General features: G+C 44.3%; 2 protein-coding genes across 3 annotated transcripts; one reads left to right on the forward strand and one right to left on the reverse strand.

Moving 5' to 3' along the window:
* Positions 1-9,123: 9,123 nt before the first annotated feature.
* Positions 9,124-32,933, reverse strand: RNFT2 (ring finger protein, transmembrane 2). Of its 2 annotated transcripts, none has more exons than XM_057377441.1 (11): positions 32,901-32,933; positions 31,806-31,992; positions 31,007-31,485; positions 28,013-28,491; positions 27,473-27,549; positions 25,850-25,950; positions 24,083-24,236; positions 15,060-15,209; positions 11,850-11,915; positions 10,622-10,723; positions 9,124-9,716 (listed from the first exon to the last, which is right to left on the reverse strand). In XM_057377441.1, exons 3-11 carry the CDS (start codon positions 31,087-31,089, stop codon positions 9,582-9,584), a joined length of 1,347 nt encoding a protein of 448 aa, XP_057233424.1. In that variant the 5' UTR covers positions 31,090-31,485; positions 31,806-31,992; positions 32,901-32,933; the 3' UTR covers positions 9,124-9,581. The 2 variants fall into 2 exon arrangements, with proteins under 2 accessions (XP_057233424.1, XP_057233423.1); XM_057377440.1 differs by lacking the exon at positions 32,901-32,933 and adding an exon at positions 32,755-32,814.
* Positions 32,934-32,990: 57 nt separating this feature from the next.
* On the forward strand, positions 32,991-39,081 carry SPRING1 (SREBF pathway regulator in golgi 1). The gene is made up of 5 exons (XM_057377447.1): positions 32,991-33,240; positions 33,872-34,028; positions 35,258-35,409; positions 35,919-36,032; positions 36,768-39,081. The coding sequence occupies exons 1-5, from the start codon at positions 33,130-33,132 to the stop codon at positions 36,849-36,851; spliced, it is 618 nt and encodes a 205-aa protein (XP_057233430.1). The 5' UTR covers positions 32,991-33,129; the 3' UTR covers positions 36,852-39,081.
* Positions 39,082-71,680: the final 32,599 nt, after the last annotated feature.

A 71,680-nucleotide genomic window follows, 5' to 3' on the forward strand; every position in this document is an offset into this window, starting at 1 on the left:
GAGACCCCCTACCTGGGTCGTTTTGTGCCCATCCCACTCAGCATCCATGAGAAAGGCAGCTTGGATTTTTTTAGTAAACACCAGCTTAGCAAGCTGTGGGAAAAGGCTGGAGAATTCTGGAGAGCTGGGAAGTGGAGCTGCCTCTGTGTGTTAAAGTGCAGGGATGTGGCGAGGTTGGTTGAGGTGGTTTTGTAGCCAAAGTGATTTGTTGTCTCGTAACCTTGTTGCTTCGTTTGTGCAATGGTTGAGGRCAACTTGCTGAGCAAAATCTGCCTCTCCCTAAATGCCCAGGCAGAGAGGGATACATCACCAGAGGGAATGAAAAATTTCCCAAGGAAGTGAAGTTTTTCTTATCATTTCCATCCATGTTTTCGTATAGGAACTCAGCCATRATTCCTTTTATTTTATAAGTAAATGAAAAATGTTGCTAATCACAGACAGTCCCCCTCCAAAGTTTCAACGTTTTAAGAGTGACACATACAATAATGAATTTTTCAGCAGCTCTACAGAAGGGATATGCTGGCTCTCTTTCCAACTTACTATCCACCCCAGTACAAATGGGATGTAGTTTGGCTTTCCTCAGCCTTTTTCAGACCCAAAGTACCAAATTTTGCTCTGTCTGCTGAGTGCCTATTGTGGGAAATTTGGAGTAACTCCACTGGAGTCAATTGGGTTGCCCTGGATTTACGGTGCTGTAAATGAGATCAGAATTGGCTCAAAGTATATTCCATTAATGAGTCAGATACTGGCAATGCAGCCAATATGCACCCAGAAATGGCTTTAACACAGCCTAGGATATTCAGAATTGGTTTATTGAGAGATGGGCTCAGGGCCAGGATTCTGGGGTTCTCTTTTATTCTTTCCATGAAATTCACCTTCCTCGCAGACGGCCAGCACGAGGCTGATGCAAAACTTAAGAGCCATTTAAGCCCTTAGAATGGGGCTTGTGAGATGCATAAACATTGTGCTGAGCTCTTTGCCTGCCCTGGAGCAGATTTATCGCTTGGAGTTCAAGATGTTCTAGGATTTATCAACTTTTACAGGTTTTTATAGATTTTCTATACATTAAGTGACACAGAGAGACAGTTTGTAAAATACAGTGACACCGCGGATGATCTGTTGCCAGCCACGGGTGGCACAGCAGGACAAGGGTTCAGAGTTTGGCAGTTGGAAGTGCTGCTGCAGGAGAAATAATAAATAAGGATTAAATGGTTTTGCTGTGGAGGAAATCCTTTAATCAACTCCTGAACTCTTTATTCCAGTGTAACTCGAGTAAATATCTCACTTCTTGGAGTGGAGGCAGCCACATCCTGCTTTGTGCAGTGCCACACACACAGCCCTGGCTGTGCCCTGCTCTGGGCAATTCTGGCACCTTGTGTGGGGTGTGCAGGTGCCCCAATCCTCTCCTCGTGATGTTTCTGGGGTCTGGAGTAACCCGTGGTGCTGTGTGCCTGTCCTGAGCCGGCAGAGGGATGCAGGGAGGGCTGTGTGACATTCCAAGTCCTGGGCTATCCCTGACAACTCTGCACTGGGATCTCTGTGCCCAGCTGCTGGTTTTGTGGGGCTGTTTGTCCTTCCCCACACAGCAAACACCTCTCCTATTTGCCTCCTGCCAGAAGAGCCAAGCAGCTCCACAAAACCCTGGGATACTCCAGAACTCCAGAGGGCAGGGGGATGTGGGAGATGGAGCACGGAGGTGCAGCAGCCCTGGGCTGGGGCTGGCTGACACCCTTGGTCACAGCCAGATTGGAAATGTGCTTCACGTCTGGATGGTTGGTTCATCCCGGCCTTCCTCCTTTCAGCTATTCCCACCGCTGCTTCTGATTCCTTGAAACTCGAAAGCAAGGCTGGGGAGGAGGGAGGGAGAGGCTGGAATTGCCACATCCTGTGCAGCTGGCAGAAGCTGGGATAAAGCAGACAGGGTTCAGTCTTCTGCCGAGGAACCAGCGACATTCCAGGGGGCTGGGACAGGGGCTGGGACCGGCTCCCCAGGGAATGGCCACAGCCCCAAGGCTGCGTAAGGACAACGCTCTCAGGGTGGGATCGTTGGGGTGTTCTGGAGTCAGGAGTTGGACTGATGATCCTGGTGGATCCCTTCCCCCTCGGGGTGCTCTGGATTTTGCTCAGAGGCAGTGGCAGCACCAGAATTTGCCTCTTTCCCTGGAGGTTCAGCTCATCCCAAGGCTGTCTCCTGCCAAACTTGCCGCTGGCACGGCCAGGGCAGGACAGCAGGAAGGGAAGGGATTCCGGAGTAAGGCCGCTCAGGATGTGCCCCGGGGCTATTTGCCAGCCCCGATTACCCTGTGACTTCATGGCTGCTGCAGTTGCACCGTCAGCTGCTCCCCCTCCCCTCTCCCGGTGAAATCACCTCATCCCGGCGGAGATTGCTCCGTGCAGGTTTTTACGGGATCGCTCATTGTCACAGCCCGCGAACCAGCCATCGTGGGCAATGATGGCATCTGCCCCATCAACAAACTGGGGATAAATGCCGGGAAATGGGAATTTCACAGCAGATGCCCCTCGGGCACCTCTCCTGCTAATTTGCACTTAGATGGGTGCCTTTCTCTGAGCACTTTATTAATTAAGGCTCGCAGCCCACCTGTGAGGCAAAGAAGTTATTAGTGGCCTCATTTTCCAGCAGAACTGAAAGMAGTGGTTTGCCCAAGGCCACAAATCTAATCAGTGGCAGAGCCAGGAATGAGTGAGTTCTTCCAGTCTCCTGTGATACTCCATGAGCTGCCTACCTGCAACAAATTTAACAGCTTCCCTAAAAGTTTGCATTTTTGTTAAYACGATGTAAATGAAGATGGAGCACCCAAAAGATGGAGCCTTGCAGGAGGAGAGCTCCCCAGAAATGTGCAGAACACAGGGCCAAAGGCATCAGCTGCTGTCTGAGCCACAAACCATCCTCCCCATAAATTCCACACCYCTTCTTGTCTGTGAATCCAGTAGGAGGGGTCGAGCATAAATTTAAAAGAAGCTTTTATTGTACCCAATGCATCAACATAATTAACACCCATCCCCATTATTTTGCTTTCTTAGGCTGGAGCAAACCCTGTGCCCTTGGAGAAAATTGTTTCCCCTTTTCCTCCAGGGAATCCAGAGCCTGAGCAGCAGCTGTGAAGAGTGGAGAGAAAGGAAGAAGTGGGAGATGCTGGAAGTGCTTTGGGCGACGTGAGAAGAAGGATTTGCCCGGAAGGAGCTGTTCAAGGGCCCAGCAGTAAACCAGAGACACAAAACCTGCTTATATATAGAAGAATGTAACCCCTGTGTATGCAGACGTGGACGCGTGCATGCCTTGTCGAGAGCGTAAGCGACATTCCCTGTAGATCTGCTGCTGTCAGCAGCCCTGCTCCTGCAGGCCGAGCCTTGGCACCGCTGCTGGCCCTGCTGGGACACCAGCCACTTCCTGCTGCCCCGGCTCTGCAGCGGGATGAGGAGGAATCTCTACACCCAGATCAGTGATCCCGAGAATTCCAAACGTGCAGCGCCGCGGGCACGGCCCAGGCGCGGCGGGGAGCGGGTGCGGAGCGGCTCGGACAGCAGTTTGTGTGTGTAAATATTCATGCTCTGGCACCAGGGGAGAGCAGCTTTCCTATGACTTTAGTTTCTCTGGTGCTACATTTAATATTTGTCTGGGGCTAAACTGCCTCTCTGTGGTGCTACAGTTTCCCCAAGAGGATGTTCTGAGACGTGGGACAAGGAAAGATCTATTTTGGTTATCGATATTTATACACAAGATAGCAAAAAATAAGACTTGTTGAGAAGGTGCTATTTTTTTTCTTTCTTTCAATCTCTGCAGAAACTAAGACAAAACAAATAATCTACCCCAGAACTTTATAAAACTCCTTTTTCTTTGGAGCAGTTCTTTTTCTTTTTGACAGTGTGGAGCTTGGGAAGCAGCAGGCGCTGAGGTGGAAAGGACACAGAGCCCTTTCCACTGCAGTGTGCACATCAAAGGCTGCTAGAGCAGCACTTCCCACRGCTCCAGAGCTGGGAATCCTCCTGCACGGTGATTTATTCAGTCCCAAATCCTGTGAAGCAGCAAAGAGAACTCTTATCCAGACTGATCACTAGAGCAGGGGGTAACAGGAGGACTTGGCCTTAGAAGTCAAAGGGCTTTTTTCAGTCTAGTACTGAGCACTTTTTTCCTTGCAGCCAAAACTACCTGTCAGATTTTGGGTACCTTCCRCATACAGCAGTGACTGTGCACAGTTTTTTAGAAACATTTTTCCTACCTTCAGACATTTCCACCTGAGAATTGACCCTGCCATGGCAGGGAGGGCATTTTCAAAGGTATAAAGTAATGTTAGAACCCGATTTCTAAAGGAAATTTGGCTCYTTGTCTTTTAGAAACATTTCCCACCCCTCACCCAGCCACGGTGTCACGTCAGACCCTGCATTTGCCACTGCTGCAGGAGAAAGGTTTCTAAGCGATCTGAAAGCAAAATTCTCCCTTTGTCAAATATTCCCTGCAGCATTTTGAGCCCTTGCACACATTTTCCTGGGTGTTACTGATCCGAGTCCATTCCCAAACAGCAGCAGGGGCTGTGCTGGAGGAGCAGATTGCTCCCAGTGCAGAGCCCTGCCCTGCCCTAGGTGAGTGMAGTGTTGGGAGGGGAGTGTAGCTCCGTGTACTGTGTCTGTCCATAGCCCTGGATGGTCTCAGAGCCACAGGGACCTGTGAAACATTTCCCTGCTGTGTTTGACCTGATGCTCAGTAATCCTCAGCATCCTGAACCCCTTCCCGGCTCAGTCTCCTACAGAAACAATTCTTCTAACAAAAGGAGGAGCCTCAGCTGATTCCAGCAGTGCTGCCAGTGCTGGGCAGAGCCTTAAAAATACCCATTTCTGCAAATCCCTGGAATGTGGGAGTGAAATTGTGTGTGTGGAATCGCACAAGTCCCACTTGGATGGGAATCATGGATGTGACACTTTGGCTGTAGGGGACAGCTCTGTCCCACACATTCCCAGCCCTGGGACAGGCCAGGAGCAGGGGGACATCCCTCACAGGCTCTCCCACAGATCCCTCACCTTTAGCAGTTCTGAATGTAAGAAACTTCTCTCCTGGAAGAGGCATTATTCCCTTTTCCCTGTGCACACAGCTGGCACTGCCCTTGGTTCTCCTGCTGTGGGGGCTGCAGCCTCAGGCTGCTCCCAGGGTTTCAATTCCCTYGGAACAGCACAGCCAAGGAAAAGGAAAGGAACTTCTGTCCTTGCCACCTYGGGAGAGCCCCCAAATCTGTGATCGGCCCCAGTGCAGGGATTGGMTGATCACCCTCATTCTTCACCCTCTGTGGGCAGGCTTGTCTGTAAAAAATTCCCAAACCTCAGAGTTCCCAGGGGATTGATCTCCTCAGGGGCTCCAAACAGTCAGCAAAAAATGTTCAAGACTTGTCCTGCCCACCATGGAACAACCCCATCTATGGTGATTCCCAGGTGGAAACCAGGTCCGGTACCCCAAACCCTGCCTTGGTCCTGATTTGCTTCACTTTTGTAGTTCCAAACTGGATGTTTCGCATGAACCGCGGGGGAAGTTGTTTTGTAGCCRGAATTCCCTGTACAGAACTGGAATTCCTTATTGGAGGGTTGGGATKTGTCAAAGCCTTACATTTTGTGGTGTAATTGCTATCCTTGAACGCCTCCGTTTTTTCACAAGGGGTGTTTTTATCCTTTCTACAAAACCTGCTTTGCCCCTGGTTGGTGTTWGCATGGAAAGGGAAGGGTGCTGTGAACTCCCTGGAAATTCCCTGTTCCCCCTGTGGGCGGGAAACCGGCACAGCTCCCCTCTGGCCCTTTTGTTCCTCACAGCAGCCCAGCRAGCCCTGGGTTTGGTCAGCTGGGAAGAGCAGGGAGGGCTCTCCGGATGGGAAACAGAGCCCTCTCGGGTTTCAGCAGYGAGGAGAGCGCAGTTATGAGCTCATAGTCTGAGCAGAGCACTGGCAGGGAAGGCTTCATGAATTTTTAAAGCAGTTCTCYGCCGGAGACAGCTCCCAGCACAACCTGGAATTCCAAATTCCAAGGTGAAAGGGATCCTTTTCCTTTGGTGGGGGCTGCTGCTCAGCTCCTCTGCCCCCTGCCCAAACAGCTCCTTTGGCCAGGTGAACCCTGGGCAGCACTGCTGGGTTACACCAGGGCAGGGATTGGCCCATGAGCTCCACATTCCTTCCTCTTCTCCCTTAGGATTTTTTCCAGCAGGTAAAAAAGCYTGGAATGGGCCCAGGCCTTGTATCACACACCTTAGTGTGCACAGGAGGGGCAGCAGCCAATCCCAACATCCCAAATCACCCAAATGGGGGAATTGTCAGGGAGGAGGGGTGACAATGCCATCCCACTCCTACTTCAGAGCAGGAATGCAGGAATTCCTCATGGAGCCAAGCCCATTGCTGAACCAATTCCCTTAAATCCCAAACACTTCTTGGATCAATTCCATCTGATTTGTGAGTTTGTTTTGTTCCTACATCACAGTAAAGTTACAAAGGTCTTAAACCCTCAGCATGAGCAGAAGCAATACCTGCTCTGGGAATCCATCACAAACTGAACTGGTTAAACTGGTGCAGTCTCTGTGTTCACACACARCCTGGAATGAGGCACTTCCCAGCTGGAAAACTGCACTGCCCAGTGAGAAGTGGCCCTTGATGAGGACAGAGTAGCACATCTGCCTTAATATTCAATTTTCCTACACAACACCTGTCCCTGATCTCGCCTGAACAAACTACATGTGGCTCCAGAGGAAATCCTGGACACTCAGTGTTGTCCATRTCCAACCCTCCTGGGTGTATCCCAGCTCCCCAGCAGGTGCACGACTTTCCTTGGAGCCACTTTGCTCCCAGCAAATTGGATTTTTGATCCAGGCTTCCACCTCAGCCTCGTTCTTGTGAAACTTTGCTGTGTGTGAGCTGAACTYTCCATCTCACCACAGCAGTGAGGAGACTCTGGCCGTGCCAATTCCAGATCCAAGGGCTGAGGGAATTGTAAATACTGTGGGAATTGGGCTTCCTTARGACCAGCCAGAGGAGAGCAGGGATCCTCACTGCTGCTCCTGCCTTGGGTTTCTGCACCACAGAATACAAACAGCTGAATATTGCTCCCTGACAATATTTATTTGAATACAGGAGGGAATTTTGATGTGACTTCAGTGTCCACTGTGGGAATTAGTGGAGTGCTTGAATTTCCCAAGGCTTTTCATATTTTCAGGAAGTGATTTTGGAGCTTGATAAATACTSACTGCAAGCATCTGAGGATTAAATGGCCATTATTAGTTACACCTTTATTAATTACACCATTATTAGTTACACCCTTTGTTGGTCACTCCATCAGTGGTCACAGGTGGCACCAAGCAGAGCAAACCCAGCTGCAGTGGGGATTTCATTCCCTGGRTTTTTACAGCATCCCTTTTCCAGTCCAAAACCCTCCCCATCCTCGTCAGTCCCGAGGACTCTGTGAGTTCCCCTCTCTCCCAGGGCGTTGCTAAGGGAATGACAGGCAGGAATTCCCAATCCCTGGTGTTTTGTTGATCCAGAACCATTGGGATTTTGATCCAGCAGGGTCACTGTGCAGGTTTCCCCTTCACCAAAGCAAGGGCAGGGCCTGTGCTCGGAGYTCCTGGAGCTCCAGGAGGCTCCCGCTCCTGGCTGGATGGGGCTTCTCTCTTTTGTAAAAGGAATTTCATATGCTGAGACTCTTTGTACATATTTATAAGGAATTTATTAAAAAAAAAAGAAAAATAACTGTTCAATGGCGAAAAAAGGCTCCGGGTTTTATTTCCTCTCACAGGGGAATTTCCTTCCACCAGCCTTCCCTGTTTTCCCACAGAAAGCAACAGGTTGCCAGCAGCTGTCATTGGAACTGAAGTTTCTCCTGGATGTTTCCTGATCCAAGTATCATGTTTTAGGATAAAAAAAAATCCCCAAAACTTTCCCTTTGGTTTCCTGCCTTATCACCACATAAAAACTGGATTTTGAAGCAGCATATCCCCATGCTTTCTATGGAGCTGGGCTCCTACTGCCCTTTTCCCACTTCTCCAAACACRTTTTCCAGAGTATTTAGGAAACATTCAGAATGAGAAGAGGCTTTTCAAACAGTTTGAAAGCAGGAACACCAACCCTTGGGTTCAGTGGCACTGCAAACTGGGACACTCCCTGCCCACAGAATCGCTCCTTTCCCCTTTTCCTGCTGAATATTCCAGCCCATCACACATTTTTATGGCCAATGAAAAGCTYGATTCCTGCCTTTCTGAACTCTTCCCCTATCCCAAAGATTGGGGAAACTATTCCCATTGTAGAGAGAAATGAGATTCCTTAGCTTAGTTCTCCACTTCCACAGGATCCATTTGACAAGAATTTGACATCCCTTTGTTTTGAGAAGTGAAGCTTTTCCTCCTGTGCTTCCCTGGATCTCTCAAGCCACATTTGGCCTCTYCCCATTCCTCCTCAGCCACACTCAACTGTTATTTCCAAAATCAGCTCCCTTTTGCTTTAATTCTTCCCCTGTGGAGTTCCCATCAGCACAGACACRGCCCCGTTCCCCCAGGAGGCTCCTCTGCTGACGGCTCAGGTGGGGCTGTCACCTTGAGCCATTGCCATGGCAATGAGCTGGGGAGATGCTGCAGTTCCTGACGGTGGGACTGAGGTGCTTTGGGGACAGGGAAAGCTCCAGAAGAAAGAGCAGCTGCTGCTGGAGGAGCTCAGACCTGGCCACAGGGCTGGTGGTGATTCCTGTTAATTCCTCAGGGATCTCCTTCCTCCAGGAGCTCCTGCTGAARCTCAAGGCTCTGGTTTTCCCTGGGAAAATTTCCAGGGAATTTTTCTTTCCAAATTTCTTTCTGTATTTCCAAAATGGAAAAATGCTTTCTAAAACCAGGCTGGTCCTGGCTAWGGAGCACAGGGCAGAGACATTTGAGATTCTCTTGGTCAGGAGCTGGATTTCCACCCAGACAAACCCAACTGGACTTTAACCTCCCGCTGCTCTCTCCACAGACTGGGAAATCAGAAAGTGTAATCAGGAAAATTAAAGAGAAAAACARTCCCAAGGAAAGGAAGTGTCACTTCCAGCTTCACTGGTGTGGTCCTTTCCACGTTCCCTGTGATYTTATTAYGGTGCCAGCACGTGCCATWTGTGGGATCRATTGGARAAAAACCAGGGCAGCTGGGAAATGYCATTTTTACAATTACAACTTTGGACATGAGGTTCTGAAAGCACTGCTTGGGAAGAGTTCTCCAGGAGAGGTGCTGGGTAGTTCTAGTTATTATTTATTTATTTATTAAAGTTATGGATTCAGGGAATGCAGAGCCAGAGCCAGAGGGCAGCTTTGTTCAGCACATGCAGTCACAAGTCCCCTGCCCTGGACATGCAGTGCTTGTCCCACTAAAAGGACAGGAAAATGAGAACATCCCAGACACTGCACAACCATGCAAGCTCCAAAAAAATCCTGGAGTTTGCCACAACACAACCCACACCTTCCCTGCCCTTGAGGATAAAGTTTCTGGCCAGTCACAATCGTTCTGGAGGAAAGACTGGCAACCAAAGCACAGGGGCACGGGGTGCTGGGGTTTCCAGCCGCTCCTGCTCCGTGCCCGGTGTCAGTAGACCTGGAAGTGGGCGGAGGTGGTGCCGTCCTTCCAGCAGCGCAGCGTCTCCACGGTGACCGAGCGGCACAGCGGACACGTCTTCTCCCGGTCAAACCACAGGCACAGGCACTCCTCGCAGAACACGTGCTGGGGACAAAGGCACCGTCACCAGCGGCACGGGGAGGTGACACAGGGTGGGCAAATCAACCCCAGCYGGCCAAAGCTGATGGGTGATCACTCTAGTTTTAGTAACAACACTAGAAAGAGACATTCCAAAGCCTGCAACACCTGGGTTCAGAGAAGCTGACAGGGTTTTTTATGTTTCCACCCTCAGTTCCCTGAGTTATTGAAATCCTTACCCAGCTCCAACAACCCCTTTCTGCCCCTGCTCCTTGCATTTCCTTTATTCTGTTCCCACTGCCCAGCCCCAGTTTCCCCTTCACCATAAATCTCACTTTTCACCCTTTATCTCCTCTCATTWCTACACTGAGCCCTCCCCGATCCTGTCCAGCACACACCACCCAGTCCCAGGCTGGAAGAGCAGGAATAGAGCAAAGAGGGAGAATGAGGAGCTGGGAGAAGCTGAGAACTCCTCCACACTTGTGGAGTCAGCAGAAATGTCACTGCTCAGAGTCCCAGCCCTGCCAAGCAGATCCAAAAGCAGCTTCTCTGGGGCTTCCAGCACAGAAACATCTGCACAGATGTTCACAGCAAGGCTCAGAGGCACCTTTGATGCACAGGATGGCTTTAATTTGATAACTCTGTTATCAAAAGGGAGTGTTAAAGCCACTCAAGAGCAGGGAAAACACTGCTGCACCCAGATCCAGCATCTGCACTGCCCACGGCAGGCCCTGCCCCACAAGGCTGTGCCCATCCCACAGCCATGGTCACCCCAAAGCTGCCATGATCCACYGGTTATCCAGAACTAAAAATCCACCAGGAGCTGGATCCAAACCCACCAAAAGGCTTCAGGAGTTCCCAGGCTGGCTGTGCCTCTTTCCTCTGCAGGAGTTCACCAAAGGAACACCAGCAGGGCAGTTCTGGGGTCTTACCTGGCACATGAGGATCAAAGGTTCCCTGAACTCAGCCTGGCAAATGGCACAGATGTCTCCTGCCTCACTGCACTGCTGGCTGGTGGCACGGACTCCATAGTTCTGTTAGGGAGAGGAGGGGAAAAAAAACAATGGCAAAGGATTGGAAGGGTGAATATGCACAGACACAGCTTTTCACCCCCAGATCCCCCACAAGGACACCGGTGCTGGTCGGGATCTGGGCACTGAGGGAGGCTGGAGCTCTGTGCTCCCTGTTTGCCTTTCCCCTCCAGCTGACTCCATCTTCCAGGGCCTCCACTTGTGCAGAAAGGATAATGGAATTTAATGAGCTCAGCAGGGAGCTGAGGGGATTAATTCAGCACCATTTGCAGGGGTGTTCAGATAGATCGAGGTATTATTAATATTGTTATTGTTATCAGCAAGTAGACAATGGAAGAAAGAGTAACAGCAGCAGCACCCACAGGCTGCCCACATTAGATACAGGGAAGGTCAATGTTGCCTCTCCCATTGTAACAGATTTAGGGTTAGGGCTAGAGAAATCTGCTATTCCCTAATCAGAAAAATTAAAAAACAACCAACCAACCAAACAAAAAAACCCAACAAAAAACCCCCAAAAAAAACCCCAAAAAAACCCAAAAAAAACCCCAAAAAAACCCAAACCCAAAACAAACAAACAAAACAGAAAAAAAAACCAACCAAAAAAAAACCAAAACCAAAACCTGCTCAGAAACCTGCTGAGGAAAAATGACCACACCAGGCCCAGGGAATAAGCAAGATAAGCTCTAACAAATTTCGATGAGTTCTTTTCCTCTGCAGTCTTTGATTTCATCCTTTCAATATGTGACTGCAGCAGATCTGAATATCAGCGCTGTGCAGTGCAGTGCCTGGGATAATCCCCGAGCACTGCAGGGTCCCTTTTAATGTCACTGCATTTCAGGCACCACAAAGTCCCTCCCACACTCGGTGCTACAAAGTTCTGTCAGCTCCTTGCAGCTGGATTAACCCACATTACACAGAGCTCAGGAACTGTCTCTCCCCACAGCTGGGGCAGGGCAGATGTCAGGAAAGGCTCCTGACATCCCTGACAGGAGATCCCAGCTTGTCCAGCCATGGGATAACACATTTATTTATCCTGAGGTCCTGATGCAAGAAGCAATTTTCAATTTTATCACCCAGYAGGGGCAAGGTTCCACCTCTGAAACTGCTCCTCTACCTTTGCACTCCTTACCTGGGGAGTGCAAAGCACCTTCAGCGCCTTCCTCACACTTCCCACACGGCCACAGATGTCAAAAGACTGCAAAAAAAATCCTATTTTAGACAATTTTCACAAAACCTCTGCGTGTGTGTGTGTGTGTGTGTGAGTCCAGAAACTCAGCAAACTCTGTCCAAATGGATACTCAGAAGGGAAAAAAGTAACAATGGTGCCAAAAAAGATTTCATGGTGATCATGAAATATGTAACAAATGGGAATTGACAGTGGGGAAGGGTGGCCAGAAAAGCTCTGGGAGCAGCTGACTGCAAACTGGGGACTTTAGAGGACACAGAGCGGGGCTGGCACCAGCTTGTGGTGGGGACAATGGTCCAGCCCCACTAAGTAGGGAAGGGCTTGAATGGACCCATTCCTGAAAGGGATGGGAAAGAGGAAAGGGAAATAGGGGGAGAAAAAGGGAAAACTGCTTGAAAACCTAATCTTTATCTTCCCTATCTGCTGGAAGAGCCGAGGGAAAGACTCACTGAACTAAACAAGGTGTGAAAAGTGCCTGTGCAAGGAATTGCCCTGCATTAGCTGGGGCCCAGCAGGAGCTCTGGCTGTCCCTGCAGGGCACGGGAGGCTCTGGGCTCCAGCAGGAGCTCTGGCTGTCCCTGCAGGGCACGGGAGGCTCTGGGGTGCCCCGGAGGATGGGACTGGTTTTGTGGACTGGTTGTGTTTTTGGTGAGGGTGATGAAGCAGGCTCAGTGCAGGAAGCGCCAGTGAGATCTCCCTGCTGTGGATGTGAATCCAGTGAAGGTTCCAGTGATCCTTCAGGCAGCACAGAGGGGGCTCCCAGGGTCCTGTCAGCATTGCTCCCACTCAGCAGCCACCCCTCGAGGTGCCCACTGCCTCAGACCTTCCCCCTCCGAACCAGGATCAGGATCAGCTCTTTTCCATGGTGCAATTCCCCATTTTTCCTGGGTGCTTTACCCCCAGCATGACTCTACAGCCTTTGCTCTGATGTCTCCTCCCAGCCCATATTCCTCCCTTTTTCCTTCCCTGTGGAGCTCCCTGTACCCCCAAAAGCTGCATGTTTCTAGCATCCATTTCTCCTCCATGCACTGGATTTTGTAGCATTTTACAGCTGGGTTACACACAGGGAGCRCTTCTGCTCAGAGCAGGGAAAAAACACAACAAACACAACCTGGATGTTCCACTTGTGAACACCTGGAATTTCTCCACCAAAATCAGAGTTCATCACTACCCAGCCCAGACTGAGGCACCAGCACAGCTCCCAYCAGCTCCACTCCACCCCCTGGAAGTGCTGCTGCCCTTTGTGCAGGGGAAGGGGACACAGCCCGAGCCCTGCCCTGGATTTCTGCCAGGAGCTCAGCAGCTCTCGGTGCCAAATTGGCTTCTGTGGTTTTTCCATTGTGGTTTGTGGCTTTGCTAATGGGGTCTCCTTCGGGGATGTTTCCAGTGGGTCAGGCAAGGAGCTGGGCTGGAAATGGGATGAACACACCCAGGGCTCTGCTTTGGGAGAGGGAGCTCCCAATTTTCCGTCACTTCCAAGCAAAATCTTGCTCTGCAAAGGGCTAACCTTGATCTAGACACAAAACTTCCAAAGTGAAGTTGCTTTTCTAATCTAGATCATCCCAACAGTCCCTACAAAGGCTTCACAGGGCAGAAACATCCAGACAGCCCTYAGGGAACTGCTCCCACCTGTGCCAGGGCCTGAGGACCCTCAGCTGAGCTCCCCTCTCACACCCCCTGGGCCCAGCAGCTCGATTTAAGCTCAGCCCTGGAGGGCTCAGCTYAAGGCTGAGCTGTGTCAGAAGGTGCTGGTGTCCAGTTTGTCTGTGCTTTGCTCCAGTTCCCCCTGCCCTGGGTGGAACCTGCAGTGACCCCTGAGCCTGTCTCCCTGTTCTGGCCCTGCCCTGCAGTTCATGGGCTGTGTCTGACCCTGCCTGGGGAGGCCCTTGCCCTGTCAGCTGTGGTTTTTGAGCTTGGCTCCCCTTGCTCCAAGGAGCAGAAGCCCCCAGCAGCACCTTCACACCACGAGGAATCCTGCAGGTGTAAGATCTGGCTGGTGGAACTGCAGGTGAGCAGCTCCTTTCCAGGTGTGGCTTTGCTTTGGCAAGGAGGGACACAAGAAAGGTCCCTTGAAATCTGTTCCTGTGCACCTGTGGCCTGCAGCCCTGAGCTGCCAAGCCAGCAGGGCAGGGAAGGAAGGGCTGGACACTGCAGAGGGTCCAGGCAATGACAGCTCAGAAAGGGCAGCACTCCTGTCCCCCAGCCCCAGGAGCAGGACTGGGAGCTGAGGAGGGATGGGAGGGTGTGCAGGGAGCTGCCCTGGCYCTGTGTGCTCCTGTTCTGGCACTGTGTGCTCTGCTCCTGGCTCAGGCTCAGACCTGATGGGACCAAATCACTTCACTGTCCATGACCTCCTCTGCCTGATTTGCTCACMAGAACTGCAAAGTCTGTAAAGAACTGTACAGTCCTTGACAGGAGGAGTTGCATGATTCTATTCCTAAAACAGTACAGAGCTGCACTGTAATTTAACATTGCTCTGCTCATCTGAGCTGTTTCCAGCTTGGATAAATTCTCCATTCTCCATTTTTCTCTGCCCCTGCAGAGCCACAGGCACCCTCAGGTATCTGGGATGGTGAAAGCCTGGCTTTTCCCACAGGTATGGACACCACACTGTTAGAAATGCAATTATTTATAGACCTAAGACCCGGACTAAATCACACCTCTTGATTTCCAACTGTGCAGACTTCCTGCTCTTAATGCTCGTTTTAGAGGAAATGTTAATTACTCCTGTCCATCACTTGCATCAGCCAGCCCAGGAGGTAGAATGGGGCAGAGCTGCCTGTTTTATCCACGGATGTCCCTCTCTCTCTCTGCTGCACTCAGAGGAAAGGCAGAGACAAACACAGAGCTGTCTGTGTGTGACATGTGGAGCTGTGGAGCCAGGCAGCACCTCTGGCAGCCCTGCTCCCCCAGCCTGGCTCCTGCAGCCCTGCAGAAAGGCATTAGCAGAGCAGCAATGACTTCATGAGTCTGATGCAACAGCRCTGAGCAGGCACAGATCCTCCCCCAGCTCGGCAGTGCCCACACACTGGGGAAGCAAAACTCCTGCGGTGTCCTGGGTGGTGACAGCCACCACCAAAACCTGCACTTGTCCCCTTCAGCACTTCCCCTAGTCCTGCCACAGCTCCCCGGGTGTTAATGAGGTGTGCTCACCTTGCACAGGCTGTACATGATGATGAGGATGCCACCCAGGAAGTAGCTGCTGGATGGATCGTCTCCCATGATGTATTTGTACCASAGCTGGATGGGCACAAGCGAGCGGAACAGCTGGCTCAGCTCCTCGATAATCAGATAAAACTTCCCCTGCAAGACAACCGGGCAAGTGAGACAATTGTGATCAGCAAGTCAAAAGAAGGACATTTAATTTGTGCAGGGCTGGTGTTCACTGATCACTGCACTGTTAAATGGTGCAGAGCCCATACTCATGCAGCTTTCTCTGCTCCCCACTGAACTCCGTGCCTCAAAAGGACAAATATTCCTTTATTCCTCCACAGGGCTCTGTCACTGACCCAGCAGTGCTGCATTTTGGAATTTCAAACTTTAGAGCAGGTTATGGATAGGTAATAAATTGTGTATCTGGATAATGCTGCAGAAGAGAAAAGGTCAATATGGGATTAATATGATGTCACAGGGAAAACATGTTGCAAATTGTAGATATTATTAATAGTGAGAAAAGGAAAGCAAGCTACATCTGTGATTTTACACCCCTTCTGAAAGTACTGGGGTTAAAATGTAAAATGATCACAGTCTTCGTGACAACTTTTCTAAGTAATCCCAAAGAATCAAATKAATTATGTTTGCCAGTATCCTTCCCCTCCCACTCAGGTGTGTATTGGCTCTCGGGCAGTGCACAGATAAAAGCACTGGTGCTAAAAAATAAACCCTCGGGGCATCTAAAACTCAAAGAGACCAAACCTTCCTGAGCACCCCAAGGAAGAAAAGGTGGGGAAGGGAAGTGTKCTGGTTGAAATGCTTCCCTCTCAAAAGGAACTCAGAGAATGGGCAGAATCCTTTGTAAACCTTCACCAAAACCCCAATAAGGGTGTTTAATTTACGGCCACCCCCCAGTCTGTTTTGTCCCACGCTATTCACAGGGACAGCTGGTGGCAAACTGAGCCCAGAACAACGCTTAATCCGCASTGACATTATCGGGACTGAAAGATTTGGGTTTGTCCTGTCAAAATCCTTTTACTCGCTAAGCTCCTGGAGAAGGGGAAATTCCCCAGGAATTTTGCTGTGTTGTCCCAGTTAGCTTTGTCATCAGTGATGTCATCGCAGGCCAATCACTAATTGCTGCGGTGGGGAGAGGGATGAAGCCCTCGCAGCCGGGCTGGCAACAGGCAGCGCCCTTCCCCGGGGGCTCGGCGATGGATGAGATCACTGCAGGCCATCCTGCTGCTCCCGACAAATGGAATCCTTCCCCGAGCTCTGGCACGCTCATGAGCTCATATCCCCCGGGACTCGAGTGAGGTCACACCAGCGGTTGCTATCGGACCCGGGCAGCTCTGCCATCCCCTCCTCCTCCCTAATCCCAGGTGGCAGCTCGGAGCAAACGCGTCCCAGCGACAATCTGCGCTCCTAAACGCGAGCAATTTGTTAAATGAGCGCAGAGGTCTCTCTCCAGCCCGGCGCTTCGATGCAATCATCGTTTATTTCGGGAGCTCCTGTGGCAGAAATGACAACGCTGTCGCCGTGTCCCTCCACACAGCTCTGATGAAAGCTCCCAGCAAGCCCAAAAAGCAAACTTTGCTTTTTCCATCTGGTTCCTCGCAGSCCCGATCCTTGGTGGATCCTGCTGGGCTGGGACAGGTCACTGCTTGCTCTGCCATTGCATCAGACCGGGCTGCCGGGGCAAGGCTGCCATTCCTCTACAACCCAAATTCTGAAACACCCGAGCCCACAGAAAGATGAGGAAAGGAGGGTCAGGGGCAGCCCCAGAGCACAGACAGGCTGTGGAGGGGGAAGTGGCAGCCACTGRTAAAATTCCATATCTAACCACACCTTCCCCACCCTCCCCAGAGCCTTCAGAATTCCTTTCCTTAATGCGAATCTTCGTTTGCAGCGGTAACTGCGGGTTACCTGGATTTCTGAGCAGCTATGAACTTGGTAACAGCCTCCCAAGAGTGAAGACAAGTTTTAAAGGATGTATCCYTCCATCCAGCCCGTTAACCATTAAATATTGATAAATTCAGAGTGATTCCAGGAGGGAAAGGGAGCAATACAGGGGCAGCTGAGCATGGCTTGGAGAGAACAAGAAAGTTCTAAATTTTGTCAGGCAGCTCAATGCACCACATCAGCCCTTTTTTTAAACTACAAAAAGTGCCAGAAAATCAGAAATCATTCTACAAAGACCTGCTGCAGAAGTGGGRTCCTCCTTGTGAGCCAGAAGCTTGGAAAATGAGGTTTGTTCCCTACAATTTCAGCAGCAAAATGCAGATTTCTGATAGCAGTAACTTCCTGCAGACAGCACCCATCAGTGCTGAACACACTCAACACACCTGTCTGCCACTTCTCAGCTTTGTTATCTCTTGGCTATCTAGGTTACATTTTTCAAAGTCAAATCTTTGTCTCGAGCTGTATTTTGACTGAAAAAAATCAGCTAAAACATATCAGCTTTTTTTTCCCTTCAAGATTAGAACTCTGTTATACAAAGCAAAAATGTAATTATWTCTCCTGTGCATCTGACTTGGCATGACAGCTTGAAATAAAGCAAGGCAAGGTGATTTTTCCTATTTCATAAAAATTTGTGTAAATCTGGAATTTTCTCTTGAATTGAGAYTGAACAGCTCTCTAAGATCAGCAGAATTTCTTTCTGGTGAGCCTGTGGGTCTGCCCCAATGCAGGACTGGAGCCAGCCCTCCAGAGCAAGCTGAACTGCAGAGATTCAATAGGATATTAATGAAATTATGGCTCCTGAGGATCGAGGTAGGTAACAGAAGAAAAGCTCTGCTCTTATCAAGGGTTAAGCCTGACCAAAAGTGAGAAGGGCACTGCTGGCCCTGCTTCCTCCCAGTGAGTTCTGTGAGAGGAGCTGCTGCTGCTGCTATCAAACACTTCATTAGCACACGTGGGGAAGGGCTGTGCTGGGATCTAATTTTAGCAACTCTGCTGATGAGCCTCAGATACCACATGGTGAAATGTTGATTCCTTTTTTTTTTTTTTTTTCCAAAGCTCTGTTAAAAAACGAGTCAATTATTTGAGTATAACATTCCATTTTTCTGCACCTCCTTCCCCACACAGAAAGACCATTTTTTGTATTTCAAACCAAGCACTTATTTTGAAAGAGGAGAATTCAGCATTTCCATACAATTGCACTTTTCCTTCTGTATATGCAGTATCTCAGTCTGTAATGCACTATTTTTGCACACTGAGGATGTAACTTGGTATTTTGTTATATCCTCACTACTTGATGGCAGATCTGCATCTGATCCCTTCCTGCCATTTGAGCTCTGCTCAGAGAAGCACATTTCTAAAATTTCTTCAGTCCCTTTATGACAKCAACACTACAGAAAACACTTTTAAAACCCCCTTATTTTCACATTGCTGCCTGACCTCAGGGACAGCTTTTCTCTGTGTTTTCTTAATGAGAACCTGAGGCACAGAAAKATGAAGGTCAAGGTAAGGTTGTTTTGGTGTCCAAGCTGAGATGTCTGGGATTAGACTTTTTATAAAGCACTTCATTTTATAGATCATRTTGCCATTAAAAGCTGAACCATTGATTTCAGTTTGCAGCCCTACCTGACTTTTCTGGAACCACGCAGGAATTATTTGGCAAAGGACAGAATTTAATTCTCCAGAGTAGCAGTGGAGTTGAACCTGCAGAATGTTCTTTGTTTCCTGTGAACTTTCCAGTTGCTGCAACAGCTCCTTTCAATCTCTCACCTTCATCCTTGGGCTGTGGTGAGGGAGGGGAGAAGCCTCACAGAAAAATAACGTGGAGCAGCGTAATTAAAAACTGAATCCCAATCTAGCCCCAGCAAAGGGGGAACAATGCAGCAGCAGAGTGATGCCAATTCCCCCAGAGCCTGGCTGAGCCTCCACCRTGCAGCCTCCTTTGCCATAAGGCTTTGCCCTTGTGTGCCTCCCCAGCAGCAGCAGAGGGGCACAGCGAGGTTTGACACAGCACAATTGGGGTGGGGGATGCAGCACRAGTGAGACAAGTCACAAGGAGGAGATGCAAGGTGTGATTAGCACTCGAGGGAAGCTCCAAGTCTCACTTGTTCTGTTGCCAGCAGCATTAGGGCATGTTCTGAGATGGAGATGCTCGAAAGAGCTTTGGAGACMTGCTGGTAATTTGGATCAGAGGAGAGCAGGTTCTGCTGAGATTTCAGGTCGTGGTGCCAGTAGATAAAGTGTTGGGTAGGAGCAGTAAACGGGATTGTGGCACGGAGAGGGCTGGTGAAAATCAGGACTAATGAGGAGTAATGTCAAGGTGGGACTAGAGGGGGAAATGAGGATTTTAGTTAGTGCACAACACTTCTGAAAATCACATTTTTCGTATCTTAAACTGGAAAGTGAAACTGGAAAAGCACTTAGGAGTAATGATTTTTTTCAAGTTCAGTAGCAGTGAACTTGCAAAGCATGTTTAGGGAGGGGGACAGAGGAGCCTCTACTCCTCAGTACCTGCTCTTTTGCTTTAATACATTTTAAAATTTTGTAAATAATAAATCCCACATTTCTGACTCTGGGACAGCACATCAGTCCCAGGCTGCAGTAGGAAAAGGTCTTTGCAGAGCAACCTGGAATTTTTGTGGCTCCAGAGCATCCAAACTCAGACTGCTGTCCAARAAGAGTGAATCTGTTTGTGTATGAGTGCCCTAAAGAGGATCCAAGGTCAGAAAGCAGAAGGGAATGAGAGAATGAGCTGTCACCTTCTGKGAACACCAATTCAGCCACACTGTGAGGGAACAGCAGGAATAAATTCCATATTGCACAGTACAAAAAAGCAGGAACATCTTTGCCTGGGTATTTTTATTAAACATTATCTATGTGCCAGCTTCCAGTGTTTTTTAATTGCTTCTGTATTTTTAGAGGACTCAAATGCTCTAAGAGCCTTTTTTTTCCCCTTAAGACAAAAAAAAAAAGCAGCTTCAGAAGGAATATGGAAATTAATGTGCCAGTTTCCATGGCAGAGCTGTACCCATCTATGGCASGGAACATGATGTGCACCTGAAGAAGGTTTTTGATCCAAGGTCCAAGTGCAGAATTTGCACTTGCTGCCACATCCAGGCCAAGTTTTCTCTGACCAGATTTGATGAGATGGTATTTTAAAAATGAAAAGCACTAATAAAACAATCATCTGAAAAAAACCCCACCAAAGTGGGTTTTCAAAGTTGTAGTGAGGGATGGACAGTACACATGTGGTCCAGCAACTGTACATTTGCCACTGACACTGTTTAAACAGCATAAAGACAAAAATTCACATGAATAATGGCAGCCTTGCCACAAAACCTCATTTGCAATGTCTAGATCCAGCTTTCAAATTAAACTGACAAGTATTTRTTCAGTAGTCACTTCATGCTATGCTGCCAACAAACCAATGTCAGTGCTCTCTTTCTGAATTTTCACTCTTCTGCAGATGCAGTCCCCTGTAACTTGGCTGCACATCTGCACTGAGCATGCAGAGAAAATTCTTACTTAGGGCTTTCTTATGTATCAGTCACCAAGATAATTGGAAAAGTGTCCTTGGTATCTTTCTCCCCTATAGAGATAGGGATGCACATATAAAAGAACTTGGGATAACAGTTTCTTACAGTTCTTTTTGGTTTGGTTTTCTTCCTCCCTCCCCTCATATTTCACTCCCTTCCCAGCTCAGATTGCTGACAGCAACATGAGGAGGGGATGGGAGACTTGCAGGCACCTGGGATTTCCTAAGTGAAATCTTTGGCAACTGTGTCTTTTTATTATTTATTTCCTTATTTTGAATTCCACCCCCCTCAAGCTGTCATTCCTTAGSGGTGAAAATGAAAAGCTGCCATTGATGTGTGCACAACAATGGAAGCCTCTGCAGGCCACATGGCTCCTGCAGTTTAATTTACTTTAATTCATTTTATATTGAACCAAATGATCTTATTTGCCTTTTTTAATGGAGAAGCCTTCAGCAGGCAGGGTGGGAGCCAAGCCCCCCTTCCAAAGGAATGATGAGCTCAGCTGTTATTGGAACTTGTACCCTTGATGTGCCTGTCACAGCTCCAGGGGAGGCAGGGACACCTCCAGCCACAGGTAGGATCCTTCTGGAAACTCCACAGGCTCCAGAGCTGTGAGAGCAGCCAGATGCTGGGGTTACCTTCCTGTTCCTGTTCTTCTCTCCTTTTCACTTYTTATAAAGTGCATAAAAGTGCACTTTTTATAAGCTGCATAAATCCAAACGTTATCTTAGACCAAAATTTTCCCTTCCTGGGATGGACCATACTAGGACACATGACCCAGGAACTGTGGATGGGGAGAACTGAGTGTTCTAGCCCAGATTTTTCATGTATTTACTATCAAAATGGAAAGATAAATCTAACTGATGCAAGCAGAGTTTAGATATTTTCACTATTAATATATATAGCTATATTAGTTATTGTAACTATTAGTTACTATTTTCATTAATGATCTTTGATGGAGCAGGGTAATGTACAGCTCATACTAAACTGGGAAAGACTGTAAAAAACACATTGGAAAGAAGGATTATATTCCAGATTCCTCTTGACAGACTGGAGAAATGGTCTGGAAAACATGGAGGGAATGAAGACAGTCCAGACAAGAATAAGAAGATCCGGAATTAACAATCTCTGAGAAAAGCTTCAAGAAATTGCTGGTGTTCAGTTTACAGACAAAGGTGAGGGAAGAGATGAAGACTGATAACTAAAAGTGAAAACCACACAGTATTCAGAGAAGACCAGAATCCCAAGGAGCAGCAGGATATGCCAGGCTAGCTTTGCAAGTGCCTTTGAACTTCCAAAATGAGGAAAATCTGGAGAGCCAGCTCGGAGCCTGAGTGCAGGATGATCAAAGTTCCTCACATCCCATCCATGGGCAAGTTTTAGGATCTACTGCTGACTGCCAGCAAGAAGGGATTGCAAGGGAGCTCAGGATTAAATCCTGGACTCCACTCCTGAGGGTGCAGCAACTTCCACTTCAGAACCACTATTAAGAGAGCAAAAGGCTGCTGTTCTGAGTAGTTATATTGGCACAAAAACTCTCTATATATAAATAYATCTTGAAAAATTCTGTATTTCTCTATCAGCCTGTAGCCATTAAGTGACCAGAAGTTCATAAACTCCAAGCTGGGCTTCAAGCAGAAACATCACTACCAGCACTTTAGGAGGAAGAGAGTAACTGTTGGCAAATATTCAGACAGCAGATAGCAAAAAAACTTGATAAAAATTTTGGTCCAAGTTAACATGCCTGAATTGCACTAGAACTGTTCAAACTGAGCAAAAGCTTCCATCTAAAAAGCCTCATCTGTGTGGCACACTGCTGGCCTGCAGAAGTCAGCTGGGTCACCAAGCTCAGGGAGAGCTCGGCTATGTGATTACCAATTACAATTTCTGTGGTGTCCTGTGGCTTTCCTGGAGCTCTCCCATCCCAGTTTGATCTTGCTTAATTTGTTATATCAGATCTCATCCCTGGCTGGATTAATGGATGCAGTGCAGGGCTGGGGAGCAAACAAATCCAGACCTAGTGGTGGGTAACAGCAGTCAGGGCACAGTGAGACCATCCACATCATCCCAAGACAAAAARGGACTTTTTTAAAGTGAGACACATATTGCTATCCAGAAAATGGTATTAAAAATGAAGCATCTGTGCTCTGAGTCATTACAGGCCCTTGACAGATGTGATCTTCCCAGCCTCTCACTGGAGCTGCAAATAAAGCCCCCTTCTCTTTCTTCTCCCCCGACAAGGATTAATGAGTACTTGGGATGGCTCTCAGACAAGCAAGCAAAGGCTGTGAACCTTTTCCAACACTGCAATTTATCTTGGGAAGACTATTCACATCACTTCTCCCTCCYTCCCCAGGCTGGATTATGCTCTGACCCAGCACATTAATCTCCCAAAATATAATAATAATAATAGAAGAAAGGAAAAAAAAAAGCTGGACAATTGCCAGAAATAAATTAATAACCATCTCAGACAGCCCTGCTGTGCAGGAACAAACTGCTCAACTCCCCTGCCACCCATGTCATTTCTAAGCAAAACTATTCCCTGTTTAGACACCCCCTGAAGTGCCCTGCCTGAGACTTTCAGCAATTAATGCTGGTACCTTACATCTACATCTATAGAGAGTGCCTTTCATCCCAACCACTGCCAGAAAGTTTCTTTACTGAATGCAAATAATACACATTGTTACACCTGCCACTGAAATGTGGGTGCTACTGAGTGGAGAAAGAGGCAGCATTTGAGATCTGTAGAAGTAAAAATGTATGAAAAGGTATTCTAAGACAGAGAATATAGTGAGAAAATTTCAAAAGYTAGGCCTAGTCTAGATATGGTTTCATGAACATTTAAATAGGTGAAGCATTTAATTGAAATATTTCTTCAATTGGTTGAACCCCTGGTTAGGACTGATGCTGTCTTTTGTGGCATCACTAGCTTCAATTTAACTGTTACTTCTTTGACCCCAGAGGAAAGGCAAAGAGACAAGTACACACAATTCCTTCCCATGACATGAAGAGGTTCCTGCTTCAGAAATATGTATTTACTCAGAAACAGATTACTCAGGAAACAAGACTTAAAGTCAATGAGAAAAGCAGTTATCTGGCTGCTAGCACCACTTCCTCCTCAAGCAATGCTTACCTTACCTCTCTGGACTTTACTCACTTTGGGWAGTACCAAACCCTTGCTCAGGTCTGTCATGGTTCAAAAAAACAATCCTTGAAAACACTGACTTTCTGTCAAAGTTTTAGCAAAAGATTTTAATATTTTAATTGTTGCACCCATATTTGGCCCAGAGMAGCTGTGGCTGCCCCTGGATCCCTGGCAGTGCCCAAGGCCAGGCTGGACATGGGGGCTTGGAGCAGCCTGGGACAGTGGAAGGTGTCCCTGCCATGGCAGGGGGTGGCACCGGATGAGCTTTAAGGTCCCTTCCAACCTAAATCATTCCATGATTCTCTGACTCCATGCTSCAAAAGGGTTGTAAAGGCATCACATGATCCAAGACAAAGATTTGTGCATCAAGAAGAGTCTCCTACCTTTGACTTGACAGCGAGRATGATCTTGGGCAGGGCCACAACGAGACATTTCAGGGCAATGGTGAGGTACTTCAGCACAAAGTCAGCRATGCCCACGATCCACATGAGGTCAAAGAAGTCCAGCCTGTCCARGTTGGGTTTCAGGAATATAAGGCTGAAAGGCACGAGACACCAAAGCTCAAATATCTACGAGGAGAACCTGGCCCAAGCTCCTTGTATCCACTGCTGGCTAGAGAGAGCCTATAAACTCCCCTGAACTCCAGGGGAGCCCCCAAGGGCAAGAGGAGTAAAACATGCAAATTAGACCTGTGGTTCCTCTGGGCCTCTTGGCTTTGCTCTTGCCCACTTCCACTGAGGTCAGSAGGTTTGTTTGCCCACTGTCACAAAACAGGACCCAAACACCTCTAAAATCTGTTTTGGAAGACAAATCTCTATAACCTGCCTTTCCCACTGCAACAGAGCCTCTGGTGTGCTGGCAGTGCCCTCAGTGCATGCTCCATGGGATCTGGGTGGAAAAGCTTAGCCTGGGAAGTCCTACTGAGAATATTGATGGCTCCCTGGGGAAGRGAACACCCCCACAGCCTCTGAGGCTGGTTTGCCACAGGGGCACAGCCCCTAAAGCTACCTGTGCTTGAAACAAAGTGGTGACACAGGAAAATCTGTACCAGCCAGGGCAGAAAGCTCAGAACTTTGCTTGTGTCGTGCTCTGACAGCAGCCACTGCCTGGAGCAGAACAAAAGCTGGGCTCTGTTAATCCTCTTACCTGAACCAAAGATCCAAAAAAAGTAAAGCCCCTTACATGACATAGTTTCCTGAGCTGAACATTTGCTGTTTAAAAAAGTGGAGTCTGGGATAGCAGAATTTCACCCAGCCACGGGCAGGATATACTGACCTGAGCAACAGTGAGAACTATACTGTACTCAGGCTGGAAAAACAGGATTCACCTTCAGGGTATTTACCTGCTAAAGCCTCATGGTAGAAAGCAAAAACTTAATAGAAAAAAAAAAAGGCAAAGTAAAGTAAACAACCCAAAATGAAAAGCCTGAACATGAATTTAAAATACTCACAACACTGGCACAGCACAACAGGTAAAATTACACCCTAAAAACAGAAACAGAATCAGAGACTTTACTACTATTCATGCACTAGAAACAAGAAAAATGAAAAATAAGCCAGAAAGAAACAAAACTGAAGCAGCCATTTCTAATAAAAAGCAGGGACAGTGCTGAACCAAATCCATTAGTACAAACCTTTCTGTATTTGAGAACTAATTTAATCAGGATTTGAAAGGTAGGGCTACCTTAATTACCTCAGATCCTAGTGCCTCCAAGCCCTGAGAACATTGGAGTAAAACACTGCTATTTCATCTCCTGTTTATCTCCTAGGCTTGATAGACTGCAAATATTCCAGGAAGAGGAAAATCAGTGGGTCAATTCCTKATCTGCTTCTGACACCTGCACTTTATGTTCAGTAGCAGTGGCCAAAATGGGAATTCAGAGGAAAGGATCCACCCTGCTTTGATATCATCTCACCCTGGATTCATTTATACACTGGTTATGCCATTTATTGATAGGAGCATAATCCACTGGTAAAGTGACACCCACATTCTTTTCCTTCACTGAAAGATATTCCAAAGCTGTAACAAAGACAGCAGATCCTTTAGRCACACACACTTCCTCCCAAAGTGTGGGGAAAAGCAGGTTTTCCTCTTTTCCCCCGTGGCAATTATCACCTGCTTCCATCCTGTACAATGTAAGTTTTGCTCACCTGTTGTAGAGCTGCTGAGAGCTGAAKGTGTAAAGCAAGTACAGGGTGTTTCCAGTGAGAAAGGCCAGGATCCAGAAAACAACCAGCACTGATCTCTTCTCCTGAGCAAGGAAAAGAAGAGTTACTTCAATTTGAAAACTCAAGGCTTGAGCTGAGCCTTCAACTGCTAAAAAATCCAACCCAGGGGATCCAAATGTGTAGCAAAAAGTGTTCAGTAATTAGTTTTTTTACACAGCACTAAGACTCAGAAGTAGCCTGCTAGGTAAACATATGTAAAAACAAGCAGAAATGCCTCTCATTCAGGTAATCTTTCCAAATGAAGTAACTTCAGAGAAATTAATTGAAATAAGCTGGTGAAAACTACAGCCTTGCTTGCAGGATGCATCTTCAAAGCTGGGATCTTCCTTGGGACATCTAAAATCTCCTGATGTTTAAAATGCAGGATGACAAGCAGATTTTAAAAAGTCCATTCCACATATTGTCCTAAATTCTGAGCTGTCAGTGATTGGAGTGACAATTCATCAAAGGGGTGTTTCATAAACAGATCCAAAGTCATTCAGTCAAAAGCTTAGATAAATCAAACATAACACATCCCTACATGCAGCACATCTGGGTGTTATCCAAAAGCATRGAGGTTCTGGAATATGCATTTTTGATTGAAGAAATAATTAAAGGTCAAAGGCAGTGAGAATTGTGCATTTCAAAATACATGGGATGATACAAACAGAAGCTGGATGGCAGAAGATCTTGTCCTGGGTCTTGGCCCTGGATAATTTTGGGGAGTAAATTTTACTCCCGAGAGGAAAACAACCACCATTTTTCTTGTGAGCTGATTTATTAAGAAAGGAGGTCTCCATAGCTTTTCAACAGCCAGGGCTGTTAGGCTGAGATTTAAAGCAGGCAGATCAAGGGGCACACTGCTGGAAGGACAGAGGTGTAGAGTGCAAGGCAACAGCAATCTGTTACAGGATTGTGCCATTTATCTGTTCATTCAGCACTGGATCCCATTGATTCCACTGCTGCTGGTAGATACAAGAATGCTCTTGTGCCACACATAATTTTAACAAAAAAAGAAATTCTAGCCTCGTGCCTTTAGTGCTGTTAAACTGTTCTCCTGACACAGAAGATCAGAAGACCTGAAAAGATCTGCTGGTTTCTTTATATTCTAAGCATATTGTGCACAGAGCATTATAAAGCTACTGGCAAGAAATGCATCTACGAAATCTTTCAGCTGAACATCTCAAAACATTATCTAAATGCTAATAAGTTAAATCTCATCATTAACAAGTCAAATAGGTTTCAGCATCTCTGCAGTACATAACGGGAAACCAAAGGGCAGAGAAGTGGTGGAATAGGCACTGCCAGGTAGAGAAGAGGGAGATGCAGGTTACAACATCTCTGACCTGTCCTCTTCTTTGTTTTACTATGCCACACTTCTGCAAAAAAACCAGGATAGAAACTGTGGGAGAGCATCTATGGGGAGACACAGGAAGAAAAGGCAGATCTGTAGACATATAAATGCATTCAGCCCTACACTCCAATCAAAGATTTGACACAGATGTTATTTTGTGCATGGAGAATGATCTTTCCTGGGAACATCAAAARGAAAAATGCTGGACTCACCTTCAGAGCCACCTGCTCTCGGAGCGTGGAGTTGGCGTAGGCAAAGGTGCTGGCCATGCCAATGCACACAGCAATTCCTGCAGGGAAAGGCTCTGTCAGATTGCAACTGCTGATGCTGTTTGACTTGATTTCACAGCTACCACCCTACCAGCAAGACAAGTGTCTGATCCCTCTGGACCCTTCTGTGCTACACACAAACCTCTGTTATCACCAATGTAAGCTCTGCCCATCTCTTCCTAAAGAGAGCTCTGAGGGAGAAGYCTTGGTAATGATCCTCAGACTCACAGGAAAGTCAAGGGAAATCAGGAAAAAGAACAGAACTGGTCAGGATAGGAAACAGATGGATCTGGCCCAGATGAAAACAGCTTGGACTGGAAGTAGGGTGAATTTATCACATGCATTACCCCATGCATTTGATATGTTCCCTTCATGCTAGACTCCATCTGGCCACTGTCACATGGATAAATGYACTGGATGTCACAGCCTGATGAAACTTCCCAACCACTCTCTAATCACAGTTCAAAAAGGATGGATGCTCACCAAGCTTGTGCTGGAAACAAACTTTAGCCAGGAGGATCAAGATGAAGGGAAGTCCCTTCTGCAGCCAACCAATCACAGCTTTTAGCTCAGAAAGAGCTGGGGCTGGAGTTCCAGCCTGTTCCTCAGAACCCTCCTCAGCGTGTCCGTGCCGGTCCCCCCCTGCCATGTGCAGCAGAGAGGAGCCCCGGTGGTGGCCGTGGTGGAAGTGATGGGATGGCTGCCGGTGGTGAAACGGGGCTCCCTCAGCTCGRCTGGCCCCCTCCTCCCTCGGGGCTGGCATCTGGATGAACACTTCCCCACCTCCTGCTGAAGAGCCCAGCACCAGCCCCGACTGGAAGGGCGTGGCWGTGATGGTGCCCGAGGGGATCCCGGCCAGCCCCGAGAACAGCTGCTGTGGAGAGGAGGCTTCAGCCTTCAGGCTTTCAAAAACRCCGCTTTCATCCACGCTGGTTTCAGAACTGACCGTCTGGCTCCGGTTTCTGCAGATCAAAGYGATTAAATAAAAATGAYTGCACAGAACTTTGTGGTGTTTAGYCCAATACTGACTGCAGGGATTCCAGAGTTCCTCACCAAGGTCTTCACAAGACAGATGCTTTTCCCTCTTTTTGCTGTTGGGAAGTCACAGAGGTCAGTGCAGAACTAGAGGTGAATAACCAGACTCTTCAGATAAAATCACTAAAGACCAGAGCAAAATGCACCAATCCCTTCATCCATGAAATGAATCTCCCAAACACCCCGTTTACTTTGGGAGAAACTGAAGAAATGATACATCCCATACCAAATCCAACATCRTCTACACTGATTTGAGTATTTAAGGAAAAACACACAAAACCCCATGGAACTTGACACAGCATCAACAAGTTAAGTCAAATCATAAACAAACAAATTAACCAAGCTAACTCAAAGCAATGASCTACCCCCCAAAATCTTCTGTCTTTATTTAGGGACAAGCACTACCTGCCCACTGATCAATTTTATCAACAAGAGACAGAATAATCGGGGAAAATAAGCATTGAGAGCTGCTTGTGTGTCCCTGACCCGACAAATATTGTAAGTGAAGGATGTGCTCATGAGTCCAGATAAATTCTATTATTTTGGTATTTTTGGCAAATTGGACATGAATGTACCCAAATTACTGAGCACTGGACGGAACTGGTTCTGGCACTGATTCTTTCCTGAGCATGTTGGAATAATAGCCAGATTACAAACAGAAAATCCAAATACCTTCATCCTAACAGCAAAAGACAATAGGTTTTCCTCACTAGAAGTCAATACAARGAAAGTTTAGATGACAGGGAACGATGCAGGTAACAAGGAGAATGATCATCAGGTAGTAAATGCCTGACAGACAGCAAATACCCCTGGAACTTGCAAAAAGAGAGTGAACAATAAATCAACCTCAGCAAGAGGCAAAGCCCACAAACAAGGCATGCTGCAGAGCTTTGGTCTCTCTTGASATCTCTTTAGAAATAGCGGTCACAGGCTGAGGCAGCACACACAGGGCCCTCATCCTTCTCTCCCCCATGGGCTCCAAAGCTTCTCCACACCCTACAGGGCACAGAGCACTACTTCACCTCCCTCTGGGGATAGCTCCAAACCTCTCTGAGCAAATCTTCCCACTAAGTAAACTCCTAAAAAGGCTTTTTATAGCTACACCCCATTCTCACTGTCTCTCCACAGGCTTCAGCAAAGGAATCAAGTCAACAAGAGACTGCACACCTCTTTCTAGTCCAAAATATTAATCTGCCAGGTATTTAAATTCCCACCTAACTGTACAATTCACTGCCTTACAACTCCCAACTCACAGCTACAGTTCACAGAGGTACAGCTCACAGCTTAAGTCTGGGAATGTAACAAACACTTTGGGTGGAACCCAGTGTTACAAATAAATACACAACTATTGTTTGGAATAATATTACCAGGATACACGACTATGCTTACAGCAGGAAGGAATTAATTTGGGACCTATTTAATAACAAACAAGGTTTGTTTGTTGAAATTGTGAGGCTGCTGAAGTTGACCAAAGTGAAGCCCAGTGGCAACAGCATTTCCTTCTACAGTCATAAAAAGTTCAGCTTCTGTTGCTGACAATATGGATTTATCCTGTTTAAAATCAGAAGCATCATGCAGAAAAAACCTGAAGATAGCTTTCTTTCCCCCCAAAATTAAGAATGGTATCATGCCAGCAGTGGCCATGACATTAAGATTCAATTCTACCTGCAAAACCACTAGGGAAAATAAAATATTTACTAACAATCTTTCACTTATAATCTTAGCTCAGACAGAGCAATAAAATTTGTTAGCCCCACCTTTGTCTTGGAGTAATTGGATTAGTTTTTTCTTTAAGAAAAAAAAATTCATGCTCTAACTGGGAAAGCACCAGGGAATTATTCAGCAGCAGAACAGTGGCAAGGCTCCCATGCTGATGTTATAATTACAGAAACGAATTAGAGATATTCTGCTTCTAAATACTCACATACATGAAGCTACATACAGACTCTCGGAAGATGTAAAGTATCACCCAAACTCTTTACAAAACACTAAGTCAGAGTAGTTGGGAGTTTCAGACCAGYAGGCCTTTTAAACATCTTGAGAAGTGTAACTAGTTCTTGTTCACACTGGTCAATCTTTGGACACTGATAATGCTCAGGTTCCCCATAGGACTGTGCCATGAATCCCTGTCCCAGAGCTCCAAACTTCCTGCCCATGCTGAGCCAGCTGTCTCCAGATGTACCACACTGGATCATCCTGAAGCACTACAGTTGGCAGCAGCCAATAACTGACAGGAAGGAGAAAAGGAAACTATCTCTAAAATCCCCAAACTTGAGCAGAAAGCCTGGCCACATCACATGCWCAGGAATTCAATGTCTTTCTCAATTTCAAGCTTTCATCTTCTAAAACTTCAATCAGAAGTTTTAGAATCCCCTACACTTCAATCAGAGTATTTCCTCTTGGGAGAAGAAAATGGAGGAAAGAAGAAGAGGAAGGATTTACCTTTCAGGAGGCACGGTGTCAGTGTTGCTGCTGTGCCGCCTCTGCATTTTCCTCAGAACCTTAAAACACAACACACTCAACATGAACCCTGTGGCTCAGCAAATCCCAATGTGGCTACTGGCACAGGCCCTGGAGGCAGGGGGCTGTGGGACCCACTCAGCTSGGGACATGGCTGGCATCAGTCATTTGCTTCCGGGACAGAGCACCTCGAGCTCCCATTTGTTTCACACTCGCAAAGAGAAAACTCAGGATGGCAGATGGGAGCACACCGATCTCCAGACTGGGCAGGAATTAGTCAGGTCCCCTTCTGCAGGATGTGGCTGTCACAAGGAGGGAACAGCTGTGGGATGACATGTCCTGGGAGAGAACATGGGGACATCTAACAGCAGTTCTCGATGTGATGTGTGCCTCAACACCTTCTTGGGAAATGMAATCCCTTCTTCTTCTTCTTCTGCAGAAACTTGCTTTGCAAAGCAAAACTGAGAGGGAAGGAAAAAAGAAAATGTGCAAACAATTTTTTATGAGAAAAATACAATTAGGTCATGACAATATTCTTTTAAATAAGCAACCACTTTATTTTAACCTACAAAAAATGCCATTTGCAAACTCTGCATTGTGGCCCCAGACAATAAAAGCTACTTAATAAAATGTAAGGGCTTAAATGTAAATATGCTTGAGTATAAAAAGTCGTAATATCATTTATAAMATGTCATACTGTATGATTATATATAAATGTGTAGCCCTATACCTGTACTGTGTAAAGGCACAATGGCTCTGGGAAGGTTTGCAAGCACAGTACCTGAACAACAGCTTCATCCAGATGTGCAAGGTGCCACGGTGGGAGAGATGGAAGCCCAAGGGCGTGCAGACATTCACAGATGCAGTGCCTCAGACAATCCAAGACAGTCCAGATTTCAAACTCATCTCAGCTCTTTCAAGCAGGGTGACTGTCAAGCACCTGGCCCCCAGTGMTCACACAGGCCCACCTGGAGGAAGCACATGCAAAGAGTCATGTTCAGCACAGCACAGAGTTTTACGTCTCCATCTCCCTGGGAAAGGCAGAGAGGTGCAGAAGTCTCAGTGCTTCAACCCCTGCCCATGTGCATGACCCAWCAAGGCTGTTTTCCTCTGGGATTGGCACCTTTAGCCCTGCTCCCTGCACAGGCACTCCCTGGGAGTACGCCCAGAGTTGTACTCTGCCTTCACTGTGTACATACACACACATTTTGTTACACACACACACACACACGTGTGTGTGTGTGTCTGTAACAAATACACATATTCGTAAATGTATTTATGTATCCATGCACATATCCCATAGATTATATTACATGCACATATCATAATACATATTTTATATATACATGATATATATTTTTTATATACATGATACATATTTTATATATAAATGATATATATTTTATATATACATCTCTATATAAACATTTATCTATATATATATACTTATCTATATATACACATATCTATATGTATGTATATACATACATATATAGATATATACAAGTAAATCAATACAGTCCTATATATATACACATCTACATATACATAGGTCTATAGCTATATATCTGTATATATACATACATATATACAAATATATACCACATCTATTAATACCGTTCTCTCTATATACATCTATATACATACACACACATATATATATTCATATAAAATGCATATATACATAGATACATATACACCTCAAAATACAGCTCTACAGATACACACACACACAAGCGAGGCCTTTTCTTCCGATTAGGTCGGGAGATTCCCGGTGGAATCGGTGGCGCAGTACCCCAGCGGGGCGGGAGCCAGCCCCACCCTGCCCTGCCCGGCCTTGCCCGGCCCAGCCCAGCCCCAGCAGTCCCGTACCCACCGGCTCTGCCCCGGCCCCGGTGCCGGTCCCGCCCCCGCTCTCCCGGCGCACGCCCGGCCGCCGCTTCCGTCTCCCCCTCCCGGCCGGCGGAAGCGCTCGGGCCGCTGGGGCCGCGGCAGTGCCGGGGCTGTGCGCTCCTCGCTGCCGTGCGCTCCTCGCTGCCGGCCCGCCGGTGATGCGGGCCCCGGGCCGGCGCTGCCCCCGCCCGGGCTGAGCCCCTGGGCCCGCCATGGTGCCCTGCGGGGCCGTGCTCTGGCGGCGCCTGCTCAGGAAGAGATGGGTCCTCGGCGTCGTSTTCGGGCTCTCGCTCGTTTACTTCATCACCAGCACCTTCAAGCAGGTCAGTGTCCGCGACCCTGGCCCCGACRCGCCGCGGTGTGGGTTAAATCATCCCTTATCCCAGTCTGACTTTTGTTCTTCAGGTGCCGTCACTCCTGGGTTATGCTGCCATAACTCCTGGGTTATTCTGCCATAAAAATTATGCTGTAAATATTTATTAGACGCAGGAGTTTAAAGTAGACATGCCTGATACTGTGATTGACAACAATAGTGGTTTGAACCAAAACTGGAAAAAGAAAATCGTCAAGGGGTTTGATAGYTGTTGTATCTCTTGTGAGTGGTAATTCCATTGGCGAAGCCCTCATGAAAGGGAAATACGTGCAGCTGTGGTTATTTAATATAATATATACTATTTCTGTGGTTGTAGTAACTTGAGTTCAGCTGTATTAGGTCATCCATGGTGAACTTGAATACCCTCACTTTACTGGATTGTGTATCTTCTGTGCACAGTGTATCTGTGTATAGTATGAAGTAAGCTACTACAAGTAGTAAGTTGTTTACACCATCGATGCTGGAATTTCCTGTGCTGCAGAGTTCACAAGTACTAGGTGTCTTTAACCGTGGGGAAAGCACATGGACTGAAGTGGCAGAAGAACTTGTACATTTGGTTGCATTCCTGTTTTTCCTTGCAGGAAGAGAGGATGGTGAGAGATCGAAATCTCCTCCAAGTGCAGGAGCACGAGCAGCCGATCATGTGGAAGGTGAAGTTCAGCTCGGGAAACAGCAGCCAGCTGAGTAACCAGTGCAGGAACTCTGTGCAGGGGAAGCTCCTCATTACCGATGAACTGGGTACAGTTGATACTAAGAATTTATTCTGCATATGGCAGTGCTGAAAACTGCTTTGCCTGTCTGACTGCTAATGGCGCTTTCACATAACAACTGCTCTTTATTAAGGCATTTTTGCTCAGCCCTTGCCTTTTTCTCCTCTGGCTGGATGAATTTTCACTATGGCTGCAGATACTGTTGGTTTGATTCTGTGCACACCAGACTTGGGCACAGTGGGCTCAGCTGAGGCCCAGGGCTGTGTGAGTGTGACTGTGACTGCCTTAGAGTCAAAGAATTCCGGTTACCTTTGCACAGAACCCAAACGTTGAGTCCTGCTCAGTTTACTGTGGTTGCTGGCAGAGTTGTTTGTCTCCCTGCAGTGTATTCCTGCTGTCAGAGGTGTTAGGGAGAATAATTGAGGAAACCTTATTGGCCTTGTRTGGAGGCAGCTCAGCCCTGCTGTAATTAGTGCTCAGTCACGRTTAACAAGCTCATCTGACCCTTGTAAACCCGAGGTTATTAACCACTTGTTTTAGTGGTTGAAGTTCAAGACTCTTTCCTGCCCTCACTGTGCTTGTTGCTTAGACCCTGGGTCTTTCTTGACCACAAATCAAGGCTGTAGAAAACCCACCACATCTTGTGATTTGCTTCAATGTTAAATTTGGCACTACCTGACTTAAGCTTTGTGCCAGTTCATAAGCTCTCTAAAAATTACAAATCTCTCCCTGTCTAATGCTGTGGTAGTACAGTTTCCRTAAGGATATACACCATGTTTCTATACTATTAAGGATTTCACTCAACAATTAATATTTCAGCAATCCTGCATGGCTAAATCTAAATATCTTCATATTGAACTGTAAAGAGAATTATCCAGACACAGACCCATTGAAAAAAATTTGTGTTATTTTTTTTTCCAATATAATCAATGCCAATCTCCTTCCCCMTTTCACAACAAGGAACTATGCCAGAAAGAAATCAGAACTTAAATATTCTGCATGTAAATACTCATACTGTATGTACAGCACATATTAGAGTAAGATGTAATAGTTGTGCAGATCACACCAGGCTGTTTGAAATGCTGCTCTCCATTTCAATGAACGGMTACTTGGGACTTTTGTTCAGACTGAGTGGGATCATAATCTACTACATGATAAGCAAACCTGTTCTTAAGTAATCTGATTCTTACTACAGGTTTTTGTAGAGCATGCAGAGGGGTGTGCTTTGCCAGTTGTTATCCTATTGCTGTTTTCCAGGCTACATCTGTGAGAGGAAGGACCTGCTGGTGAATGGCTGCTGCAATGTGAACRTGCCCAGCACGAAGCTGTACAGCTGTGACAGCTGCCTTCCCAACGGCTGCTGCAGCATCTACGAGTACTGCGTGTCCTGCTGCCTGCAGCCCAGCAAGGTACATGGACTTCCTCCTGCTTTCCAGCTGTTCTCAGCTGCTCAGGTTCCTCTGTGGCTAAAGGTGCTTCCTTGTGAGGAGCTTTTTCCTTAGAGGGACAGTTTCTTTTCTTGGAAGGATGAGGAAATCCTCCAAGGACCATATAGCTAAAAATAAAGCTTTAACAAATTTCCTCCTTCCCACCTTTGGGAGGAAATACGTGGAGCCTTGCAAAATGTTTCATCTTCAGGTGAATTGTGTTTGCTGATGGGAAATGATTGCAGAAAAGTTACTCCAGCCAGTATTAGTTTTATAACTGGCACTTCCCCAGATTCAGTTATTTTCTCTTAGGTGTTTTCCTGCTGCTGGGGTTCTRTAAGGCATTAGCCTTTCAGTGCTTGCTAGCAATCCTAAGTGGAGTTGCTTATTATTCCTCTAATACCTGAGCTGTGTGGGTTAGGCTGGGCTTTGATTACTCCTTGTTGAAGGAGAGTTTCTGGTTTTTGTCTTCTCTCTGCTGACCACTTCAGCAACATCTCCTGGAGCGTTTCTTGAACCGGGCAGCAATTGCTTTCCAAAACCTCTTCATGGCAGTGGAAGATCACTTTGAGCTGTGTCTGGCCAAATGTAGGACTTCATCACAGGTAAGGCACAAGCCCCATGTCCAGGGCTARAAAAGTGCCCTTTGAAAATGCAGCTCAATCCAATGAATGGCTGGTGTGTTGTACTTTTCTGTACATGGGCATTTTCATAAAAGTTGAAACTGTTGCTGAGAGCCAGTCTGAAGGCAAAGCACTTACTTAGTACAGGAAAAGTTGCACATTTTCTTTAGAAGAAAGGTGTTTAACTAAAAAGAGGCTGAGTTCAATGACTTGAAGATCCCAGTTCTTCTGGGGAGGATCTCGTTAGGATGAAAACGGTGAGAGCTGTTCCCAGTAGCCTCAGAATGCATTGTTTTATGGTACAGTTGGAGACTTAACCATGCGCTGACAATCATCTGTGTAGTAACTCMGAAGCTATGTTGTGATTTATTTGTTTATTAAGGAAAACTTGAACTTCTGTTACTCTTGGGATTTTATTAGAAGTTTTTGTCTAAGCAAGCTCTCGCCCTCTTAGTGCTGTCAGCAATGTCCTGCAGCTTCAGTATTTCATGTAGCGATAGGGATGGACTGCAAACAAAGCATAGAGTTCCAAATGTCTTCAAAGTTACTGGATTTTTTTGCCCATAGTATCTGAAGTCTAMCTTTTATCAAGAGAAACACACACATTTCAAGTAGCAACTTATTTGTGCTCTGTTTGCTTAGAACGTTTGATGATACTGTCTAAACATACCTATTTTTTTTATGATTGAATAAAGCTTATTCTTGTTTTCCTGGCAGAGTGTGCAGCATGAGAACACCTACAGAGACCCAATTGCCAAGTACTGCTATGGCGAGTATCCCCCGGAGCTCCTGCCTGTTTGAGAGCTGCAGGATCTGAGCAGCGGGGGGAAGGAGCTGGAGACTTGAATCCAGAAGAACAAGATGACAGCTGTTGCTTTAGCAAAGCCTCAGTGTAAAAAGCTCGTGTTTTATGTAGGGGCAAAGCCAGAGGTGAACAGAGGAAGTAAGGAACTTAAGTTCTTCATGACTGTGTCTTGCTTTCTTCATCTGCTTTAGAGTGCTAGTACTGTGCTGCAGTGCCAGTGCTTTCTTTGAATACTTCCTCTAAATTTCAGGAATCATGGAGTCAATCTAGGCTATAGAACRTCATGGGAAAAATATCTAATGTGGCTCTGTTGGTGGAGGTTCAGTTGTGTCTCTGCAGTCCAGAGACTTTCCTGAGTGACTGTWGTAGCTGGAGGATTTTTACTTTTAGAGAGCAAAGCATGCCTGCTGTACTTCTCTTTCTGGTACCCTTCTTGGCATGCATGGTGTACACTACATATGTAATTATGAATTATTTATTCATTTTATATGGATCACTAGCTGGAAGTATCGATGCTTTGCATAGCCTGTTGTGGATGCCTTTCAGTCCCTGTTTTGCTGTGCCAGCTGGAAGGGATGTTTTAGATCCTGACTAAAGTTGGTAGGGTTTTTTTTTCCTCCTTGGTCTAAAGGAATTGTTTTGGGATTTGTCACTATATTACTTATGTTCCTCTTAGTGAGTTTAAGCCATTCAGAACTCCAATGGAGTTGTTCTTCKGCCAAAGTCCCATAGCACAAGAGAAGAGCAGGGATCTGCCTAGGATGGAATGTTTRTTGTCTGTAAACACTTCCCTTGTTACTCTGCAGCAGTTTCCTCAAAGAGGAGCCTTAGTTTTGTGAGCAGCTCTTTGCTGGTCCACTTGCTGACAAGGGAGCAGGGAAGATTTGTTTGCTTCAACTTGTTCAGGCCTTGGTGTTTCAAATGTGCTTTACTCCTGGTTGTGCAGGAGGGAAAAGGGTGGAGTTGTTGCAGGACTTCAGTTTAATGATGTCCGTGTGCAYGCAGTAATTAGGATGTCAGAATGTGGCACGAGCCCTTCTTTGAGGACAGCTGTGTTGTGTGAGCTCAGCTAAAGTCATGATGCTTTTGATTTGCTGTTTGACRTACTTGCCACTCTGGAATTGTGGCTTGATCAGAATGACATTACAACAGCTTTGGTTCTCCCACAGTTTCTCCTAAAGTTGCAATTTTGACTCTCTCTTTCTAAATGCCACAAAACAGAGAAAAGGCGGGTACAGAACCTGTAAAATTTCTTCTCCCMCTGCAAAGTCCAAGTGCTAGACTAAACTGGGCTGTTCTCTATATGCAGAGGCTCATTTCTCTTGTTTTATCCCATTCATTTCCCCCATGATTTTGACTTTGTGTATGCTTGCTTAAACAGAATAAAATAAAAAATAAATGTAGATAAATGTCTATAGAGGCATGGAAGATAAAAAACACAAACAGACAGTGGTGGAATATCCTGCTGCAAAAGATCTGTAGAATTCTATTGCAATTGCATATGATATAAACAAGAAGTAGTACCYAACCATCTGATAAAATCCACTTCTTGGTGATTTTGTTCTTTCCCAGGAGTTGTCAAGCAAAATAATGGTTCCATCAGCACACTGTCTGGAAATCTTGGTTTTCCAAAAGCTTGAGAGCTTTAGCATTAGCAGTTCATCCAACTGAAAATCTGTCTYCCCTTTGCTGCCCTCCTATGGCAGCTTGCTGCAGCAGCCATGGTATAGTGTGAGGATGCAGTGTGAAATGCTGTCTTCAGAGGGTAGCAGAGGTTGCTTCTCTTTTCAATGTTAAGCAGATTCTTCACCCCTTTCCAGCACTTCATAATCATTTYCCTGAGGAAGGCCATCAGCTTGGTCTATCATATCATTCCTGCTGAGATGCGTTCCAGCACTTTGTGTGTTTGCACCACGGCTGATGAGGTCAAGATGCTGATGGCTTGCTCTTGCTTTCTTTTCCAACTTGATGGTAATTCCTTAGCAGGTGAATTACTGCTGGAAGCAGTAATTGTAAGAAATCATAAGAAATCAAGAACTAACATAATTTGGACAACTTAGAGAATTCCTGGCCTTTTCTCTCCTAGAAAAACAGGATGTGATCAGAAGTGCATTGTTACCATTGTCCATCCAATGGGACAGAAACTGCATCCTCCCGCCTTGGTAGCTGAGCTGTTCAACTGTGTCTGTACTATATGTTAAATCATTAAAAATTTGTTTTCCAAGATACTGCCTGTTCTTATGTCTTTCTTTGAACTACAAAGCAATTATTCCAAAATGGAGGTTTGAAGAATGCGGTGGACCGGAGGAGGACTTCAATTCATGTGTGGGAAAAGGCAAGCAAGTAGAGGCAAACAGAAAATCTATTTCATTTTAATCTAAGACATGAGCATGGTTCTGTCAATGATTAACAGAAAGATCAGACCCTTTGCAAAAGTGGATTCAGCAGGGGAAGGAATGCAAATGATTGCTTCATGTTGGGAGGATGAGCAATGTCAGAATCTGTGCTTCCTGATAATACTTCTGTGTGGTTTAAGTGATGTCCATTCCTCTCGTAGCAAGCCCGGTGATGCTGTGGGTGTCTGACATCTCCTTTTTATTTGTCAGCTGRGAGGCTGGGCTGGTTGATGGGTGTTTGGCAGCAGATTTAATGAGAGCACCATGGAGCAAGTAGCTCTGCTTATCTGCACTGAGGTCAGTGATGGGGATAATTGGATGGGCTCTGTACGGCCTGATTTCTGTAGTTTACAGGAATATTAATGCTGGTGAAAAATGATAGCAGTTGACATGTAATGAGGAACAGGTATAAAATTTAGCTGTACCAATTTGGAAATGGCAAGCTGTGGCTGAAGAGGAAGGTTCTAACTGCCTGCTTTRCTGAATTTTAACTTGAGCCATTGGCCTTGAAAGCACCCATTACTGCTTCACTGGCATGGTACATGGACAACTGGATAAAAATCCTTCCTGTCATGGGCTGGAGTGCGGAAATGGCAAACGCAGAGCTCTGACTGAAGTTCACCACTGAACAGTTGATGAGTTGGGGTTGTATTTTCTGCGTTCTCAGAATCTCACTCCTTGCAGTTCTTTATCTCCAGGCTCTGATCACTTGGAGAACTTTCTAACAAACTACTGGGAGTCAATTTCTGAATATAAAGCACTAAAGCACAGCAAATCCTAAGCATGAGTCTTTGTTCTGAAATTCTCTTCAAAAGCAAATGCTTTTTTTATTTCCTTCATCATTTAGCTGGACAGGCTTGAGCTGTAGGATTTGTTCTGTCTTGTGCCAGTCACTTAACTGCAAACACAGTTGATCCTTTTACCTAGCACCATAATGTGATGTTTGTTCTTCAGTTCTAGTCAAGGAGAGGTGGGGGAGGAAGTGAAAAGGAATTTTCTAACTCAGCAAGTTCCACAAAAGATGGAGTTCAGCAAATTATCAGTGCTTTAATAACAGCCCTCTGCATTTCTTTACAACCCGAGGCAAACAACTAACTATATGCAGAGGGGGGGAAATGCCAACTTCAAAACCTGCAGGGAATGATGGGAAAGTATTTAGTTCTTCATTTTTGATCCGTGTCTAATTAAACAGACAGCTCTATCTAATATTTTTGGTCAATTAAGGTCTGACTTGTAGCAACATGCACATTGTCTACATGATGTTTTCCATTTTGAGGCTGTTGTACAGCCCCAGATTTTTCTTAGAAATCATGGTTTTGGTAGATGTCTCGCTTAGRTGTCTTAAGCAAGAATTCTCAGGATGCCTTCAGACTGAAGCATGTTTGTTGCTGTGGTCTGCTGTTTTGCCTATGGTAAAATGACAGCTGCGGAGTAGAGCAAATGAAGAAATTAATTCTGGCTAAAATCTTGCCTCATAGAAACTTTTCTATTATGTATTTCAATTAAGGAGATAGAAGACCACAAGCTATAGTTGCAAATGGAACGGGAGACAAGTGTTAGGTTTTCCATGGATGAGATGACAATCTCTTTCTGCTGTTAATAGTTGAAATGAAGACTAGCACCTGATTTCTTGCCAATTTAATGAAAGYTTCCAATAAAACCCAGGCTCTAATTTTTTCCTCATATATATTCCATCTCTCTGCCTGCRCCTACGGAGTCAGGCACACTAACAGGAATCATGGTAAGTGGGAATCCTATATCCATTACCTGCATTTTCTTCCTGTCCTGCCCAAAATCTGTTTAGATTTTAAATTCCTCAGAGCAAAAAGACAACATTTGTACTTCCTACAACTTTGACCATGGCCTCACCTGGAGCCTTTAATGTATTTATTACTATGAATAGTGCCTGTCTTACATGGATGTGAAATATCACCATTTGAAGAAGTGTGATAAGGTTGGGTGTAAGTCACAGGTATGACATGTTTGTTTAAACACTGAAAAAAGGTAGCATTACTGACATTATCCTATGCAGGAAATGCATCCCTCAGGTATGTCAGATGACACTCRCTGTGCTGGATCCACATCTTCAAACAGAAAAATGTAGATTAGCTGCAAACTACGGTTACAGACCTGCTTGGTTATAATGTCTGAGGAAATAAACATGTTCATACTTGGATGAGCAGGGTCCTRATTTATCTAAATCACCGATGCCTTAAAAATACACATTCAATTAAAAAAAATTCCAATCCTCTGTAGTAGCAAATGCATACAAAAGTATGAGCAAGCAAATGTAAAACTCGTCTGCTGTCTTTTTGTCTGTTCAACTACAAGCTCACCTCCAGCAGCATTTCATCCGGTGTAGCAGCCAGGAGCTGCCAGCAGAGGTTACCACAGCCTTGGGATAAAGGCTGGTCCCAATCCATGGAGCTGGGCTGGCACACAGCCCTTGGAGCTTCATTCCCTTTGTCGAAAAGCAGCCAAACTTATGAGTATGGGACAGGAGTCATTGCATTGCTCCGGGAAAAAGCGTGGAGTGTATGTCTGGGATTCCTCCTGCACCTTTGGCCTGGCTGCTTAAAATAACCTGCAAAATAAATTTATCTGTGAGGACTGCCTGGATTTTCAACCTCTTGGGTGATCCTGGGTGTTAATGTGAAAAAAGAGATGTGACAGTCGGGTAGCCTCATTGATAACTGTATAGCATTAATGATGATGATGATGATGATGATAATAATAATAAGATAAAAAACAACTAAGCCCAAGTGAGGCCAGGGGATTGGAATTTTTTTCCCTCAGACACTGCTTGGTTGAACCTGTTTCCTGATTCTTTTCCCCTCACACAACCCCAGCCCCATTTCCTGCCTTTTTTCCCCTCATGTACCCCCAGTTTCATTTCCTGCCTTTTTTTCCCTCACACACTCCTAGCTCAGTTTCCCATATTTTTGCCCTCATGCACACGCAGCCCCCGTGATCTGCCTGGTGTGCGGCTGTGGTGAAGAATCGTCGCAGGACAAGGCTGTTGGACAGGACAGGGTGTGTGACCCTCAGAGCGATGTCCTGTGGCTCACAGAGTTCCATGACCGTGCCTGTGGCCATGGGAGAGCTGAGGTGAGGCTGAGGGATGGGGTGGCCATGTTGTGCTGAGGTGCTACCTTGTTCCTGCATCAGGAACATCCTTGTTCCTGCATCCGTTGTAGCTTTGCTTAGACTTCCCCTCACTGCCCACAGCCCAGTGAGGCTACTGTTGGTTCATGTTTGKTTAAAAGACAGTATTTTAAAGTGTATTTTAGTGTAAACCTCGCTGCTGCCCTGTGCTGTCCCCGGGACAGCAGCTGTGTGGGGCTCAGAGCCGGCCCTGCCCTGTGGGATGGACTCAGCCCCTCAGCCTGACTTTGCTTTTCCCAGCTCCTCATTGATGTGAATTGACTTTGAAACCTCCTGCCACCCCTAAACCTGCTTTCAATTTTGTTCTCTCAGCTCACTGAATGCTTTAGCTTATCTTTTTCTTTTCTCCTTTCCTCAGACCCCTCTCTTGATTCTCCCTTCCCCTGCTTTGCCTTGGCTCTGTCTCAGCTGAAGGCTGAAACAGGACAGTGGGATTCTTCCTCCCACAGATAAAGTTGCTYTTTTAAGAAAAGCAGTCCTCCTAGCTTTTGATAAAGCAGGGCATCTCTCCTTTTTTTCCCCCCTCCTCAACTTCTCTTCACCCCCACACTAATCTGGTGCTACCTGTGGCTATCCATTGTCTCAGTCCACCTTTGCTTTCTATATTTATRCAAAATTTCATACAGTCATGGTTRAMGTCTGTATTAAAGGCACACCCATCYGAAGTTTCATGAGAGAAAACTTGTGTTTCTCCACAGCTGTGCCATCCACTGGGCTGGAAATCAGAGAATGAATTTTCCCATTTATGTTGAATTTGTCCCTAGAAGCTCCMCTCTTGGGCCTGGATCCCACTGAGCAAAGCATCTCAAATATATGGATTTTGCTTTGATAAACATACATTTACTTTTTCAGCCACAGGAGTTCTAAATCTACTTGAAAGTTACTGAAAACCCCTATGTTTCTAAAGAAAGCATTTATCCTCATTCCAATATCCCAGCCTGCTGCCAGCAGCAGATGATATCTTGCAGGAGATAAATGATTTATGGAAAGGTGTACATACTATCTGATCTGAATCTTGACTGTGATAAGTTTATATTTAGAACTTTTTATAATACCAAAATAGAACCAGCATCAGTTAAGCTTTTTTTTCTTTAGTAGGTACTTAAAATTTTATTGTTATCTCTAAATGAGCCCAGGTAAGTTGTGCTCATGAACCTTCATCTCGATGCGTGGAAACCTAGCCCTACACTGAAAAGGAATTATAATATACAAATATATATATATATATATACATAAACAATCTTCTCCTGCTTTGCCTAATGACACCTGGGAGGACTAGTTCTCAGTGTTCAACAGGTTTTTTTCCTGTCCTGCTATTTTTTAAATTCAGGCTGGGCTCTCTCTGTATCTTGTATAGTCTCATTTTTAAAAGCTTGGCGTTTGGAAGTGAGAGATTTCCTGGTGATACATAAACTCAARCAGCAGCGTTGAATGTTGAGAGTTCTAACTTTAAATGCTCAGCAATTGCTTGYGAGGTCTATTCCTAAAACCATAATACATTTAAATGTATTATGTTTATCATCTGAAGATGGACCAATAAAGTTTCAAAGTTCTGAGTTCCTCTTTGCAATTGCAGAGGTTGATTTTTTCTTTCTTGTGTAAAAACTACTTAATTACCTCGCTCCAGCAGCAGCAAAAAAAAATATTCTCAGACCCATGAAAACATTGTGGGAGTTGGCTACTGATAGCAACTACAAGACGAGTGAAATAAAAATCAAACTTCAACCTTTGGTGTCTTAGTTGCTTCTGTTTATGAAATGCAAATGCATTCAGGTTTGGGGGTGTTTTTTGGTACACAAGTAATACTCAGCTACAGGGGATGTATTAAGAAGCTGCAATTTTTATAAAGTCAATTTTTCAGAWCCCGAGTTCTGCAACTTAAAAATGTTGTAGCTGGGGGTGGGTGGAATTCCTTTGGAATTTATTAAGTGCTGTAAGCTGGGCAAAGACTGAGAGCTTTGGACCTCATCAGGATTCTCCCTGGCTTCCTGCCAGCTGGCTTGCAGGTAAGTTCCCTGTGAGGAGCTGATATATTCTGTCCTCAAACCTGGAATTTGCCGCTGAAATGCTGCGAGAGATGGGGCTATTAAAACAAATTAAGCCATCTATTTGTGAACATTTTGTGATGTTACACTGTATGCACTTGTCACAGTGCTGCCACATCAAGGTTAGAGTGAGAAGGTGACTAGCTGGCAGTCACTTAATCAAAGGGAGCTGTTGATGTCTCAGGTAGCCCAGGCAGGGTGAGGCTTGCATGCTCCGTTGCTTTTAACAGCCAGATAATGAATATGCTTTCCAGAATTCGTGTTTCTCATAGGGGAAGCAGCAGCTGCCTGTGATCTGTGTCGCTGTCAAAGGAAAGTGAGATGTAGTTAATTCAGGGCTACACAACAAAGACATATTGATCAGGTCTCTTCTGGCTCTGGTTGGATTTCTGCAATAACAATGACTAGGACAATGCAGCAAGCCGAGATGGCAAACCTAAATATGCTTTGTCTTAGCCCAAAAATCATGAGTTCTTATCACCAAGATCTGCTGCTGGGCATCAGCAGGTTAAGAGTAATTCTGCTCCAGAGGGTCAGTAAGACACTGRAATCAAGTGAAAAGGGCACGTCTTGTTCATGTCATTATAAATGCATTTCATTTGTAGCTATAAGTTAAATTCATGGATTCAGTACAAACAGCTTGCAGTGCATAAGTTCCACATGATTTAAAAAAAAACCCTCTGCTTATGGTATCTGGCTAAAGTCATACAGAGCTGTTTACAGAGGTACTGAACWTTGCAAGAATTATATAGAATGTATGTATACATTATGTTTCCTCTGTTCCTGCTCTACCAGTAATACTTGGATGTGGATGATTATGTGCTATATATTTACTAGGGTATTGCAGTGTATTTTTTATTGCAAAGCTAAAAATCCTCGTGTGCTGGTTTYGTAATAAAAAAATGTAATTACTATTTTTATTTCTGCAGAGTTACCCAACTCATTCTGTCTTCCCACTTTTTCTTCCCGTTAGTTTCCCCTAATAGCTGCATCTGCTTTTCTTTTGTTCATGTGTTGCGCAGAAGAAAAATGGGTGCTAACAGGTTTGCTAATTACTATAAAAATCTTCCCAGCCTTGTTCAGTTCAGATCATTCTATTAGCTAAAGTAATGGAGTGCAGTGGCACGATGGTGCTCTCACTTTTCATTGTCTGAGGTCTTTCTGGTGCAATATATTACTGGGATTGTATTCTGGGGCTGTCACAATAGCTTTTGATTTCCTACACCTGCTGTTTTGTTTTATCTCAACATCCCTTTTTTACTACTACTTAATTCCCCTCATCCTTCCTAAATTATTTTTAAGGGCACAGGACTGTTTGCCCCCTGCTTCCTCTGTTTTTCCTGGGAATCAGCAAGGCTGGGGATTGTCATGCTCAGTACCTTGCAGATAGACCTGTGACCAGTGTCAGGGTGTTCACATCACCGCAACAGCTCCTGGCAGTTTTCAGCTGTACCATTGTACCTAAAGGCACGGTCTTTACCCTCACTGCCTCATTTTGCTCCTGACACCCATTTTTCCTTGCCTATCAGCATTGTCAATGTCATCTTCCTCAGCAGTATTTACGGCAGCAGACTTTTGTCTCATCACTCTGATTATATTAGCTCCAGTGATTGTACTTTCACCTCATTACTGAAATAAAGTTAACATTAATGAGAGTCATGCAGCTAAACCTCTGCTCACCTCTCCGGAAATTTATTCTAATGATGAAAAGAAGATGCATGTGGATCTAGTTAAAAGCAAGGCAGCTTTTCCCCCTACCCCCACCTAGCTACCTACCAAATTCAGTGTTAAATAAAGTCTTTTGTTATCAAGAGCTGATGATGCAAAAGGAGCTAAATACATTATACAATATTAACAAGGACAAACGTGATTGGTTGAACACTGATTTATGTACTGGTCTGCTACGGAGTTCCTTTATGACCCAAATTTCTTTGTTACTGCTGCTTCAGGAAAGCGTTTTCTTATATTTGACTCTCATAGTAAATCAGCCATAAAGCACTTGGGGGTCCTAAGGGGTGTGCTAGGAAAGTTCAAGATATTATCAAGGGTAACAGTAATTGTACTTCTAAACAAGATGAAGCATTGAGAGGTAGAAATTGTTTATGTCAGATGCAGCAAGGCTTTGACCTGAAAGAAGAAATATAATTTAGATAAGCAAAGTTCATGAGATAAACATACATGCTGCATGTGCCAAGCAAAGCGGTGAATGAGATCTTTAACTGATCAGAATTTAGATTTACAATAAGAGCAGTTCTTTTGCCACCAGTCACTGCTAGGGAAACCATATGAGGTGAGATAGTCATTTTGTGTTTTCCTTTACTTGCTTGTTAGTTAACATTAGAGAATAAGAATTTGTTTTTTATTAAATCTTACAAACAGCTACTGTGCTGTGGCATGAGTCCTGTCTGAGGCTACTGCCTGCTCCAGCAACATGGGTTACCTAGAAGGATAGTGACTGAAAGGAATGCAGCCTGGAGTCAACCTATCTGTCTGATGTTTTCCTTAAATTTTACCACTCCATGTATGAAATTAGGCTGAGCCTGATGCAGTTGAAGAGGTCTGATATGATTCCAATTAAACATTTCCTTATCTTTTAAAAGTGGTAAAAGAAGGACGTTCACTTTATAGATATTGTGAGCAAGCAAACCTTTGTGTTCAAAAATGCAGCTATGTCTTACTAGAAAATACCACTGGCCTGTACTGTAAGTTTTAAGACTTAGTGTTCTAAACAGCTGCCTTAGGCTTTCAAGGAAAAAAGCAATTCAAGAATTACCAAAGCATGGTTGACTCAGAAGAAGGAATGAAATATTACAGTACCGATAATAATACTTTGACCTATTTTGGGTTCCAGGATGTAAAAATACTTTCTCTCTTGTGAAGGTTTGTGATTTTGACCATGGAGTTTACAAGGAAGTTTATGTAGACTTGTCACCAAAAGAAAAGCTTTCTAAGAGGAAGACTGTTTAAGTTAGCCTTTTCAAATGTCAAAATCCTAAACAAAATAGATTAAGCTGGATAAAGGTAACCCTTTACAAAGGTTGATGAAATAACATTATCGCCCTTTGGCAGAGGGAGAAATTGAAACACAGTGTTTAGGAGACATTGGTCTTGTCAGATGGTGCAGCAGGAGTGGGCTGGGGCACAGCATCTGCAACTGGTCCCTGGATCACTGTCCTGCTCTGCCTGCTGGAGATTTCTGCTTTCTCTTTCTGAGCTTGCTGCTGTTGTGCCTGAAGATAGCACTGACTCATGTCTGGAGCCGCAAACTGAGTGTGCCAGGTTGAAATGTGCCTTATGAAATAATAATACATATTATGTTTAGTTTGAGAGAATTTTACGTGACTCTATCCTAAGGCAGCTTTTCTTAGAGATGCAGACAAAATAAACAAGCAACGTGAATTAACTAATTTTCATCTCATGTTTCATGGTCATCTCCACTGCTCCTGCAGCATTCTTTTAAAAATATAGTCCATCAGTTGCAGGTATTTACTTCACAAATTGCTCTTTTTCCTTTATGCGCACATCTCCTCTTCTCCCACCTGCTTCTCAGCTTGGCTTTTCCTCTTCTTGGTGCCCAGGAAATGCCAGTGTCTGGTTGAATGAGCTCTGCTATAAATCAAAGTGTCATCACTTAGCTGGTAGAAGTGATTTAATTAATGCGTCATGCCTTCCCCAGAGCCTCTCCCCACCTGACTGCTAATCAACCTTCATCAGCGGGAGGAAAGCGTGGCCCTTCTTACAACTGTGCAGGAGAGACCGGAGGAAAGGCAGTTAATTGCAGCAGCCGAGATCAGCCTTGTCACTTGTCTCTAATCTGTTGTCTGCTTCTTGAAATCCTGCTATCCCAGTCCCTTACAAGCCATGCTTAACTCCATTCATACAGAAATGGTCCAGTATCATCCCAGGGATCACTTTCTGTCAGAAAATGTGTTTGGCAGATGACATGTTTAAAAGTACCCTATTATGCATGGCAGTACTGCAGCAACTTTTCCAGCCTGAGTACTCTTTTAGCTGGAAGGAGCAGTTTATGTGTGAACATTTCTGCACTTCCAAGGTGGTGCTGTGCAGTTAGCACTGTGGATTGTGAGCCAAAAAATTGTTGTGCCAGTATGGAATTACAGGGCAGATGTTGTTAGCAAGTGGTCCCCTTTGTCAGCTGCTGAATAAATATTTGATGATTTTATCTCAGGTAAATATGTACCAAAATGATAAATTCCGTACAAGCCAGAGCATTTGTCCATTTCAGTTTGGTGCTTCCACCATTCAGGGCAGGATCTGTGGTAATGGGAATCTCAGATTTCATCTGCTGGATAATATGGGCAGAAGAATTTAGGGAGTGTTTTATTTGTCACATAGTTATAGAGACAATCAAGATAACTATGAGAAATAGCACTTGTGGGAAGCAGTGGTTTTCTWCTGGTAACTGGAGTAGGAAACTGAGAGTCAAGATTCCTGCTTTCTAGGCTTGACCACTCCCAGGTTGCCAATAGAAACACACTTGACTGGTTTTTATCTGGGTTTGTCCCACCTGTAATGTTTGCTGGGAAGGACATACTGCACTTAGGCACAGAACACACTCTGCTCTCCCTTCAAACAGCCCATGCTATGGAAGGGCCATGGGTCAGGGCCACTTTCTGTGGAAGGCAAGGAGGCTCCTCAGTGAGACGGACAGCAGTGCACCCATCTTTATGGTGCTTTAAGGTCCATGGGCTGTTGGGATGGCAGAAGTGCAATAATGATAATTTCAGCTGTAATACAGCAGGTGCTGGGGAGCACCTCTCTGTTTGGGGAGCCCAGGATGATATCTCATTGTGGGTTTTGGGGCCACCTTCAGCAGGACAGTGGAAGAAGGACTTTGCCCCCACTGCTTCTCAGTGTGAGCTAAAAGCTAAAATCCTACAAGCTGTAGGATGTGTGGAGTTGGGTCACAGTATATCTCTTCTGATAACCCACCACCCTCTGATGGTTCCCCACAGGCTGGATCACCACATTCAGCCTTTGGTCCTTCCTGGGAAGGCCTGACACAGCCAGCCAGACTCACTGGCTGGCTCCTGGTCCCCAGCCTGTCCTGTGACAAATGGCACAGATGAGTCAGTGCTGAGCTCTGGGCAGTGGCACCGATTCAGCCCCAGCTCCCAGTCCTGCGTTGCACCAGTCGGGTGCCCTGAGCCGCAGCCTCGAGGCTGGGCACTCTCAGTCCGACCAGGGTAATTACCATTATAGCTAAGCAGCTGTTTCCTTTGTAAGTCCATAATTTTGAGGGTTCATTACATGGACATAAAAGTCCTCTCCAGGCAGAGATTTGGCAGAAAAAGCCCAGCCAGGGAGCTGTTTCATCATTTGTTAGTTTGTTTATTTTTGCATCTGTTGGGTAATTCTTTGGGTATTTTGTATACAAGGCTGCAAATGATACAGCTGCAGTCATTTTCAGTTGCTTACCATTCGGGTCTTCATTGATCTTTATTTTTCTATTGGTCACTTATGATTCAATTGAAGAAATAAATTTCTATTACTATATTAAAAGAAATAACAGCATTTCCAGACACTTCACTGATTCTCTTTTTTCATAAGCGCATTGTTTTACTTATTCCCACAAACTCTGCTGCCCTGATTGCTTATTGCTGGTTCTGTTGTTTTATACTAGAGTAGTAGACAAAGACAGTATTCACCGCATAGCTTTGCTGCTATTTTTATTCCTTCCCCAGCTTTTTTTTTTTTTTTTTTTGACAGAAGTGAAAATCTGGAATGAAGCTGCTTAAATCTCTATATTTTTTGGTCATTTAAATTGAGAAGAACTTTTAAAGTAGTGATATTACTGTAATTTTATCCCAATGCAACTTGTAATAGAGTTTGCGCCTATTGAGAAATCCTTTTTTAGGAAATGCTATTGAACATAACATCTATAAGTATGATCTCTGATGGGAACTGCATCCTCAGGCTTTCAGAAATTCCTCAGCAGCCCCTATTTCTACTGTTTAAAGCATACCTGAGCTAATTTAAAAGCAAGATACAGTGATACCCACAGCAACCGATATCATATAAAGCTGCCTTCCTTTGTAGGATCTTGTTTAGGGCAGAAGACTGATTTAGTGGCCTTGTTGGAAGGATTGTGCTGCAGGTGAGCAAATGGAGCCATTCTTTAGTATATATTTGGATGCTAGGGAATCTTGTAGCTGGCAAGATGCTGAGCTTGTAAGTGCTACACCTGTGGTTATTTTCCTCTTTTCTTCCTTCTTAAGAAGCCTTCACACTACCTGATGGCTAAATCAGAGTGGTCATCTGGCCAGTTTCCATCTTGCATTGAAAAATATTGTAATGAGTTCCTTCAGAGAGGGGAAAGGAGCTGTGACTGTGTTTTCATTTCACAGTTGTAGCTTGTTTTAGCACTCTAACAGTCCTGTGTGTGACGGAACAGGTCACAGAATCAGGAGGTACATATTGCATTAGATGTGCTGCCCTCTAAACCAGGAATGTCATTTTTGGTGAGCGTTGTGACTCAGGCAGTGTCATCAGGAAGGTCTGTACTCTCTGTCCAAGTGCAGGACACTGAGGAGGGGCGAAGTCAGTAATTCCTGTACATCATGACCCTCGCTGCCTTTAGACAGGGACAGTGTGACCTGCAGACAGCATAGCAAGGAGAGCAGAACCCTGTGTCCTGTCAGACCCTTCAGCTGGGTCTGCTCCTCCTCTGCTCACAGCTCGGGAAAATTGGCTGTTACACAGGAGAGAAAAGCTTGTGCTCTCAGAACAGACCAAAATTCTGTTACTGCTCTCATGACAAATGCACTGTTAGCCATCATGTTCATAAGAACTTACAAATTCATTTAGTTTAAGTAAAAATGCCTTGCCAAAAGCTTTATATCCTTTTTCTACAGAAAATTGCTTTTTGGTGAAATGTAAAAGTAACTTTTGATCTAAGAATATTAATTTCTGAGGGGGAGATGTTGAGCCAGATGTTGGCAGAATCACAATGTCTTGGTTTGAAAGACAGGTGTTTGTCAATGAAAGTAGGGACTCCTCTTGAAGTGGTGAATATGACTCTTTTCTCTCTGAATTATTATAATTTAGGAATTATGGGCTTTCAGATAAAGATATGGGGAAAAGGGAATAATAGTTTTTACTAATATGTATAATAAGATAAACAAACAACAATAATGATAGCAATAACCAACTCAACTACAAATTTAGTGACAGTTTTTTCTGTGCTGTTACACACGTCATAAAGCTTTTCTCCCCTCCCAAAATTTAACAACTTCTTTTGTCTTTTCTGAACATTCAATCATTAAAGGTGTGACTCGTTCATTAATATATCTGAACAACAAAGTAAAAAAAAAACTCCATCCCCCCCCAAAAATTCTTAACCTCCAACACACAGAATATTCTGATTTGGAAGGGACCCACAAAGATCCTCGAGTCCAGCTCTTAAGTGAATGGCCCATACAGGGACCAAACCACTGTCCTTGGTGTCATTTGCACCTTGCTCTAACCAACAGAACGAATCTCAGGGTTGCCATTTCAAAGTAATTAAAACCCTAAACCTTGAAAGTATTTGGTATTTTTTTCTTAACATTTTTTTTGTGAAACAATTTTTAAATATTTAATAAAAAACAAACATAAAAAAGTCCCTTTCAATGAAAACAACTCAGATGAGTGGATAATGTGCCAGAGGGTTGAATTGGGAGCCTGGTGAGAAAGCTGCCTTTATGTGGGGAATGGAGGAGAAGAGGACTGTCATTTCTGAAGGTATCAGGAATGCAGGGTTTTTATTCTCTTCTGTGTTCTGCCTCTCATTCTCATTTTTGTGTGTGCATTCAGTGGCTCTTGCTGAGCTTGGTGTTGTGATGTGTCATTGTGATAAATCACCTTTTACTGGAGTTTATATTTTTTCTTCAAATGAAGCTGCCAGAAAGACACAATTTAACAGCTGCAAGTGACTGCAGCATTTTTTGTCACCTTTTCTCTTTCTCTCCTCAAAATATTATTCAATAAATTCTAACTAAATTCTGTTGAGGACCGTGTTTTCTAATGGGAAGGAAAAAATAACAGAGGTGGCAATTAACAACTGTCAGCACTAGTCAAGTATCTTTATACGTGTATAAAAATCTGATTTTCTCACACCTTGCTTATATTTGAGGAATCCCAACCCTTGTAGTATTATCCAATGAAGCTCTCCAAGACCCCCATGAAAAAAGAAACCATACAAATGTTGGGAGTTGCCAGGGATCAAATATCAGACTCATGGGTGTGTTATAAAGAATAATCATTGAGTGTTTTTATCTAGCCAAATGAACCCGTGTTGTCAAGTTTAGACATCAGATATCAAAGTCATATTGTGTCTCCAGTAAATTAACTAGGTTTTAACAAACACTTGTGCCATTTTGTCTTCAGACGAGCAGAAGTTTGCTGTTATGCTGATGACACTGTTCTTACCCCTAAAAAAATTGAGAATTAATATGGAAAATTATATCATATTTGTAGCAAGGAAGAAGTAAATTATTTCATTTTAATAAAAATAATTCCTACAACTTTGTTATTTTTGCAGAGCTAGCAGCTGGCAGACAGGATATGGAAAATTGTCTTGAAAAGTTTTATCAGGGTCATCAAAAGATTACATTTCTTTTGGCTTTGTCAAATTGTTAATTGGTTTTGACATTTTTGAGGAAACAGTTTTGGCAGTCCAAGTCACAAATAATAAGTTGTACATTCTTAAAGCCTTTTGGTGTGCTTGACAGTCACTTCAAAGATTACAGCCTCATTCCTCAGGAAACAGCTGGTTGAATCCCAGCTGGAACCTCGAGGAATCAAAGAAATGGGAATTAGTTCTTCATAGTTATGTAAAGTAAAACATCATCCCCTTCCAAAGGTGTCTGGATTACTCTAGGATAAGGTTAACTCGGTTGGTGGAATCAATGGTGACACTGGTCAGGACAGAAGTTGTCCAGTCTGACCCCAGCTGGTCCCTGTTTCTCGCTGCTTGGTGACTGGCTTTTGTTTCTTTGCTGTAAAATTTCTGAGCTCACTTCCATTGCTGTTTTTTCTCCAGTTGTTACTCTCAAATGAATTCGACATCATTTTGCCCTTGAAGTCCATTTATAGCAGTGGTTGTGAGTGAAAAATCTGTGRTGTGACATATTCCCATGTGAAAATCAAACCATTTCAGAGTTGTGTTAGTACTTCATTCAATTCTTTCTTMATTTTAAACTTTACATTGCTGGTGGATAATTTCTGATTTTTTTGTGGAGTTTTTTGGTTTTTCCTCTTGAAACAACTCTTAGAAAACACCATCATTACAACATGCCTCATAGAAGCTTCTTTTCTTTGTGTGACCTGGCCAGACATTCTCTTCTGTTTTTTTCTTGCTGAATCTCTCATATTTATTTTTTTTTTTTCAGAAAAGAACGGAAAAATAGGTTGAATTTTCAGAGCAAATTTCCAGGTGTTAAATGCCAAATTGGAGATGCCAGATACCTTATTTTGTCAGTATTATATGAAGGTCAGTCATGTCCTAGACGAATACTGATTGTGTCTTGGGTAAGGCAGTTGTAGCAAAGATAACAGATAGGCACATTAAACAGTCCCACCACGACAAGGAGTGCAGCTTGGTCATGGAGGAGAGCCCCATTCCTCTGTGGTTACTTGATAAACACTTTTAATTATCAGCACTGTCATTTGCATAATGGAATTGTACAGCTGGCCACACGCAGCGAATGGAGTTACCACATGGTCTCCCAGTATTCGGGCACAGGCAGAATTCCTGGAAAAATGCTGGCACTGTCAGAGGGAGGTGAGCAATTGCCCAGGACAAATGTAGGGGTGGCCTGCTCGGGAAGAAGGGGTTAACTGGGCAGGACTGGGAGCCCCTTGGGCAGCACCAGTTTGTTGCCCTGTATCAGGCACCATCCTGTTGGTTGCAGGAAGTTACTTTAGGGCAAGCTCTCTTTTATTTTTCTTTGCCATGGTTCAAGCTGTAAGTCTGGGGAGCAGCTTATTGACAGAGATCCAAGGAACGAATGCCATGGTCAGCTGTGCTTTGATACCCCGTGGTTTTGGCTSTGGAGTGCAGCAGGGCTGAGCAGAGCCTGCGTTTCAGGCTCTCCTGCAGCAGTGCTGAAATCAGAGCAGGCTGTGGGCAGAGATGGATTGGCTGCTTTACCTTCAAGGCTCCAGCACAGCTGCGTGGATCAGCAGATGGCACAGTGCTGCCAGCCATGGGCCGCAGACAATAGGAACTGCTCCTGTTCCCGCGCTGCTCCAGATGGGAGGCCTCTGAAGGGAAAATGGAATATGCTTGTTTTGCAGTGGTCTCTCCAGTTCTGCCTTCCCTGCGCTTGGTCTGCTCTTTCCTTCTGGGAGACACTTTCCCCCGTGACACTTGACTCAAGATAAGCACAGCCAGCCTTAGTGTGTTGTTTTACTATTCACTTTGACCTTGTAATAGATACAATCTTACTCTTTAAGCTATCACAAATCTTAAATGTAGAACAAGATTTAATAAATGCCGTGATTTCTGACACTTCATGGAATTACAAGTGGAGCTTTTGGGCTACAGAACCACGTTCAGTGGATGACATTCAGAGAAGGAATGCATCAGAATTAATCTGCTCCATCTGGGGCAGTCAGAGCTTGGCTGCCTGTGCAGTAAGAGTAAACAGGATTGCATCCTTCAGGATGACACAGTATTTGGCTTAAATAGGTTTTAATTTCATCCCATTGCTGAGGCAGTTAGCGCTGTCCGTCACAAAAACTACCTTAGGTGCTGCTCCTCTATGTGAATGGGCTGTTGTAGGGCACCTGTACATGGAACAGCATTGGCAGCTTAGGATGATGGAGCATAAGAGAAATAAATTGATTTTTTGGTTATAAAAATTGACTTTTTATTTGTGTCTCCATGATATCAAAAATTTCCTAGTGGGAATCCTTTGYTCAGTGATGTGAGTAAAGAGAAGGRGAGTGCCRTGTGTCATCTTGTGCCAGCCTCTGCAGCCCCAGAGTACTCGGTGACACACCTTGGTGATGTCCCACTAATGTAGTGCTAGAAACAGAATGAGTTGTCACAGTATCTCCAGTTTCTGACTGAGGGCTCACAGACGCAAATCRTAAATTCTGAGAAGGGATTTGGGAAGTCAGTCAGCTCAACAACAAATCCCATTCCCAAAGAGCTGCTGTTATTTTCCAGATACAACATTTTTACAGTACTATCAGAGTATTTTACAGAAAGATTTTCATCTCACACATGAAATATTAGGAATTGGTTTTGGTTTACATTTTTTGTCTGATTCCCAAGTGCTTAGTAAATGAAACAAGCAGCAGAGGATGAATATTCTCATCAATCATCTTTTGTTTGTATATCCTAGTCAAGACCTAAAAATCCTCTTGGAGGGAAAGGGGAAAAACTCTGACGGTTTTTAAAAAATCTTAGTTCARAAGTAGATGGTCCCAATTTAAGCTCCAAACCCCATAAAAGAATTTTTTCAAGTGGCTCCACAGTGGCATAAATCCAAGAGAGATGGCCAGTCTAGAAGGTTGCCTCTCTCATGGACATAGCTCTGACTTGGCAGCGTGGGCTGACCCCAGGAATGCTTAGTTCAGGGTTCCTTCACATGTTTTGGAGGGAATTCTCAACAGCCTCAAGAGTTGTTCAGAGTTTTCATGTCACATTAGCAATTGCAAACATCCCTGAAGTCTCTCTGAAATAACAATGCTACAGCAGACCACTCAACAYATTATTTTCCACAGAAAATTTCCTGCCATTCCTCCCTTGCTAGATAAAACTTCCAGTATATCAGGATTTCCTTCTTAAACGATTGCCAAGTTCAGCCAATGGTATTTTTTTTTGTGATTATATCTTCAGATGACCTCTTGCATCCAGAACCTCAACAAATAATTTGAATTTACACATATCCACAATTTTGACACAAAGATAACACCTACATGATGGCATTTAGAACAGGAGGTTAATTGTGTGGTTTCAACACAAATTGCAGCATTAAGGAAAATAGTTGTTAAGAATGGCTGCACCTTGCAGTGAAACAAAAAATAATAATTGAGTATTCCAGGGTTTGCTGTTGAGGCTGACATCCTAAATTTATTAATGACCTGGAAAAAACAGACCATAAGCTTTCAAAATTTGTGGATAAAAGCTATGGAGCTTGTAATGTCTAGGCAAAGATAAGTAAATCACTGGGACAATCATTATTGCAGTAGATGAATTTTCATTTGGCTACATGTCAGGTACTATGTGCAGGCCAAAAAAAGGCATTTTCTCTGTGACATGCTGGTGGACTTCAAGCTTCCCATTTTCTCTAAGGGAATACTGAATATTCTGTTAAATATTTAGTACAAAAAAAAAATGTCCTTCCAATGAGCAGAAGCTGTAGAAGAACAGTTGGGACACCCTGGATCTTTGTACCTGGGACTGGGGGAAAGAGAACAGGTGTACTGCCACATCGAATGTTTTATTTTCATATTCTGTGACCTAAGATTTCCTGTAAGCCTGGGATTTGTTTCTTATTCAACCCATGTATTACAGTATTTTTTCTCTGTCTACCCACTCTTTTACACTGCCAGTGCTTTTGGCACCTGCAGATCCATAAATGCCACACAAATTTAAGTTGCAAGTGGGCAAAGGGATGTGTCACAGCAAATGGAAGTTTGACACGTGAGTTTGTGGCCTTCACTTCCTGCCTTGTGCAYAAAAAGCAGCTCTTTTCCTACCAACAAAGCAGGGCTCAGTGGGTTTTCCAGCACAAGGCTTTTTCCTCATATTCAGTACATTTTATGTCATGCCTTGGGTCATCACCTTTATAGGATCACAGCATCTCGCTGTCCCAGTGGCATAGGGCCATTCTGAAATTATATAGGAAACCAGTCTTTCCCGGAAGGTGGGGAAAACCAGGTTTGGTCCTGCTGAGATGAGGATTCTGAACTTTCAGGTTTTATAACACACTAAAATAATTGTTTACATTGCTCAATTTGTCATCAGTTGCTCATCTACACTTGCTTTTCTTTGCCTCACATACTGCAGAAACACTGGAATTTTAGCCTTTTAGGGATGTGAGCATTGCATAAGACAACCCAAAATCAGTTARCACCTCATTAAATAAAATCAAACATCATACTACAGTTTCCATAGACAGTTTGTGTAAATCTTCTGCGAACACAGAAGTGTTGTTTCATTTTTTTCTGTAGTGTTACTCTTGGGTTACTTTATCATAGTCCTAAGGCTTCAGACTCACTCTTTGTTGCAAACCCAGTCTTAGCACTTAGAAAGAATTCTTCAAACACTCTGTTTCAGAAATACTTATRAAACTGTGTGCAAGACAGCAGTAAAACCTGCCAGCGCACCAGACAATATCYCTTTAAAGCACTGAGGCAGCTAATGATGGCTTAACACAGTGTGAAACAGARAGGGTGAGGCATTCCTAAGGCAGACTTCTTTAAAGTCTATAACTAAAAACTGAGCTTGCTTTGCATTRCCCACAATCTGACCATTGATTTGCAGAACCAGAAATATAATATAAAATAGGATTAATTTTAATTTCASTTTCTGTAAATAGGCTAACTTTAGGAAAGTAATTGAGGGACTTGGCTGGAAGTTTTATAGCTGCTTATAGCTAGCCAGATGTGGTTTAGGTATCTGCAGATCTGCAGCCATAGTTTTAGCTACAGGCTTATTGATTTTGGGGTAGATCCCAAATGAGTTCATAGCTGTAGGAGTTCCCGCTCAGGCCGTGCCTGATGGCTCGGGATCATCCCAAAGTTTCTTACCAGCTGGCAGCCTGAAGCTGAAGCAGCTCCTCTGTGAGCAGCCATCTGACAGCAGCCAGAAAGGCGGGCATGAGACCTGCTCTCATTATCAATTAGCACTTGGGATACTGGGGGCATAAGTCCCTGCAAAGAGCTGGAACAGCTCCTAGTTGAGAAATCTTCCTAGAAATCTCTGTTCAGCCACTGTGGAAGAGCTGATATTGCTGTAAGTGTGTTTAYCATGAACCTGAGGCTCAGCTTCCTCAGCAATCTCCCCCTCCCCTGTTCACCCAGCAGCAAGCACGTCATTTCCCCATAGGAATCTTACTCCACTTAATCCTGTGTCCTGGGTTATTTTGTGCTGCTCAACTTCAAGTGCTCTTAGCTTTACTGAACGTGTCTGTACCGTTTTAAGTGTCTGCTAAATTCCAAAAGCTGTTGTGCTGTGCCTGCTGCAAATGCTTGGATATGATCCAAGACCTAGTTCTGGCATTTAAAAGGGATTTTCCAGGATGTTACAATTCGCCCAGCACTGTAACTGTGCCAATCCAAAAGCTTTGCTGCCTTCAAAGATACACTCCTGCATGTAGTAAAAGTGTGTTCCAAGGCACACAAAGCATTAAAAAGACCAGCTCAACCGGTGGCTTTATTGGYATAGACACTGAGCTCTCCAGAGCTGCTTTCTCTGAGCCACTCTCAGGTTGTGTGAGCTGTTCAAAGTTCCAGTGCTGCTGTACGTACAGAAGTTTCTGTGACAAAGCACACCCTTGTGTCTGTTCCTGCATGCATGTGCCTGCCTAGAGAATTCCATGKAAAGGAAGAATGCCCAATTCCTTTTTTCCCAGTAGGTCACATCATCCAAACCCAAATACACAGATGCTCTCTACATTCTGAGTGATTCCATGGAAGAGAGGGAAAAGAAAATGTGTGGGAGCAGCTCTTCTACCAAAGTGTCTGTCTATTCTGAAAATGCACAAGTCCAAAGCAGCAGTGACATGACACTGTTAAAAACTAAATTACTTAATGCTTGAAAGACAGAGTGAGTTGGAGATAATATATTTAACAATAATTTAAGTAGTGCTGTCCTGGACTGAGTGCTCTACTGAGTCTAATATAAACTGAACTGTAATGAGCAAATTTACCCTATACACATACAATACAAAACTGTCAAAACTGAAGTAACGTTGCTACTGCTGAAAAGCTAAAGCAAACCAAACAAGAATAATCCTTTAAAATGGCATTTATGATTTAAAGTGTCCTGTTGAAACCACTGAAAATTTAACTTTGTTCAAATTAAGTTGCCTTGTACTGATTTTCCAGATCTCAAAGCTGGTCCTTTACTATGAACTTAAATTACATGCTGTAACCAAAACCAGGTTACTGTGATCAAATCTAAGGTGAGTGGCTGACATATAACTGTCTGATATTAAAAAGTCAGATAAAGATGCTTCAAGAATATGCCAGACTCAAACTATCAGAATCATGGAACGGTTTGGGATGGAAAGGAGCTTAAAGCTCATCTCATCCCACCCTTGCCATGGACAGGGACACCTTCCACCATCCCAGGCTGCTCCAAGCCATGCCCAGCCTGGCCTTGGACACTGCCAGGGATCCAGGGGCAGCCACAGYTTCTCTGGGCACCCTGTGCCAGGGCCTCCCCACTCCCAGGGAACAATTCCTTCCCAATATCCCATCCATCCCTGCCCTCTGGCAGTTTAAAGCCAAACCCCATTGTCCTGTCACTGCTTGCCCTTGCAGAGACCCTGTCGAGCCTTTCTCTCTGCTCCCACTACACAAATTCTGGTGATCCCAAAAGTTTTAAACATGTTCAATACAATGCTCAGGGTGATGGCCAGGGCTGAGTTTTCCTGGCTGGCTGATCACTGCTCCAACTGAAGGCTGAGGTCCCAGGTTTTTCAGGAATGCTGGAAGGGGCTGCAGAGACCAAAGCTCATGCTCCGTTTGGATGGCACAGCCCTGGCTCACAGGAAGCTGCAGCCCATCCCAAACTCATTTTCCCTGGCCTTACTGGTTTTATATTTTTAAGCTACAAGTGTTCCATGTCCCGATACCAGCAGCATGGACAGCAGTGGTTTTCCAGGTCAGACAAGCCAGTTCTCTAGGAAATAATTAAAGTGCTGACAAGCTCAGACATAAGACACATAATAAATTAGTTGTAGGACCTGAATAAGAAGGATGAACTCTGCAGCAAAAGCAATTACACAGAATTTCAGCCTTGGGACCACTTGCACACGTTCTTGTGTGTTGGGAAATCACATATAAATTTTATGTGTCTTTAGCAAAACTGAGAAATTATTAGCATAATATTAACATAAACAGATAYAAATTTTTAAGTCCAAGTGAAATCTAGGAAGGTTGTTGTCATTCTTCTGGCTTTAGAAGCAAAGCAGMAAGTAAGGAAATGCTTTTAATCTGCTCTTATATAGAACAACTGGACTTTTAATTACTGAACTGATATTTAAACCACTCAGCAATCTGCTATTAAAAACCTACCAGACCTGGGTTTCACAAGATTGCTTCTTCAGAGGTGATAAACATGCTGGCTSTATTCAAGTGGTTTTCAAGCCCTGYARTCACCACAGGAGCTATTTTAAATGCTGTATTTGCTAGTTTTCCATTTTGCCATTTGCTCTCATTTTATTTTTTTTTCCTGTGTTTTTCATCCCTTCTGGCCACATTCAGCTTGTATTTAGATATCCATTTATTTATGTTGGAGGATAAATTTACTCATAGAAGCCAGAGAAATTACTGGATTTTTATATCTTCTGTTTTAAAATCCATTTCATGGTGGGTGGAGAGGGCTGGGCAGGGTCCTAGAAGAGCTGCTGACCCCTAAAGAATAGTTATCATTTCTCTAGCAATAACTCGCCACTTGTCTTCTGAAAGGAATTGCCTACTGTGCTTCAAATAACAAGGGATATTGTTATATTTGCTTTCATATAGGCTACTGAACAACTAAGATACCAAATAATTTATTTTTTTCTTATTATACAAGGACTGGAGCTATTTTTCCTATTGGCTTGCACTGCAGTTCAGCTTGGTTATTAGTGTTAAAGAAGCCATTTAAATTTTAGACCTAAAAGAACAAAAATAGAAGRTGTGTCAAGAATAGAAATATTTCATGTTTGATGGTGTCACTAAATGCACTGATTCTAGGGGAAAGAAGGTGRTGATGGAACTGCCATGCTGGGAACATTACCCATGGGCAGAATCTYAACCAGCAGTCTAGGGCAAGTGGCTGTTGAAAATGAAATGCACGATTGGATTTTCAGTGTCAGAGCAGATGGAGCTTCAGCTTCTCAAACCTCAGCCAGACCATTTACAAGCCAAGCAAAAGTGTAAGTGGYAGAAGAAGTTTCGAGGTGGAGAAAKGCAATATCAAACACAAAGCACTTATTTGTAAACCTGAGCAGTGCACAATTTGACTGAGGAAAAACAATGATGTAATCAAAATTAAATGGAGTCCAGGACATTATTAGGATTAACATCTCCATTGATTAAATGAGTTGCTGACAGCAGCAGCAGTGTTGCTGGGCTATCAGTCTTGCACTCTTGTTTGACATTTTAAAAGAAAATGATGGATGTCAGCAAAATTTTTGCCTTTATTTGTATGACGTAAGAGATTCTGTTTGATGGATTTCAGATCCATCAGATCTTCTAGTTTAGTAGGATCCTGAGCACATCAAAATATTTACCTCTTATCTTAATTGGAGGCAAGTTTAATTTCTTCTCTGTGGTTCCGAAGAAGCTTTCTTCTTCTACTGCGGTTCCAAACGGGTTTGTCTAATTGCTCTTTGAACTAAACTAACAAAAGTCTATTTTGATTTAATCTGACAATTATTTCAGTGTAAGCCTGCACGTACATACCTTCTTTGGCCATAGCATCTTAAAATTGTCTTAATCCTAGTTAGTGTGTAGATGAGCTTTAATTGCCATCCTCCACAGCACTTTTCCAATGCTCCAAGCTTTCCATGCATTTTGAAAGCAGTGCAGCTGGACACTTGGCTGTAGCTCACCTTTCAGGAAGTCATCCTCTGCTCTGGCACAGGGATCCTTCTGCTGGTGCCAAAGCAGAGGCAGCGGCCRCACGGCTGCGTCCTGGCACAGGGCACAGATTGTCACTGACCTCTTGTGGAATCCAGTAATTGCCATGGAGCTGGGCCAGTCAGAAAAGGGCACGCTCCATCYCCTTTGCTCCTGGCTCTTCTAAGCCATTCTAAAACCTCTTGGAAAGAAAATGTTCAGCTGAAAATGGAAATAGGTATGGCTGCCTCTGATCTAGCCAGGCTACCCACACTTCCAGTATGGCAAGTGAGCCTTAACAWTTAGAAGAAATTAGGATTTACTGAGGTTGGTACTGACAGCCACAGCTCAGTTTGGGAGTGCCTGAGTATCCTTAGGGSAGTCTGTTGAAGGATACCTGCCTAGCAGCTGGGAAATGACAGCATCCTCACAGATGTCAGTGTGCTGCAGAAAGTCTCTGGATAATGCTTCCTACCCTCTTTCCATAATATATCAATGTCRCTCGTGTTCTGTGCTGCAGGATGATGAGAGCCTTGTCCTAATTGCTGCTGTTATTCCTGGCTCAGGTGGAGARTCTGGTCACAGCATTCATGAGAAGCAGGAAAATGAGTTTCTACATGAGCCAAGTCCTTAGATTGGCAGGTTTCAGTGTATGGCACTGAAATGGAAATCAAAGGTGTGCTAAACAGGTAGAAATTACAGCCTTGTGTATGGATATTTCCCAAAGATTAAGGCAGATTTGGAGTGAGAGCCTGTGCCCCACTGACCACTCAAGCACTGGGTCACTGCTTCCTMTCTCTTGTAATATCATTCACAGTCTTCTTACCCATGCCTAAATCTCCTGCTCTTCCATTCTTGCCCATTCGAGTCCCATCTTTAAAGTCCATCTTCCCAGACAACACTCAGGCCACTCTTTCTTCAGCCTCCTTTCCTCCTGCTAAGTACCTGTCACAGAAATATTCCTTTTAGGGGTGCTGTGTGTGAGGCTCCTGCAGCCTGCCAGCCCTGCTGGAGGAGCAGGATGTTCAGCAGCCAGGTGACACGTGCACAGTGCCTCTCATTCCCAAGGCTGATGAGGTGGTGGTGTCATCCCAAATGTTTTGAACTGCTTTGCCTTGCTGAGGCTACAAGCTGCTCTTTTGTCCAGAGGCCTCAAAAGCCAGGCGGGAAGCAAAAATGTGTTTCCAAAGATAGGAACACGGCATCACTGGAGGGCATTCCACACCTCATCCCAGCCACAGCCGACAGCAGATCCAGGGTCAGTGGAGGGGCAGCCCAGGGGGGTCCCTCAGCTCTGTTCTGYTCCCTGGGCTTTGTCTGCACTGAGGTTTTCTACAGATAAAACTGAATGATAAGGGTGTGGATTTTCCTTATAAATTACTCATATTGTATCCAGTCTGCACTGTAAATGTTATTGTATTACAGACTGTTTCTGTTTCTCCTCAGGAACAGTTGTGGGTGTAATTTTTCATTATTATAATGGTGGAAATAGATCTGTGTCCATGTACACACGTGTGGGAGGGCAAAAGTGTTACCATTCTAACTGGCCTAGAATAAATAAAGCAATACAATATTTGGTCTGTACAAAAGATTACACAGAATAAAAGCAGCCAGGTCAGCAGGAGTTTTCTCCCCTGCGTTTACTCAGTTTACTAAAACTGAAAAGAGTGGAATTTTTAAATCGAGGAGAACCCTTTCTGATTCAGGGCCACGCCACCTGCATCCCGAGCACAGAGGTCTCGAGCACTGTGGCAAAGAACACAGCGAAATGTTCGAAGTGGAACACTTAAAAAAAGCCCAACCAAAAATAGATACCAGTAATGCAGCAAGAGAGAAGGGAGAGGGTGAAGACAGCATCATTTTACAAATGTCTTTGTTGAGACAGTAACTGGATACAGAAATCCAAGTTGCATTCCAAGAGTGCACATCTGCCTCCCAGCTCWCATGGTTCCCAGAGCACTGGGGGTTAGCTGAGATCTTTAGAAGGGGCTTATATGGTTCTGCCTGTGAAGGCAGATTTTAAGATCCACTTTTGGGTGCCTTAAAGGAAATGAATGTCTGTTTGCTGATATTGAGCAGRCTATGCTCCAATGTGGCCCTATCTCCACACCTCTTTGTTCTAAAAGGGAAATACTGAATCAACTTTTACTACATAACTTTATTAAGGCCTGCTCTACAAAGARCCAGTGTCCAGCTCTGGCTCCAGTGAGACAGTCAGGTGGGGCCACTGCCTGTGGTAGCAGCTACTCRCTGAAAGAGTTGCAAAAATAGAGGATCTTCAGCAGAAATTCATGGAACAATCTACTTTGTGTGGCCCACAGAGGCCCAGGCAAAGCCTACTCCTCAGCAGGTGTTAGATGGGAATCTGATACTTGAGTAACCTGCCTGTGAGAAACCATTAATACTGMTGTCCTGGGCTCTCCAGAATTTCTTTGCTATAAATCCCACAAAGTCTAATTTTTCTTAATTGATGAAAAAATTAATACCATGTAGCCCTATGTTATCATGCTTCTCTTAAGTACRAGTTTGCTTTGAAAAAATTAGCCAAACAGGAAGATTTTTTTCCCAATAGTCATATGTGGATAGCTACATTGAGTAAATTGCAGCAGACAAGTGTTTTCATGTGAGGTTTTACACAGTTTTGGTGCATGAAGYCTCACCACAAGCATATTTGCTTTCTTTCTGTTCTGTCTTTTCCACCTTTGCATAATGGTCAGAGGACTGTAGGGAAGRAAGGCAGAGAGCTTTCCCATCCTGTTCATTGACTCCATATCTGCTGTGCCCTCTCTGTCWTGGTTCTCTCCATTTGTTTTCTGTTCCTTGAGGCTTCTCTGTGGTATCTCCTGTCCACAAACAGGGGCCACCTGCAGCTTTGCATAGATTTTCCAGCCTTGGAATCCCTTGCTTTTTAACCCTCTGTGATGCTCTTCTCCAGATCATGCAGATCAACTCAATTTATTTCTAGAGCCACAGCAAGCTTTAGCAAAGGCAAAGGCTGGAACTCTGTGGCACTTCTTGTCAGGAAACTCTTTGCATAAAGCCCATTAGGGCAGTACCAGCTGAGCTTCCCCCTTAACAACTTGCAGAAGCAGATTGAAACAAATTGTTCTTGTGGTTAGTTGGTTTTTTTTAAAAAAAAAAAAAAAAATACATGTTTTGAGACTAAAGTTAGGTGCCTGCACACACACGCTCACTACTGAATTATTTTAAAACAGGAATAGAAAAAACCCAGATGAAAATGGAGGTCAAAGAGACACTAAAGAAGGCATAAATATATTTCTGTTCTGTTTGATTTTGAATTCAAGGAAGAGCAGGCAATGCCCAGATTCAGAAAAAAGTGTTGTTTTCTAACCCAGTGTTAAAGGACCGAGGTCTAAAACAGATTTTGTAAGAATTTAAACATGCAAAGGGGAGTAAAGTGTTCATGTTTTTGTTTCAAGTAAGTAGAATTTAAGTTCTTTCAATTCTCACTTGTGCCTCTGAAAGTCTCCTCCTCCATGTTTGTAGCAGCAGTAAAATTTCAGGAAAAGCTTGGGGGACTCACAGGGATTATTWGAGAAAGATGCTTCCGGAGCAGCACTGACACTATACATTCTATCACACATCTGTGGCTATCCCCAGGTTAACAGAAATATGAGTAAATGTGAAACCTGAGACGCAGGTGTATCCTGCATTCAGAGGCATTTTCTCTTTAATTAGATTTTTTTTTTAAAGCTTGTTGCATGCTTTCCCACTTTATGGATATRGAAGTGATAGGTAACAATTAGGTTCCTTAGGAGATTTCTTGGATGTAAAGGCAGCTTAATCACTTACACAGGCCAGAGCTCAGGCATGCTCTATCTCTGTTTTGTGCCTGGGGAAGTATGATGTTTCTTAGACTCCCTGCGTCAGCGGTGAGATTTCTTCCTTCTCTAACAGTTTAATATTCCAGGATTTCCTGCAAGTTACCTGTGTGGTCCTGTGTGTGAGAACAAGGGCATCACCACAACAAGGCCCTGGAAGGCATTTTTAACAAAGGCCTTCTGTAAATGTCTGCATAAGGACATCCCATCAGCACCAAAAAAAAACGCCAGAGTATGACGTGTTCTGGTGAAGTGGCAAAAGTTCTGGAGAATTTAAGTGCTTCCCTGCTGGGATGGTGGAAGTCCATATCCAGGGAATACATAATAACTGACATTGCAACAAGCAGTTTGGGATAATAAACACATCCTGCTGTCCGGACACTTACACACACAGGGCACCAGAAGGGTTAAATACAGTTGTTCTCAGCAGTGTTTGGCCTGGCTGAGGATTAGAGCTTATTTTAGCTGTTCTTCCTAAACATAGCAAAGGTCACGAGGGACCAGGCTTTGTTGCTGAGTCTTATTGGCCTTGTTCCTTATAGGGGTTTTGCAGGAGGACAGGATTGTCTCGCTTACAAGGATAATAGATGACAAGCCTGGTCCTGATTAACCTCATTTTAATTGATAATTAATTTTAAACCCTATTTACTTTCCCTGGAACAGCTGAGACTTCAAGGGAATCACAACAGAGGTGAACAAGAACTGAAATCTCCCCTAAGGAAATGATACAGGCAGGAAGGAGAAAAGACCAARCTAGATGTGTATTCAGATTGTCAGTTTGAATTTTCATTAAATGTATCGCTTCTGCAAATGGAGGCCTCTCACCTTGTGCTTGCTCTTGCACTTGATTCCTCTGCAAAGGCATCCTGGTCTTGTAGTGCAAAGATCTCTACATTCCAAAATCTGTGTCCTGCTTGCCACTTACTCTTCGTTTTGCTTTATTAGGACTCCTTTTGCCTCATTTCTGAGCCTGGAAATTTGGTAGAGTGGTCTGTTGGCCATTTGGGAGCATGATTTCCTTTTGTACTTAAGGAATATGTGATACTGCATCGTTTTTCAGTAGTGAAAGCTTGAGAATTTGTGTAATAGGTCATTTTTATTCACAACCCCACAGTCTGCACATTCTGGTCTTCGTTCTGCAAATCAGAGCCTTTGGGGATTAACAGCTGCATTAAGTTTTCTAGCAGCACATTCCTGYAGGAGCTTTCCTTATCACAGTTAGAATCTGAAAGCCACGATGTCTGCAGTCTGCCCTTCACAGCACCGCCTGGAGAGGGCTCACCAATCATTTTACAAACATTAAGGAGTTAATTCTTTAAACACCTTTGAGATGYGTGTCATCCTTATGGCATAGGCTGATAAAATGGAAGTCTGAGTAATTTATTCAGGGTCACATAACATCTATAGCAGAGGCAGCAACTCCTTCTGGCACTCAGAGCTGCTCTGAACTTATTTCCAGGACAATGTTCCAACATGAGCTGCATTCTGAATTACGTTTTATATCAAGATTGCAGTTCATCCCTCTGTAACAGTTATGGCATTGCAGAATCTCTGCTCAGGGGAATTACCAACACCATTTACTCAGTTATGTTTGTAGCCTATTTAGTACCTTCATCCTCTATCACAGAGCTGTTTAAAATAATGCAGATAATTTGCTCTGAATTTACATAATCTCACTTGATAGGTATAATCAAGGTCTATTCTCACTGTAACATTCTGAGGTATTCACACACCGTGAATATGAAATGCCACCTGTGACACCTCCCCTGCCTTTAGTAAGCAGAGCACCTCTCTGCTGAGCAGAGTGCTTCTTATTAGCCACCACTTTTCTGAGGCCTGACCTGAGTTCCCAGAGTGACTGAGGCTTTAAACTGGACAGTTCTAAGKAATGTGTTCGAGCCCCAACTTCAGGAGTGCCTTGCATCTGTCACACTGCATAAAGTGGGGATATTCTGCTGCCAGCTCTTATGGTAAAGCTCAGTGTTTGTTGAGAGAGGACACTGGGATACATGCACAGAAGGAATRTGGAAATTCTATTAATGAGGGCAATTTAGTTTTAATAGCTGCTATGTGAGCACTGGATCTGCTCAGGCAGAGACAAGTTATTAAAGGTGATAGTACAGTGACGATTAGAGCAAGCCCCTGGCTACAATCTTTCCTGCATTTAAAGTCATTTCAAGCATCAGGATCTCRCTGTTACAACTGGCAGCACAGGTGGTTTACCTGCTTGCTCCCACACGTGTTGGATTTCCCCAAGCTACATCTTTCATGGGGGTTTTCACAACCTTTTCTTTCCTTCCTTTGCCCGCACCCCTTTGCACTGGAAGGAGAARAATATTTCCCCTTTGCTTTCTTCCTAAAGGCTGCAATGTATTTTTAGCTGCTCAGGATGTCTCCAAATAACACAGCGACTCTGAACTTGCATTGTCAGCCTTCCCTGTAAAGCCCCTCCTGGGAGGTTTATGGCTCACTCTGCACAGCTTTGCTGATGCAGCGTGTAATGTTTATACCTGCAATCAAGCATTGGCTGAGCTGCAGCCCAGTGCTGGCAGCTCTTCCTTTCTCCCTCTGCCCCCACCTCTTCCCTTGCAACTCCCCTCTGGTGATACTGGATTGATAAAGTGCATACTGTGGTGATTGCCTGTATAAAAGTGAAAAAAAAGGTTGTTACTCAATAGCCAGAGAAACTTGTATGTGCTCTGCCCAGCATGTATGAGATGGACTTGGGGGTCTATATTTCTTTTTCTAGATGATTTATAATGCCTTCCTCCCCTGCACTGCTGTTCTCCAAGCCATTTAATGGATTTTGAGATTTACCAGATAAGAGGTTCATCTACAGTTTAGAAACTGTTTTTCTTTTAAACAGAACACAAAGGTTAGTTTCTTTCCTTTTTTTTTTTTTTTTTTGGGGGGGGGTTGGATACTTAACAGATCCTTTTGCCAAAGTGTTTCCTCAGAACTGCTCATCAGAATTTTTACCAATCCACAAAACTACTTTGAAAAAGCATCTTTGAAACAGGGGCCTCATCTGGATGGGAAAGTGAGGCTGATTCAACTGGAGCAGGATTCTAAAATAACTTACTTAAGCACTCACAATAGAGACAACTTTATTTGAATTTAAGAGGGTCTTACTCATACTTAGCTTTGGTTTTACTGTGTATTCCCAGCCCATGTTAGCTAAACCAAAACAAACATATCTTACAGGCTTTTGCCAGCATTTGACTAAATGGGTTTGAAGTCACTCTTTKCTTAAATCAGTGCAGCTGCGGTTGAAAATAAGGCCAAATGCATTCAGTTAATCAYGAAGACAGTGCCAACAAAATGCATGAAAAAAGGCATCATGCACATTTTTCATGATTAATGTATCTGCAAGTTCTCAGTTACAGGCACAGAGATGCAAGTGGASTTGAGTCTTGAATGCCATGGAATTACAGATGTCACTGTTGTGTGCATTTCTATTTATTTTAAATCTCCCTAAAGTGAAGAGCACTTTATATGTCACAGTTTGCCCRTGTTCAATCTAAGGAAGTTGTAGTTACCACTCAGCTGTACTTTTGGGAGTCTTCTTCTCTTTTTCTTGCTAGGATATAACATAGTGTCTAAAAATACAGGTTGTGCTGGCAGGTCTATCTTGTGATGCTTTGAGTATAGATTTTCACTTGAAAACATACTTCAGGACTATATAAATCTTTTTCAAGGTCTCCGGTACTTCTTCCTCTCACCCTGTGATCCCACCCAGATCTCCTCTGGAAGTGTCTCACTCRATGTGACTCCACTTATCAATGGGGTTCACTGTGTAGTTAAAAGCTGCTCCAAACTGAGCTAATTTTGTTCGTTTATCCTTGAGCATTCTTRCTTAATTAAAATGGGCCTGAGGGAACTACAACTATCTTAATTTATCTTTTACCAGAGAAAATGTTTGAAGGCCGTGATTTTATGCAGATCCAGGCTTACTTATATTAACAGAAGATACTTTTGGTTGCCCAACTCATTTTTAGGCCAATATCTGGGACTCTTTTGCTGCTGCATTGAATTTATGAAGCAGCAGCAGAGGKGCTGAACTGAAGAGGCATCACTGGAAATGCTGCAAAGGAAAAAGGTAGCTAAGTGTATCTTTGTAACATAATTCAGTCAGACTTCTGTTTTTATGCTTCCAAGTGGATATACCTGTTGTTTCTGGAGCTTAAATCAACATGCAAAGGAGGGGCTTGACCCTTATTCACTCATAGCAGTTCCTGCCTGATCTTTGACTTGGGCTTCCACACTACAGTCAGCCTCCAGCTTCTTAAGTTTCCATTTATTATTTATTGCAATAACTCAACTGAAAGATGAATTTAATCTACGAATTCTTGAGTTCCTTGGCTCTAAATCCTGTTATTCAGCTGCTCCTAACTAGGATAGGTGGTTAAAATGTTGCTGCTTTACAACTGTGGCAAATGTCTGCTACCTGCCTGTTTTCTTTTGCAGTTTACCCTCCTTGAAAGTAGAGCCACCACCAGGCATATGAGACTTGGCCACCAAACCCCATCATCCACTTGAGATCTAAGTAGAATATTCTTTATCCAATAGAGAAAATATTATTGTGTGGTTTCTTCAATTAGTGTTTAGCATTGTGCTCTTTCCTAGCAGTGCTGGAGCAATTGTTCTTTGCTGAAGTTGCTTTGCAATGTGGTGAGTGTTGTTTATCAGTTGCTGTATTTTAAATATGCTGAGGACAGACATATGGTTTTAGCTCAGAAATGCTTGTTAAAAGCTTCCTTCTAATCTAAGGTTAAACAGAGAGTTCAGTGTATGTGTGTTGTAGAACAAGCTCTAACAGCTGTGAAAATGAAGTAACCATTTCTCTAACAGGCTTTTGGAGCAAAATTAGCTTTCTAAAGTACATAAATAAGATGATAGGTCGCTTTCATACTTATCAACCTCAGAATAATGAATTAGTAACTTATACTTCTGTGTTTGAACAGCAAGGCCTTGAAGAAGAAAGAACTTTTCTCTCCCCAAAATGTTACTTTCAGGTAAGAGAGATCTGTCATAAAGCAATTTCTCTTTTGTTCACATTTCCAAACAATTATTTTTTGTTGGTTTTTTTTTTTTTTTTTTTTTTCATTTGTCCCTATTCCATCTCTCAGTAATATGGCCTATTTATCTTGAGACATGTTTTAATTACAGTAAGATTTGTGCCTAATGCAGCTTCCTCAGAGTTGACAAATCTGGAAAGAAGCTTGAAGGTGAATCACGTTGCAGGTCATCTCTGTGAGTTTGCCATCGGGGAAYGAAGGGAATGTGCTGTCTAGGTAGAGCTGTCTCAAATACTGTGTGGCACCATCAGGAAATCATGAAAACGTTTCCAAGCAGTGACTGCACAGCCAGGGATGTTTTGTTGTGAGGAGCYGGGTATGGGCAAAATGTCAAAGGTGTGGCTTGCTCTGCCCTCCTTGCCTTCAAGCACTGAAGCTTCATTATGTGACTCAGGAGCTACGTGTGTTGCTGTTCACATCAAAGCTTCTCACAAAAAACACACAGCCCTGACTCCAGCTCCCAGTTCCTGGCAAACTCTCTGTCAGCTTGTGTATGAGACTGTTCTGAA

This window comes from Malurus melanocephalus, unplaced genomic scaffold (genome assembly GCF_030028575.1).
Source record: "Malurus melanocephalus ecotype Western Australia unplaced genomic scaffold, MMel_1.1 scaffold_316, whole genome shotgun sequence".
Lineage (NCBI taxonomy): Eukaryota > Metazoa > Chordata > Aves > Passeriformes > Maluridae > Malurus > Malurus melanocephalus.